This window comes from Coregonus clupeaformis, chromosome 8, assembly GCF_020615455.1.
Source record: "Coregonus clupeaformis isolate EN_2021a chromosome 8, ASM2061545v1, whole genome shotgun sequence".
In the NCBI taxonomy this organism is placed as follows: Eukaryota; Metazoa; Chordata; class Actinopteri; order Salmoniformes; family Salmonidae; genus Coregonus; species Coregonus clupeaformis.
The window spans coordinates 54,555,280-54,618,146 of record NC_059199.1 but is presented as its reverse complement, the minus strand read 5'-3'; the positions used below and the strand labels follow the sequence as shown (position 1 = coordinate 54,618,146).

General features: G+C 43.3%; 2 protein-coding genes across 3 annotated transcripts; both read right to left on the bottom strand.

Moving 5' to 3' along the window:
• Positions 1–22,402: 22,402 nt before the first annotated feature.
• On the bottom strand, positions 22,403–40,539 carry LOC121571303 (serine protease HTRA3). 2 transcript variants are annotated; one of them, XM_041882700.2, is made up of 9 exons: positions 39,636–40,539; positions 27,352–27,451; positions 26,820–27,042; positions 25,690–25,884; positions 25,438–25,470; positions 24,997–25,111; positions 24,746–24,803; positions 24,556–24,651; positions 22,403–24,319 (listed from the first exon to the last, which is right to left on the bottom strand). In XM_041882700.2, the coding sequence occupies exons 1-9, from the start codon at positions 40,054–40,056 to the stop codon at positions 24,151–24,153; spliced, it is 1,410 nt and encodes a 469-aa protein (XP_041738634.1). In that variant the 5' UTR covers positions 40,057–40,539; the 3' UTR covers positions 22,403–24,150. The 2 variants fall into 2 exon arrangements, with proteins under 2 accessions (XP_041738634.1, XP_041738635.1); XM_041882701.2 differs by having other exon boundaries at positions 27,352–27,456; positions 39,636–39,720.
• Positions 40,540–42,295: 1,756 nt separating this feature from the next.
• Positions 42,296–62,095, bottom strand: LOC121572456 (SH3 domain and tetratricopeptide repeat-containing protein 1-like). Its single transcript, XM_045222280.1, has 18 exons — positions 61,971–62,095; positions 56,420–56,525; positions 55,956–56,099; positions 54,441–54,639; positions 53,634–53,710; positions 53,155–53,353; positions 52,502–52,632; positions 52,336–52,377; positions 50,783–52,162; positions 50,417–50,525; positions 50,251–50,311; positions 49,870–50,062; positions 45,535–45,715; positions 45,268–45,418; positions 45,051–45,173; positions 44,758–44,908; positions 43,662–43,858; positions 42,296–43,266 (listed from the first exon to the last, which is right to left on the bottom strand). The coding sequence occupies exons 1-18, from the start codon at positions 62,091–62,093 to the stop codon at positions 42,988–42,990; spliced, it is 3,846 nt and encodes a 1,281-aa protein (XP_045078215.1). The 5' UTR covers positions 62,094–62,095; the 3' UTR covers positions 42,296–42,987.
• Positions 62,096–62,867: the final 772 nt, after the last annotated feature.

Below are 62,867 nucleotides of genomic sequence, written 5' to 3'. Positions count from 1 at the left end.
TTGCATCAATATATCCACATAACTTTCCTTCCTCATGATGCCATCTATTTTGTGAAGTGCACCAGTCCCTCCTGCTGCAAAGCACCCCCACAGCATGATGCTGCCACCCCCGTGCTTCACGGTTGGGAGGGTGTTCTTCAGCTTGCAAGAAACCCCCTTTTTCCTCCAAACATAATGATGGTCATTATGGCCAAACAGTTCTATTTTTGTTTTATCAGACCAGTAGACATTTCTCCAAAAAGTACGATATTTGTCCCCATGTGCAGTTGCAAATCGTATTGCAAATGTAGTCTGGCTTTTTTATGGCGGTTTTGGAGCAGTGGCTTCTTCCTTGCTGAGCGGCCTTTCAGGTTATGTTGATATAGGACTCGTTTTACTGTGGATATAGATACTTTTGCACCTGTTTCCTCCAGCATCTTCACAAGGTTCTTTGCTGTTGTTCTGGGATTGATTTGCACTTTTCACACTAAAGTACGTTCATCTCTAGGAGACAGAACGCATCTCCTTCCTGAGCGGTATGACGGCTGCGTGGTCCCATGGTGTTTATACTTGCGTACTATTGTTTGTACAGATGAACGTGGTACCTTCAGGCGTTTGGAAATTGCTCCCAAGGATGAACCAGACTTGTGGAGGTCTACAATTTCTTTTCTGAGGTTTTGACTGATTTCTTTTCATTTTCCCATGATGTCAAGCAAAGAGGCACTGAGTTTGAAGGTAGGCCTTGAAATACATCCACAGGTACACCTCCAATTGACTCAAATGATGTCAATTAGCCTATCAGAAGCTTCTAAAGCCATGACATCATTTTCTGGAATTTTCCAAGCTGTCTAAAGGCACAGTCAACTTAGTGTATGTAAACTTCTGACCCACTGGAATTGTGATACAGTGAATTATAAGTGAAATAATCTGTCTGTAAACAATTGTTGGAAAAATTACTTGTGTCATGCACAAAGTAGATGTCCTAACCGACTTGCCAAAACTATAGTTTGTTAACAAGAACTTTGTGGAGTGGTTGAAAAACAAGTTTTAATGACTCCAACCTAAGTGTATGTAAACTTCCGACTTCAACTGTAGGTTTGCTGTTAGAACTAGTAAAGGCCGCTTTACCGCTCTTGGGTATTCTTAAGAAGGGAGGGACCGGTCTAGGTTCATCCATCTATGGGTCTGAACAAAGTTTGAAAATCCCAAAGATCCATTCTTATCAACACACCATCTGAGCTAAAAATGTCCTGATATTGTTTTTTTATGCGCTCTAGTCATAAATAGTTATGGGGCACACAGAATTCAAAATGTAGCTATGTCCTCTTAAGAAGGGTGACCGATGTTTAGTTCATCCATCTATGGGTCTGAACAAAGTTTGAAAACCTCAAAGATTGCTCCAGTTTTGTGTTATTAGTGTAGTGGTGAGTTTGCCTGGCAACACATGCACGCAACACACGCACGCGTACACACGCACGCACGTCGTCTGGAAAGGAAATGTTAATTATTCCACACTATAACCCTTGTCCTCCTACCTCTGGCCCTTCAAATTAAACTTACATAACGATGTGAAGGACCTATTTTGTGTCAGTGTGTTGTAACATTCACTTAATCTCGGAAATAATTGCTCCTAAATGTTTGTGTTACTGTTTCTCTGTGCATTTCAAACTTTCAAATCAGATAAGGGTGTTTAACCTCTACGGGACGATTGAGCTAACGTGCGCTAATGTGATTAGCTTGACTGTTGTAAGTAACAGCAAACTTTCCAGGACATAGACATGTCTAAAATGGGCAGAAAGCTTAAATTCTTGTTAATCGAACTGCACTGTCCAATTTACAGTAGCTATTACAGTGAAAAAATACCATGCTAGGAGAGTGCACAACAACAAAAAACTTATCACGGCAACTGGTTTGATACATTCACCTCTGAAGGTAAATAATTCAGTAATCTTGCTCTGATTTGTCATCCTAAGGGTTCCAGAGATAAAATGTAGCAGAGTGTTGTTTGATAAAATCAATTTCTATATTCAAATGTAGGAACTGGGTTCTACAGTTTAAACCCCCTGTCTCTGGCTCCACACCCACCCCGCCCAGCCAGCTAGATGTGTGAAAGTTAGTGTATAAGCTAATGATCCATCATGTATGACATTCCTGGGAGTGTGTAAACTTACATTTTGTATTACAATATCATTTTTGTATGTTCTCTATAGTTATGTACTTGAAAATGTATAAATTGATCAATTCAGCACATTTGGGCAGACTTGATACAAAATAGTCCAGTATTGCAGTGCTTCACTGGATCAATCTGAAACGTTGCACACATACTGCTGTCATCTAGTGGCCAAAATCTAAAATCCGCCTTAACTGCAATATTATATTGTGGCCTTTCTCTTGCATTTCAAAGATGATGGAACACAAACATAAATAGAAAACGCATGTTTTTTTGTTTGTATTATCTTTTACCAGATCTAATGTGTTATATTCTCCTACATTAATTTCAAATTTCCACAAACTTCAAAGTGTTTCCTTTCAAATGGTATCAAGAATATGCATGTCCTTGCTTCAGGTCCTGAGCTACAGGCAGTTAGATTTGGGTATGTCATTTTAGGTGAAAAATGAAAAAAAGGGTCCGATCCTTAAGAGGTTAAGAAAGTAAAAGTGTGTTTAGGAGATTTCCATGTAAGGTATGTAAATAACACCAGAGTGCCATTGAGAAAATGGTTAGTCAGTCTAAACCAGGGGTCTCCAACCTTTTCTAGCATGAGAGCTACTTTTAAAAAATTTAACATGTCGCGAGCTACTCATTTTTCAAATAGGCACATTTTTCTCTTCTCTTCTCCACCTACAACTCTTCCTCTGGTCCTTAGTGTACACAAGAAAGTAGTGCACTATGTTTTATGTTAATATACCTGGTAAAACAATGGTTAATAAACAACTCTAAGGGGGCCCTATAATATCAGTGCATCTAGCGAGTGAGGAATGTGCCATCTAATGTGCCAATCTAGCGGTGGTTCTGTAGGCCTACTGCTGCTGCTCATTTCATGGCAAAGTTTGCAAATAACAAATAACAGATACAAATGATATACTTCCTCATGATATACTTCTGCCAGGTAAGCCTACTTTGCAGTTAACATTTAATTGAGAAGGTTTTGGGGAAAGTATTTCCGTCATCCCACAAGACGGTTATCACATCAACTGGCTGGCTGCACACAGAGTGAGAGAAACGCACGCACCACACAGACAGACGGGCAATATTACTGGAAATTAATTGGCAGATATTGTGTTAGGTGTGGCTTTTTAAGCCAATAGTGGCTAACCAGAGGTGGGATAATGTCAATGTTGCGTTGATTAGATAGTAGCAGGGAGCTTGCGGTGTCTGATACTTGTGAGATTTGTTAATGACAGTTTGCGGTGGAACACTTGACAATTGCATGTACTTTCAGAATTGTTTGGCGAGCTACACATAGGTGACCTGCGAGCTACTGGTAGCTGGCGATCAACCTGTTGGAGACTCCTCGTCTAAACACTTGACTTTAACCTTATTCCTTACACAATAGCTAAATGCTAATACAAACATTCTCTGTGAGAAAATTCAGTGAGATTTGTCCCAAATCTGTGAAAGGATTAGATCCTTGTTTTAATGTCAGTGGCCTGGTGGTTAGAGTGTCTGCCCTGAGATTGGAGGGATGGGAGTTCGATCCCCAGCACGAGTCATACCAAAGACTGTTAAAATGGGACCAAATGCATCTGCTTGGCACTCAGCATTAAGGAGATGTGGGGTAAGGCCCTGCGATAGACTAGCGTCCTGTCCAGGGGGTTTACTTGTACATCAAGCTGCCTCAAGCTAAAGAAACAGGAGATAGGCTCCTGTTCCTATGAGCCATTCCGGCTCAAGGCAACTTACTTACTTAGGGTGCGTTTGTAAATTGCCTCCAGTGTGTCAGAGTGCCCGTTTGTAAATTCAGAGCGTTGTCAGATTGTCCGTTCGTAAATTCAGAGCGTTTCAGTCTCTGAGCATTCAGAGCACACACAGGATGCTCTGGCCGAGGAATATGATTGATCTGAGCGTTCTGACCTCACAACAGCAGTCAAGCACCCAAGCTAACTGGCTAAAGTTGGTTAGCTTGCTAGCTACTTCCAGATACAAATGAGAGACCACCTCACTCGCCGCAGCAGAGCTGGTTAGGCTGTTTTCATGTTATCTAGAGTGTTGGTGACTGTAACTGTGCTGCTGGCAACAATTAAGTTCTGTTTTTTTGCCGACATTTACTGACACCGTCATATTCAGCGGGTGTTGCGCGTTCTATACTGAACAAAAATGTAAACGCAACATGCAATAATTTCAATGATTTTACTGAGTTACAGTTCATATATATAAGGAAATCAGTCAATTGAAATGAATTCATTAGGCCCTAATCTATGGATTTCATTAGGCCCACCCACTGGGGAGCCAGGCCCAGCCAATCAGAATTTGTTTTTCCCCATAAAAGGGCTTTATTACAGACAGAAATACTCCTCAGTTTCATCAGCTGTCCGAGTGGCTGGTCTCAGACGATCCCACAGGTGAAGAAGCCAGAAGTGGAGGTCCTGGGCTGGCGTGGTTACACGCGGTTGTGAGGCGGGTTGGACGTACTGCCAAATTCTCTAAAACGACATTGGAGGCGGCTTATGGTAGCGAAATGAACATTCCATTTTCTGGTAACTGCTCTGGTGGACATTCCTGCAAAACTTGAGACATCTGTGGCATTGTTTTGTGTGACAAAACTGCACCTGTGTAATGATCATGCTGTTTAATCAGCTTCTTGATCAGGGGGATGGAATATCTTGGCAATGGAGAAATGCTCACTAACAGGGATGTAAACAAATTGTGCACAAAATTTGAGAGAAATAAGCTATTTGTGCGTATAGAAAATTTCGGGGATGTTTTATTTCAGCTCATGAAACATGTTCAGTATTAATTCATCAGTTATTCTGCGCTCTGGCACACTCAGACGAGAGTGCTCTGAAATCGGAGTAGATAGCCAGAGTGAATTTACAAATGCACCCAATGTTAGCGAGCAGCTTGTTCATGTCGAAAGTAACCACAAAATTTCAACATCATGAATTGCACGTAGACTTACAGTACCAGTCAAAAGTTTGGACACACCTACTCATTCAAGGGTTTTTCTTTATTTTAACTATTTTCTACATTGTAGAATAATAGTGAAGAAATCAAAACTATGAAATAACACATATGGAATTGTGTAGTAACCAAAAAAGTGTTAAACAAATCAAAATATATTTTATATTTGAGATTCTTCAAATAGCCACCCATTGCCTTGATGACAGCTTTGCACACTCTTGGCATTCTCTCAACCAGCTTCATGAGGTAGTCACCTGGAATGCATTTCAATTAACAGGTGTGCCTTGTTAAAAGTTAATTTGTGGACTTTCTTTCCTTCTTAATGCGTTTGAGCCAATCAGTTGTGTTGTGACAAGGTAGGGGTGGTATACAGAAGATAGCCCTATTTGGTAAAAGACCAAGTCCATATTATGGCAAGAACAGCTCAAAAAAGCAAAGAGAAACGACAGTCCATCATTACTTTAAGACATGAAAGTCAGTCAATACGGAAAAATTCAAGAACTTTGAAAGTTTCTTCAAGTGCAGTTGCAAAAACCATCGAGCGCTATGATGAAACTGGCTCTCATGAGGACCGCCACAGGAAAGGAAGACCCAGAGTTACCTCTGCTGCAGAGGATAAGTTCATTAGAGTTAACTGCACCTCAGCCCAAATAAATGCATGAGTCCAAATTTGAGATCTTTGTTTCCAACCGCCGTGACTTTGTGAGACACAGAGTAGGTGAACGGATGATATCCGCATTTGTGCTTCCCACCATGAAACATGGAGGAGGAGGTGTGATGGTATGGGGGTGCTTTGCTGGTGATACTGTCAGTGATTTATTTAGAATTCAAGGCACACTTAACCAGCATGGCTACCACAGCATTCTGCAGCGATACGCCATCCCATCTGGTTTGCGCTTAGTGGGACTATCATTTGTTTTTCAACAGGACAATGACCCAAAACACACCTTCAGGCTGTGTAAGGGCTATTTGAGTGATGGAGTGCTGCATCAGATGAACTGTCCTCCACAATCACCCGACCTCAACCCAATTGAGATGGTTTGGGATGAGTTGGACCGCAGAGTGAAGGAAAAGCAGCCAACAAGTGCTCAGCATATGTGGAAACTCCTTCAAGACTGTTGGAAAAGCATTCCTCATGAAGCTGGTTGAGAGAATGCCAAGAGTGTGCAAATCTGTCATCAAGGCAAAGGGTGGCTATTTGAAGAATCTCAAATCTCAAATATATTTTGATTTGATTAACACTTTTTTGGTTACTACATGATTCCATATGTGTTATTTCATAGTTTTGATGTCTTCACTATTATTCTACAATGTAGAAAATAGTAAAAACAAAGAAAAACCTTTGAATGAGTAGGTGTGTCCAAACTTTTGACTGGTACTGTATGTAATTCATTTCTTGGAGACCAACTGAACCGCTTCTGACCTATAAACAACAACTGGTGAATCCAAGATGGATGACTTGTTGAAATTCATTATTTCCTGTCTTAGGATGGACAGGACCAATGAATTAGAAGCTCAGTGTTTACACTTGTCTTCCTTGTAGATGACCATTGGCACCTAAATACACTACATAACCAAAAGTATAGTATGTGCTCGTCGAGCATTTCATTCCAAAATCATGGGCATTGATATGGAGTTGGTCCCCCTGTTGCTATAACAACCTCCACTCTTCTGGGAATGCTTTCCACTAGATGTTGGAACACTGCTGCGGGGACTTGCTTCCAATCTGCCACTAGAGCATGAGTGAGGTCGGGCACTGATGTTGGGCGATTAGGCCTGGCTCGCAGTCGGCGTTCCAATTCATCCCAAAGGTGTTTGATGGGGTTGAGGTCAGGGCTCTGTTCAGGCCGGTCAAGTACTTCCACACCAATCTCGACAAACCATTTCTGTATGGACCTCGCTTTGTGCACTGGGGCATTGTCATGCTGAAACAGGAAAGGGTGTTCCCCAAAATGTTGCCACAAAGTTGGAAGCACAGAATCATCTAGAATGTTATTGTATGCTGTAGCGTTAAGATTTCCCTTCACTGGAACTAAGAGGCCTAGCCCGAACCATGAAAAACAGTCCCAGACCATTATTCCTCCTCCACCAAACTTTACAGTTGGCACTATGCATTGGGGCAGGTAGCGTTCTCCTGGCATCCGCCAAATCCAGATGAGTCCGTCGGACTGCCAGATGGTTGATTCATCACTCCAGAGAACACATTTCCACTGCTCCAGAGTCCGATGGCGGCAAGCTTTACACCACTCCAGCCGACGCTTGGCATTGCGCATGGTGATCTTAGGCTTGTGTGCGGCTGCTTGGCCATGGAAACCCATTTCATGAAGCTCCCGACGAACAGTTATTGTACTGACGTTGCTTCCAGAGGCAGTTTGGAACTCGGTAGTGAGTGTTGCAACCTAGGACAGATGATATTTACTCGTTACGCACTTCAGCACTCGGCGGACCCATTCGCGGCTGAGCCGTTGTTGCTCCTAGATGTTTCCACTTCACAATAACAGCACTTACAGTTGACCGGGACAGGTCTAGCAGGACAGAAATTTGAAAAACTGGCTTGTTGGAAAGGTGGCATCCTTTGACGGTTTCACGTTGAAAGTCACTGAGCTCTTCAGTAAGGCCATTCTACTGTCAATGTTTGTCTATGGAGATTGCATGGCTGTGTGCTCGATTTGATACACCTGTCAGCAACGGGTGTGGCTGAAATAGCCGAATCCACTAAGGTGTCCACACTAAGGTGTCCACATACTTTTGTATATATAGTGTATGTGTGTTTGGATGGGTTCTTGTTGCAACAATTCTCCAGGCTTGACCACTGCATTAGATCTTCAGCGATACATGTGGTTGGGTTGTTTAGGACAGCCATGTTTTCTCTCCTGTCTCCCACCTTTTTTTCTATGTCTGTACATTCACTCATTCTTTCCTTCCCTCTCCTTGTCCCTCCCTCCCTCCTTTAAATGTCTGTCTGTTCTGCCTTCACTCATTCTTTTTCTCTCCTTTCTTCTTTCTCTTTTCCTCCCTCATTTTCTATATCTGTACCATCTCTCTTTCTCTCCTACCCTCTCTTTCCCTTTCCTTCAATGTCTGCTCTTCCATCACTCCATATTTCTCTCCTTCCCTCTCTCTGTCTCACCCTTTCTCTAGGTTCACTGACTGCGCCTCTATGCGTTACATTCCAGACATTCATTCTAGAACCCCAGGAGATTCTAGGAGGCCAAATTCTAGCTGTTTGTTTTCAGGAAGGACAAGTTCATTCCAATTCATTAAGAACAGAAGACTATAACTCAATCCAAACTGCCAGGTCATAAAAAGTCCCGCTGTCTGTTACTGTATTGTCAGCAATATTTAAAGCTTCAACTCAACTTAGAGCGTACTGAGCATACATCAGACTAGATATGAATGTCTTCTTTTATAGCTGACATTATGGTCTGTTTCACAGGGTTTAAAGCTCATAGCTGTGAAAGACAAAGACTAATTGCAGTCAGAATAAAGGGATGTCCTGAGCAGAGGTGAATTTTGAGGTAGAGGTATATATTGGTGTGAGACTGCACCAGTGGTTTGGGTTTGGGACACTCCTTTAAAACACGTGGTCTGAAACATAGATGGAATGGAGGCACCAGCTGTGTCTAGAAAGAGAGAGAGAATGAAAAAGAGGAAGGATATAATAACCTCTTCAGTTGAGGTTACTCAATTCATTGGATCCACACAAAACTGTCGACCTACTTCGGAGAACTAGACATTACACATAATAGCCATTATTTCTGATGCATGTCCTACTGATCCATATGTGTATGCCATAAGGGATCTTACATTACTTGATGATACATCCGCTTGCGTTACATTACTTAGAGCATCTTGCATCTTGCATTGCCAAAATCCATAATCTCAAATTCACTCTAAAGGGAAAGGCTGGATTGAGGCTACTTGGTCTACATTTAGACAGGCAGCCCAATTCTGATCTTTTTTTCACTAATTAGTATTTTGACCAATCAGATCTGAAAAAGATCTGATGTGAAAAGATCTAATGTGATTGGTCAAAAGACCAATTAGTGGAAAAAATGATTGTGCTGCCTGTCTAAACGCACCCATAGAACTAAAGAAAGTCTTAAAAATGAATTTGGGAATACATTTTATGGTCACCTCTGTCTGTGTGTATACTACTCATATTGACTACGGAGCTGTATTGGCATGCAAACAGAAAAGGCTTGACTCCTTCCCCATTCGCTTTAATCTAGCTAGAATACAACCACACATACACAACCATCTACCACCCTCAGAAGATCTCCTATCATCTTCTGGCCTTGTGGTCACATACTTCCACGTTTGACGCATTCAAAATAACTGGGAACTCTGAAATTTCAGACTTCCGACTTCAGTGCATTCATGACAACTGGGAACACGGGGAAAAAACAGCTCTGACTGGGATTTGTTTTCTCTGAATTCCAAGTCGGAAACTCTGATTTGACCTACTTTTTCCCCCAATATCCCAGTTGTCTTGAAAGCACCAAGAATTGAACCTCTTCCTGCATCACAGAAGTTCTACTTCCTCTCATTCCACCCACAATTTCCTGTTCCTGTTTAACTATCTTGGATCAATTAACTGCCAATGTCTGTTTGTCTTGACTTGAAATAAAGACACGTCTGTTGCACATATTCATCACATATGCAGGAGAAGTGAGAGTTTGTTATTGGTTAGTTTCACCGCTTGCATGTTGGTTTCTCAACTCTGTTGCATTTTCATTTCCTAAGGTAGATGTTGACATGACTTCTAGATCTATTTTCTCTTTAACCACACGTGCAAAACACTCACACTTTCATAGGTCAGTTTAAGGAGAAATCTAAACATTAGTCAATCTGTATCTCCTTTAGCTCTAGATCCATGTCATTCTATGAGAGGCAGAATCTATCAACAATCATTTTTAAGTGACACCAGCGAGTTAAGCCTGTATACACTATAGTGAAAGCACTTCACCGTTTATAGAGCTGACAGAGATGAGACACACACACACACACACACACACACACACACACACACACACACACACACACACACACACACACACACACACACACACACACACACACACACACACACACACACACACACACACTTAGGGTTACAAGAGAGCCAAGACCAATTGCACAGGAGATGCAAGACTTATTTTGTGGGAAGGAGCTTTGGCCTCAACTCTCCTCTCCCAAATACATTCTCTATGATCCCCTTTGGATATTTTCCACTGACTTGACTGACTTTTCCACCCCATATTAGCTAGCTTGCATTTTTACATATAATCTAAATTAAGTTTTCTGCCAATTTTCCTTCTGAGTCATAAAATATTTAGAATGCAGAGGATTATCATTCATTGGGCAGATTGTGAAATGAGAAGTGAAGTGATACATTTATTAGATATATCTGTGGTTTGGTGAGCCAAAGTCAACAGTATGGTTGTTATCTGATTATATAATGTTTCTGTCATAGTATTTCAACATCATGGAGATTCTCATAATGGGGAAAAACAGAGCTTTATAAGCTGTGAACCAGATTAGGTTCAAGTTGTAGTTTATGTATATTGTATCTAAGTTCATAGATACAGTATATATCATCATTCATGCTGTAAAGTTATAACACCATCATCCTTATCTTGGCATTGCCCTTAAGTTATACTAAGTTCAAGTTCATTAAAGGTACTTCCATGCAAGACTCAAACCTACAATGTCGATGTTGTAAAAACCATGATCCAACAATCTGAAAACTAGTTTTCGTTCGACACAGTCTGGGAATCAAATATCTGGGGTTTAGGAATGCTTCTGTAATACTTTATTATATATCCATGACAGGGCGATACACTAAATCACATGGCTCCAACGGCCATGCTGGATTCATCAGTTAACCACACAGACTGGGGTTTGAGGTTGGGGCTGGGAAACTGGAGTCCGGCGGCCTCGCTCTGTGCCAAGACCTACAGGAACTGGGCTGAAAGGCTAGTATTACCATGGCCTGTATGGGTAATTCTACAGAAGTGGTGTACACTACCAGTCAAAAGTTTGGACACACCTACAGTGGGGAAAAAAAGTATTTAGTCAGCCACCAATTGTGCAAGTTCTCCCACTTAAAAAGATGAGAGAGGCCTGTAATTTTTATCATAGGTACACGTCAACTATGACAGCAAAATGAGGGAAGAAAATCACATTGTAGGATTTTTTATGAATTTATTTGCAAATTATGGTGGAAAATAAGTATTTGGTCAATAACAAAAGTTTCTCAATACTTTGTTATATACCCTTTGTTGGCAATGACACAGGTCAAACGTTTTCTGTAAGTCTTCACAATGTTTTCACACACTGTTGCTGGTATTTTGGCCCATTCCTCCATGCAGATCTCCTCTAGAGCAGTGATGTTTTGGGGCTGTCGCTGGGCAACACGGACTTTCAACTCCCTCCAAAGATTTTCTATGGGGTTGAGATCTGGAGACTGACTAGGCCACTCCAGGACCTTGAAATGCTTCTTACGAAGCCACTCCTTCGTTGCCCGGGCGGTGTGTTTGGGATCATTGTCATGCTGAAAGACCCAGCCACGTTTCATCTTCAATGCCCTTGCTGATGGAAGGAGGTTTTCACTCAAAATCTCACAATACATGGCCCCATTCATTATTTCCTTTACTGTCACGGTTTACTAAGCCAGAACCCAGAAGCAGACCAGGACAAGGTAAGTTGAAACGAAGGTGAGTGTTTATTACAAATTCAAGAGTGATGCTGAATAATCCAGGGAACAGAGCGGGCGGCGTTGATTAGTTGTTGGGGGTGCAGTGGTTGATCCAATCATGGCTCGGCAGCCGCCGACCACCAGGCAGAGGTTGGATGAAGGTTCCGGGAGAATGATGTTTATGGCTAACGATCCGGCAGGGAATGGATGTTAGGCCAGAGCCTAAGAAGGGTGATGATCAGGACCAGGTGTGCAGATTGCTGATGGGATGCAGGTGCGGAAATCAAGAGAGCTCCCGCCTAGCAACGTTGCCCGGCAACCAGGCAGGGAGCGTTCCAGAACCCTCGGGAAACTGGAGATCACGAGCAGAAAAACTAGTACACAGACCGGACCCGACTCAGACTGCCGGGATCGTTACAGTACCCCCCTCCGACGAACGCCACCGGGCGGACTCCCCGGAGCGCCAGGATGGAGGCGGTAGAAGTCACGAATGAGGTCAGCATCTAGGATCTGTCGCCGCGGAATCCAACTCCTCTCTTCAGGACCATACCCCTCCCAGTCCACGAGATACTGGAAACCCCGGCCCCGCCGTCTGGAATCCATGATGCGTCGCACCGTGTAGGCAGGACCACCTCCGATCATCCGAGGAGGAGGAGGAGGAGGCGGAGGAGGCAACAGAGGACTGAGGAAAACAGGCTTGAGGCAGGAGACATGAAAGGTGGGATGGACTCTGAGCGTCCTCGGGAGTTTGAGTCGAACTGCCACCGGATTGATCACCTTCTCCACCACAAACGGACCAATGAACTTCGGTAACAACTTCCTAGACTCAGTCCGTAAAGGAAGATCCCGTGTGGCCAACCAGACCCTATCTCCGATGGTATAGGTGGGAGCGGGGATCCGGCGACGATTCGCCTGGAGCTGATACCGGTCCGAAACTCTAAGGAGTGCCTTTCTGGCCCGATGCCAGGTCCGGTGGCAACGACGAATATGGGCCTGAACAGAAGGCACTGAGAGCTCCTTCTCCTGAGAAGGGAACAAGGGAGGTTGGTAGCCATACAGGCACTGGAAGGGAGACATCCCAGTGGCAGATGTAGGGAGAGTATTGTGGGCATACTCAACCCAAGGCAACTGAGAGACCCAGGAGGTGGGGTTGGAAGAGGCCAGGCAGCGTAGCGTGGATTCCATCTTCTGGTTGGCTCTCTCCGCCTGACCATTAGATTGGGGGTGAAAACCAGATGTGAGACTGACTGTAGCTCCAATGGCCAAACAGAAGGACTTCCAGACAGCAGAGGTAAACTGAGGGCCACGGTCGGAAACGATATCACTGGGCAAACCGTGGACCCTGAAAACCTCCCTAACCAGGATCTCGGACGTCTCCGAGGCAGAGGGAAGCTTGGCAATTGGCACAAAGTGGGCGAACTTGCTGAATCTGTCCACGATAGTCAGAACGACCGTGTTCCCCTCAGAAGCGGGCAACCCAGTGACAAAGTCCAGGGCCAGATGCGACCATGGTCGCCGGGGAATAGGAAGGGGGTGAAGTAGTCCAGAGCTGGGCCGATTGGTACTCTTATTCTGCGCACACACTGGACAGGCAGCAACATAACCCCGAGTATCCTCGGCCATGGCAGGCCACCAAAAACGTCTGCGAAGAAACGCCATCGTCCGAGCCACGCCAGGGTGACAAGCCATCTTGCTGGCGTGGGACCATTTGAGGACCGCAGGACGAACCGACTCAGGCACAAACAACCGACCGGGTGGACCGTTACCGGGACCGGGCTGCGTCCGAAGGGCCGCCATCACCTCCTCCTCAATCTTCCACCTAACAGCTCCCACGACGCAGTTCCGGGGGAGAATTGTCTCGGTCTTGGACCCACTCTTCTCCGTCTTGGAGAACATCCGAGACAAGGCGTCCGCCTTGCCGTTCTTAGATCCAGGTCGGAACGTCAGGGAAAAATTGAATCGTCCGAAAAACAACGACCACCTGGCCTGACGGGGAGTTGAGACGTCTAGCCGATTGCACGTAAGCAAGATTCTTGTGGTCAGTCCAGACAATAAACGGTTGCTCCGCCCCCTCCAACCAGTGGCGCCACTCCTCCAAGGCAAGTTTCACCGCGAGAAGCTCCCGGTTACCCACATCGTAATTCCTCTCCGCAGGCGAAAGGCGACGAGAGTAGTAGGCGCAGGGATGGAGTTTACTGTCCGTGGAGCATCGCTGCGACAGGATGGCGCCAACTCCCACATCAGACGCGTCCACTTCAACGACGAACTGACGGGCCGTGTCCGGTTGAGAGAGAATCGGTGCGTTGGTGAATCGCCTCTTCAAATCCAGAAACGCTCGATCCGCCTCCGGATTCCACTTGAAGCTCCTGATACTGGAAGTCAAGGCAGTTAACGGAGCGGCCACACGGCTGTAATCCCGGATGAATCTGCGGTAGAAATTCGCAAACCCCAAAAATCTCTGGAGCTGCAATCTCGTACCGGGCTGGGCCCATTCCAGAACCGCTCTAACCTTCTCCTGGTCCATCCTAATCTCTCCCCTGGAGATGATGTACCCGAAAAGGATGTCGTGTGGGCGTGAAACTCGCACTTCTCGGCCTTCACGAACAGGCGATTCTCCAACAATCGCTGCAGAACCTGCCGGACATGCTGGACGTGGTCGGAAGGTTCCTTCGAGAAGATCAGAATGTCATCCAGGTAAACAAACACAAAGAGACCGATCATATCTCTCAGGACGTCGTTCACCATACTCTGGAATACCGCTGGAGCATTGGTCAGTCCAAACGGCATCACCTGATACTCGAAGTGACCCATCGGTGTATTGAAACCCGTCAACCACTCGTCTCCCTCTCTGATCCGGACCATGTGATACGCATTGCGTAGGTCTAGCTTGGTGAACACCGTAGCACCCTGTAAGGAGTCGAAGGCAGAACTCATCAAGGGCAGGGGATACTTGTTCTTGACCGTGATGTCATTCAACCCCCGATAATCAATACACGGTCGAAGAGAGCCATCCTTCTTACCCACAAAGAAGAATCCTGCCCCCAGGGGGTGATGACGAGGGACGAACGAGACCAGCAGCTAGGGACTCCTTGATGTAGGTCTCCAAAGCCTCACGTTCAGGGCGGGAGATACTGTATAACCTTCCCTTGGGGTAGACAGCTCCAGGGAACAGGTTGATGGCACAATCATATGGTCGGTGGGGAGGGAGTGACAGAGCCTTCTGCTTACTGAACACTTCCCCCAAATCGTGATATGTCTCGGGAACCAGGGACAAATCTGGGGGTTTAGCCTCAATCACCTGACTGGGAACCGAATGGGGACAGGCAGTCTTGAGACAGTTAGCATGACAATCAAGGCTCCAACTCGTTACCTTGCCCGTCACCCAATCGAACGTGGGATTGTGTTCCTTCAGCCAGGGGTATCCAAGGACCAGAGGAACATGGGAAGACGGCAGAATGAAGAATGAAATCATCTCCGAATGATTCCCCGACAACAGCATCTTAACCGGTTCAGTCCTCATCGTGATACGTGCCAGACTACTGCCGTTCAGAGTGGTCGCTTCAATGGCTTCCGGCAATTGCTCCTTGGAAAGCCCCAGCTGTTCCACCAACTCGGCATCAAGAAAGCTTCCATCGGCACCTGAATCGATAAAAGCGTTAATCGCTAAGCTCTGATTCCTGTTCACAAGGGTAGCCGGGAAACGGGGTCTGACAGAGGTATTGAGAGGTCGAAACTGGCTCGCTAAAAGTCCTCCCAACTTTAGCGAGCCGCGCAGTTTGACGACCGCCGGGAACAGGTGGCGAGGTAATGTCCCGAACCACCACAGTAGAGGCAGCAGTTAGTCCTACGTCTGAGTTGGCGTTCCTCCTTGGTTAACCCGTGCCGCCCTACTTGCATTGGTTCAGAATCGGGAGACAGGACCTCTCCACTACTCCTGTGTGGTGGACGATGATCGACGTATTCTGGTCCAATCCCCGACCCGACTGGAACCTGAGAAGCTGATCGATTGGACGGACCCCATTGCTTCTCCCTCCTTCGCTCTCGGACTCGATTATCCACCCGAATAGACAAGGCTACCAAGCTGTCCAGGTCACTAGGCTCCGGATAGGAGATCAACTCATCCTTGAGCTGCTCCGACAGACCCTGGTAAAGGGCCGCTTGCAGAGACTCCTCATTCCACCCACTCTCCACAGCCAACGTCTTGAACTCGATCACGAAGTCGGCCACGCTGCGAGTTCCTTGGTGAAGCGAAAACAGGCGCCTAGCTGCGTCCCTCCCTCGGACGGAATGGTCGAAGAGCTTCCTCATCTCGGCCGTGAACCCCTGGTATGAAGCCATGCAGGGGTCTTGTCGTTCCCAAACGGCTGAAGCCCACTCCAGCGCTCGACCACGCAGCAACTCAATCACAAAGGCTATCCTAGCCTTGTCTGTGGCATAAGAGTAGGGCTGTAGATCGAACACTAACCCACACTGCATAAGGAAAGAACGGCATCTTCCCAGCTCCCCCTCATATTTATCCGGCGTCGGAACCTTGGGCTCACGGAAGGACACAGCTCCAGACGCGGCAGGCGAGATGGGTGAAACCGGTAGTGGATCCTCCACCGGAAACTTGCGCTGGTTCTGGACCTCCGTCAGACCGGTAGAAAGGTTCCGAACTGCCAACGCGATCTCCCTGTAGCTCCGTGCTATGATGGCCCAACATCTTCTCCTGATGGGTAATGGCATGGCGAACAGAGTCCAGGTCCGCTGGGTTCATTACTGGCCGGATCGTTCTGTCACGGTTTACTAAGCCAGAACCCAGAAGCAGACCAGGACAAGGTAAGTTGAAACGAAGGTGAGTGTTTATTACAAATTCAAGAGTGATGCTGAATAATCCAGGGAACAGAGCGGGCGGCGTTGATTAGTTGTTGGGGGTGCAGTGGTTGATCCAATCATGGCTCGGCAGCCGCCGACCACCAGGCAGAGGTTGGATGAAGGTTCCGGGAGAATGATGTTTATGGCTAACGATCCGGCAGGGAATGGATGTTAGGCCAGAGCCTAAGAAGGGTGATGATCAGGACCAGGTGTGCAGATTGCTGATGGGATGCAGGTGCGGAAATCAAGAGAGCTCCCGCCTAGCAACGTTGCCCGGCAACCAGGCAGGGAGCGTTCCAGAACCCTCGGGAAACTGGAGATCACGAGCAGAAAAACTAGTACACAGACCGGACCCGACTCAGACTGCCGGGATCGTTACATTTACACGGATCAGTCGTCCTGGTCCCTTTGCAGAAAAACAGCCCCAAAGCATGATGTTTCCACCCCCATGCTTCACAGTAGGTATGGTGTTCTTTGGATGCAACTCAGCATTCTTTGTCCTCCAAACACGACGAGTTGAGTTTTTACCAAAAAGTTCTATTTTGGTTTCATCTGACCATATGACATTCTCCCAATCCTCTTCTGGATCATCCAAATGCACTCTAGCAAACTTGAGACGGGCCTGGACATGTACTGGCTTAAGCAGGGGGACACGTCTGGCACTGCAGGATTTGAGTCCCTGGCGGCGTAGTGTGTTACTGATGGTAGGCTTTGTTACTTTGGTCCCAGCTCTCTGCAGGTCATTCACTAGGTCCCCCCCGTGTGGTTCTGGGATTTTTGCTCACCGTTCTTGTGATCATTTTGACCCCACAGGGTGAGATCTTGCGTGGAGCCCCAGATCGAGGGAGATTATCAGTGGTCTTGTCTTCCATTTCCTAATAATTGCTCCCACAGTTGATTTCTTCAAACCAAGCTGCTTACCTATTGCAGATTCAGTCTTCCCAGCCTGGTGCAGGTCTACAATTTTGTTTCTGGTGTCCTTTGACAGCTCTTTGGTCTTGGCCATAGTGGAGTTTGGAGTGTGACTGTTTGAGGTTGTGGACAGGTGTCTTTTATACTGATAACAAGTTCAAACAGGTGCCATTGATACAGGTAACGAGTGGAGGACAGAGGAGCCTCTTAAAGAAGAAGTTACAGGTCTGTGAGAGCCAGAAATCTTGCTTGTTTGTAGGTGACCAAATACTTATTTTCCACCATAATTTGCAAATAAATTCATTAAAAATCCTACAATGTGATTTTCTGGATTTTTTTTCTCAATTTGTCTGTCATAGTTGACGTGTACCTATGATGAAAATTACAGGCCTCTCTCATTTTTTTAAGTGGGAGAACTTGCACAATTGGTGGCTGACTAAATACTTTTTTTCCCCACTGTACTTATTCAAGGGTTTTTCTTTATTTTCACAATTTTTTTACATTGTAGAATAATAGTGAAGACGTCAAAATTATGAAATAACACATATGGAATCATGTAGTAACCAAAAAGTGTTAAACAAATCAAAATATATTTTATATTTGAGATTCTTCAAAGTAGCCACCCTTTGCCTTGATGACAGCTTTGCACACTCTTGGCATTCTCTCAACCAGCTTCATGAGGTAGTCACCTGTAATGCATTTCAATTAACAGGTGTGCCTTCTTATAAGTTAATTTGTGGAATTTCTTTCCTTCTTAATGTGTTTGAGCCAATCAGTTGTGTTGTGACAAGGTAGGGGTGTATACAGAAGATAGCCCTATTTGGTAAAAGACCAAGTCCATATTATGGCAAGAACAGCTCAAATAAGCAAAGATAAATGATAGTCCATCATTACTTTAAGACATGAAGGTCAGTCAATCCGGAAGATTTCAAGAACTTTGAAAGTTTCTTCAAGTGCAGTCGCAAAAACCATTGAGCACTATGATGAAACTGGCTCTCATGAGGACCGCCACAGGAAAGGAAGACCCAGAGTTACCTCTGCTGCAGAGGATAAGTTCATTAGAGTTACCAACCTCAGAAATTGCAGCCCAAATAAATGCTTCACAGAGTTCAAGTCACAGACACATCTCAACATCAAGTTTTCAGAGGGGACTGTGTGAATCAGGCTTTCATGGTCGAATTGCTGCAAAGAAATCACTACTAAAGGACACCAAAAAAAAGAAGAGACCAGCTTCGGCCAAGAAACACGAGCAATGGACGTTAGACCAGTGGAAATTTGTCCTTTGGTCTGGAGTCCAAATTGGAAATGTTTGGTTCCAACCGCCGTGTCTTTGTGAGACACGGTGTGGGTGAACGGATGATCTCTGCATGTGTAGTTCCCACCGTAAAGCATGGAGGAGGAGGTGTGATGGTGTGGGGGTGCTTTGCTGTTGACACTGCCTGTGATTTATTTAGAATTCAAGGCACACTTAACCAGCATGGCTACCACAGCATTCTGCAGCGATACGCCATCCCATCTGGTTTGGGCTTAGTGGGACTATCATTTGTTTTTCAACAGGAGAGTAATGGAGTGCTGCATCAGATGACCTGGCCTCCAAAATCCCCCGACCTCAACCCAATTGAGATGGTTTGGGATGAGTCGGACGGCAGAGTGAAGGAAAAGCAGCCAACAAGTGCTCAGCATATTTGGGAACTCCTTTTAGACTGTTGGAAAAACACTCCAAGTGAAGCTGGTTGAGAGAATGCCAAGAGTGTGCAAAGCTGTCATCAAGGCAAAGGGCGGCTATTTGTTTTTTGGTTACTACATGATTCCAAATGTATTATTTCATAGTTTTGATGTCTTCACAATTATTCTACAATGTAGAAAATAGTAAAAAATAAAGAAAAACCCTTAAATGAGTAGGTGTGTCCAAACTTTTGACTGATACTGTAAATTGGGGGTAAAAAAAAGAAGCTTATTTGTATCCTATTTTTCCCAAACTTTCTGGTAGACAACTTTCAGGTAGACATATATACTACTCACACACTTTGTTTGTATTGCATATTTGAAATATTTACCAGAATCATTTTGATTAACCTTCTATTACAGATTAATTTTAACATTTGTATTTGCATACCAAATTAACAAAATAGCAAAATCATGATTTTTAACCTGATTTTCAAAACCTTTACAGTGAATTTAGAGAAATATAATTTATATTGTTCTCTGTAAAATGTTCAATGTTGGTTGTATGAATCTGATTGATTGAATTACTTATGCATTTAATTAATCATGTTGTTAGATGTTTAGATTATAATTTGACCTATCTTTATTTAGGCAAAATAGGATGTAAATGGAGGACTCATCATGGATATAACCTGTTTTAGCATGGACATTGCCATTGAGGTCTTCCACCACTTAAAAGTAGTCAACTGGGTGGGGATTCCTATAGGTTGAGAGTGATCAGCCAATGATCAGAGAGCATTGTCTTCTTCAAATTTGGTTGTCTATGGCTTGTAAACGAAAGAATAAGGTAATATCCAGGAGGCAAGACCACGATTTATACCAGGACATTGGTCCCAAGATCCAGACCCAGTGAGTTGAGACCATGACATGTTAAAGACCAGATGTATGTGGTCCTGAGTGGTCTCAAGACCAAGACCACTAGATTAAGAGTCCATGGGCCCTTTCTTCAAATGCAAGAAACTCAAGTAGAGTAAACCTGAGTACAGTACAGTACAGTAGAGCACAGTACAGTACCATGCCGTACAGTATAGCACATTATAGATGTCTACGTTTTGGCTAAATAGATGTTTGGGCTCTTGGATGGTTGGAGCCCCTCTGGTGGCTATGTATCTCACTTAATACTCTACACTTTTTCCTGAAGTGTGCACTTGGCCCACATGGTGGTCCTCTGTAGCTCAGTTAGTAGAGCATGGATTGTGCAACTTTAAAATGGAGATAGCCTCAATGGTGCTGCCCGTGCTGTCACAGACGCCATAATGGCACAGATACAAAGATGAGACCTCTATACATCTCTATGGTGTTAATTGTTTCTGTTGTGACCATTTCGGTTTGTACAATTTTGACTTATTTTGGATCTCCATAGCTAACATATCACTTTCTATTTTTCATTTGGACAGATTTACATCCCAGCAAAACATATATTTTAGTCCCAAAACCATACTTTACATATTTCTTGATATATTAGATGTTAGTAGTGATACTTCTTAAAAATATATGAAGATTTATTGACTTACGCCCAAATTTTCTCCAAAATGTTTGCAGACAGACTACTCACCATGTTGCCATGCTGGAGAGGGGTGCAATCCCATCACCTGGTGATATTTGTAGGGTTGTAGTTTAAGGCACATTCATTCTACAGTCCATACGTAAAAATGTATGCGCACATGACTGTAAGTCACTTTGGATAAAAGCATCTGCTAAATGGCATATTATTTTAAAGTGTGTGTTTCGGTAGTACATTTTAGTCAGAGTGACATCAAAAGTTGGGACAGCATTTTTAAGAGAAAGATATTTAAAAATAAACAAAACTACTTATTAGATCAGTATCTTTCATGTAATAATAGAACGACTAAAGATGTTCTAGTGAAATAATAGTGTTAAAAAATGACAAAAATCATTAATTGCTTTATTTTCAAACATGACAGCCACCTCTCAATAGTAATAGGTGTATAAACAATGATTTGTACTATAATAATTTAACAATATGTTTGTTATTACCTTGGATGGAATTAGAACATATCATGATGTAAATAAATGTCTTAAGATTGGAGATATAACTGTTTTTTAAAATTGTTTTTTTGGGGTGGGACTGTAATTTGCACCACTTCTGTAGAATCACCCATATCTCATGTCGTTGTCTTAACCACCAACAAATCTCCTGTATGTCTGAGTAAATCTTCCAATGTACTTACTCCGCAAAACCGAAATGTGCATGTTCATAAGGCTGAAACGTTAGTGTTGCAGATAGAAATGTAATTTATAGAGCAGACATGATAGATTATGGTCCATGACAAAGAATATTATCTGTTCATCATGATGTATTTCTATCTGGACTTTCTTCAATGTTTCAACCTCTGGAATAAGGACCTGTATTGAGAAAGCGTCTCAGAGTTGGAGTGCTGATCTAGGATCAGTTTAGCATTTTACGTCATAATAAATTTGATTATTTGGACAGGAGTGACCTGATCCTAGATCAGCTATTATACTCTGAGATGCTTGATACATATGGCCCCTGGTTTCTCTTTGTTTGAGCGACTCAAACTAAAGCAGGATGGAGAATAGATTGAGTTTCTTTTTAATACCTTTTACCTAGAAATCGTTTCTGGAATCACAAAGCTTAAAACCAAACGTGTTACTTGGCTGTAAGGTTCCTTCCTCCTTCCAAGAAGTTCCAAGTTCTAAGTTCCAAGTGGTGATTGGTTACTCATTGGGTTAAGAGTGAAGTTGAGGGGCAACACCCTATTGTGATGATGATAATATTCATAAAGGGTTTCAACAGGGTTGTGTTTGAGCAAGATGGATAAACCATGACCTAAGTCGTATAGTCAATATTGATGGGTGAAAACTCAACCCAGACGAAAATCATTTTATTGTTTTGTGAGATCAAAGAGAGATTTCACACTGAAAATACTTATTAGTCGAGGCACACCCAATAAGGTTGTTATGCTTCATAAACAATGGATCTGCAGTTACATGTATAGCCCTATTCACCAGTTACAGGGCGAGAACATGCTCAACTCAACCTCTTAGGTAAATATATCAAAGGGCCCTTGGAGCCAACAATCCATCACATCAGAAATGGGGAAAAAGGAGCCAGCACGAGCACCCACTTAGATATAAGTTGAAATTAAAGCTTTGTTTGAATTTTCTTTCAGTCATAACAACATGTCAAGTTTTTATACAGAGCTAACTTAGCAGTAGCTGCATTAAGGATATTAGCCAACAATGCACAGACAACCAAGTATACCATGACAGTAAATTGTGTATGAAACTCTCCCAGTTTCCTTTAGGACATCCTCCTAGGATATTAGACATAAATGTATGACCTGTGACAAGACAAGTAAAACTGTATGACTATTCTTAGGACCTTAACATACATACATCTTCACTTTACGCCATGTCTGATTGTGCTGGTGGAGGGTGGAAAAGTATGCCCCCTTCAGTGCGTGTGTGTATGTGTAGCAGCCACAATACCCTGATTGTACTTAAACACGGCTAAGCTCGTTACAGCCTGCAGCAATAAACATTCCTAACTTCCTCGTCAGCCATGTCCAAGTACAGCAAAACGTTGTCAAGGGAGTCACACAGACACACACGCATGTACCGGCACACATCTCACTGGGTCAATGCAAGAACGTCCTATACAGCAATGTATTTTATTTTATACACATTTTATCACTCCCATTGATATAGCCTGTTGGTAAGGAATCCAGATATGTAAACATTCAATCTGTTCTTAAGTCATAATGATTAAGATATAAGTAACTGACTGTAAAGTGAGTTTATTTATTCATACTATAAGCACAAGTCAGTATTGTAAACTGTTTATAAACTGCTTATAACACCTTTACAAACCCTTTATAAACCCTTAGGGACATTAATGTAAAGTGTTACCAACAGGTCAGTTATAGTAGAAGACATCAAGAATCCAGTAACAGTGAGATTCAATCAGACATTTGCTCACATTTTACCAGTTGAATAAAAATGTGGTCTTTCTTTCAACTTATAACTGAACATGTCTGACCAAATGTGGTCTTACTTTCAACTTATAACTGACCAAAAAACAACATTCACAGTTGGTTATGGAATGTTTTCAAACTGAAAGCATTGGACACATAGCTACTCGCATGTACAGAAATAACTTCTATTCAACAGATAAAAGGCTATAAAAGCAGTGTAACAATGGACAAATCTTTGAATGAACTATATGCTAAACTTGTCTTACCAATGACCACTTGCATTGGGAGTAAGTGAGTCTCAAAAAACAGCTAGCATGCTTTGACAAAGACAGTTAGATGATACAAAACACAAATACAACAACAATGAAAATCAAGTGTTTCATTTCGCTGGGCGTTCCAACATTCAGTCCTAAATGTATCCAGACTCCAGAGAGTTTTCTGGCTGGATTTCCCAAGCAAGGGTCAGTCAGTCTCTATTGTTTCCCGATCAAAGTTCCAACAAACAAACACAGTTTTCTGTTTCTTGACTTGTTTGTTGATCGTTCTCCCTTTGGCTCTGAGTAGTTAAAAGTCACCCTTTAGGCACTGATCTAGGATCAGTTTTACCCTCCCAAAACAAACACAAATTGACCCTAGATCAGTGACTATAGGGGCAACTTTATCAGTGTATAGGGCTCTCAACCAGAGTTTTTTGTTTTATTTTGTTTGGTCATTATACTTTTTCAGTCTCCCGGGTTCCACACCACGGTTGCTGTGGTTACTGCATGATGACGTCGTCTGGCTCGATGTTGAACAGCTGGGAGCCTGTTCATGAGTGACGTTGTAACGTTTACAGAATGTTCTGATAGAAATGTATCGTGAATACAGTACTCCTGGTCATTGTCATCATGGTTACTGGGTTACTGCATAATGACATCAGGCTGGATGTTGAAGAGCAGGTCGTCATTACCCCTCCTGACCTCCAGCAGCAGGGCTGTCTCCTCTGTGAGCGCCCCCTGTAGGTCAGCTGTGGTCAGCAGAGGACGACCGTTCAGCTTCACGATGATGTCACCGTCTCTGATACCACCTCTATGTGGAGAAAGGAGGATGAGGGGAAAAACATATTATTTTGAGATGGGAAAGGCTATAGTGCAAAGAGAGACACTGGGGTAAACATATAACAAGCATGAAAGGGAGTGATAAAGAAAACCAAGAGATGTAATGAAATAGTCTACGCTAAATTTCCATACAAACTCATCTTGACCCTTCTCAGGGAAACTATGCTATTTGCACAGTGTATGGTAGTTTTGACAGAGGCCACCTACTTCTGTGCAGGAGAATGAGGCACCACTTCATGGACGTAGATCCCACTAGTGACATCAGGGAAGTCTGGGTTCTGCTGCTTCAGCTCCTCAACCAGCCTACACAAGATGAGTTAGAAATGTCTGTTTTAGTTTAACACAGTATTATTGGTAACTGTAATATTGCACAGTGTCATGCTTGTATAAGACTTACGCTGGGGTGATGGTGAGCATCCTTATTCCAATGAACCGTTTCTTCAATGATCTCACTTCTTTAAAATAAAAAACAATAATTTGCCTTTAATATACATAACAATACATAATTTGCCTTTGTTGAATTATAATGTGATCATACTAGTAGCTAATAGCTGTCTGTCTATCTCAGACATAGCTACCTTTGCTCTGCTTGTCCATTTATTAGTTGAGGAAGAGTTTTATCCTATCATAGAGGAGGGGCGGGCCTACCTTTGCTCTGCTTGTCCATTGATTCCTTGAGGAAGCGTGTGATCCTATCAGAAGGGATGGCGAAGGAGATCCCAGCAGCCACTTTCAGAGTGTTGATGCCAATCACCTCCCCGTCCTGGTGGCAGTCAGACAAACAACTTAACAGAGTGTTATGTATAGGAACTGGATCACTACTGATACCGATCACCTCCCCGTCCTGATGGCAGACAATACAGGTTGACAGGTTATTAGGGGTTTAGAACAGGGCTGGCTCCATTGAATTAAATAGAACACTAGAATGGACATTGACATCCTGGTAACGTGACCAAAAAGATGGCCATCTTGGTCAGGGATACTTTCATACTTGTGTATTCAAAAGCTCTATGGCTGTCTCACAACTGCTTCTACTCAATATTATCACAGTGAAGATTGGGAAAAAGTGGGGGCTGACATAACACTTACCAAGTTAACAAGAGGTCCGCCTGAATTTCCATACTGAGAAAATATCAAAACAATGAATCAATCAATTATTCAGTCAATCAATGAGATGTGTATGTATTTGTCTGTGTATTTGATCTCCATGATCATAAATGTCCTCTTCTAAAATGTAAAAACAGACAGCTAGACAGCCTTATGAGTTGGTTATAAGTGGAGTCTGCTATAATTGCCCTTTAAATAAAGTTAAGCTAAATTGTATTGAATTGATTGTCTCACGTTGATGATGGCGTCCGTCTGTATATAGTCCATGTCAGAGTCTCTGATGCCCAGCTCCTTCCCGTCTCTCTGTGCAGTGCTCACGATCCCTGTGGTAACCGTGTTCTGGAGCGCGAAGGGGCTGCCAATGGCAACCACAAACTCACCAGGTCTAAGGTCAGCCGAGTGGCCTAGCAACAGCACCGGGAGCTTTTTCTGAGAGGGAGGAAGGGGATAGAGAGAGAGAGAGGGGAGAGGGAGAGAGGGAGGGGGAGATGGAGAGTGGGGGGAGAGCAAGCGAAAGAGAGGGTGAGAGGGGTGGAGATGGAAAGGGAAAGGCGGAAGGGAGGATAGAGGGCCGGAGAGAAGAGTTACATTTCCTGATTTGGCCTCGTTTTTCATCTTGGCCATTAAGAAATACAGCGGCCATGACTGAAGCCAAACGAGATTTGTCTGGGGGGGTTTCATTTGGGTGTCTTTGTGTGTGTGCTCGCGCGTGGCAAGCGTTTGTACATTCAGTACACAGTTACAGTCCCTCACCCTTCCAGATAACTTGTGTCTTGAAGTCGCCTAGGCTAGCTAACTTCTTTCGCCAATTAGTTTCAGCTGGCTGGTGTGCAACCTTGGCAAAGTTGGTTTGACATTGGATAGAGAGCCTATCTCTGGGGCTAGTTAGGGACTGTCAATAAATTACACAACGTAATTGGGACAATATTTTCATGTTGCACATCTTTCAGTTGTCTCATTAAATGCTTTCAATATTTGTATATTAATTATCCTATTTAAACTTTGTAGTACATTTTGACACTAGAATAAATGTTTCTGACTCATATCGATGTGATTAATCCTATCACAAACAGGATATGACATTAGTCATAACTATTTGTGCCCTCAGACATTCATGACATCCATCAAATAGCTATTCAACTCACTAACGTCCAGGAATTCCCCCAGCTTTTTTATTTTCTTTGATGTTTCTTTGTTCCTATTCCCCTTGTTTTTAACAGTAAGGCCTTCTTATTGTGGAATACAATACAGCTATTATGTGAACCAGAACATAGTATTCATATTGGATTTGGAATTTCAGTGTATTTCCTGAATTGACTGGAATTTAAATGGAATTGACCCAAATCCTAATCCACTCCTCTCACCAGTGGGTTGACTTTGATGGTGGCGATGTCGGACTTCTTGTCGATGTCCTTGATGGTTGCTTCGTAGATATCACCATTGTGCATCTGGACCTTGAGCTGCTGACGCCCCGATACAGGCGTGGTGCTGGAGACTACATGGGCGTTGGTCACTATCAAACCTGTGTCTGACATCACAAAGCCCGACCCGCTGGACAGAGGGACGTTCCGGCCGAACAGAGGGTGCCTGGGGGTCAAGAGGTCAATATAGAGGTCAAAAGAGGTCAAGATAGAAAGTCTATCATTTCTAGCTCTAACAACAAGACGAGAGTTTGCTTTGATGTGTTTTGTGTTTATTGAGAGATGACATAAGATCTACACTGTTGTGAAGTTACTACCAGTAAGTTATACGTGATAAATGTGATTATTTTGGTTCAACCACCATGAGCTTTTTCTTCAACAAGTGAATGGGTATTACACATACTTTACAGACACAACACACACTGTAGTACGACATAAATATGTGTCTGAGTCTGCCTACACAAACACACTGTACCTGAGGAAGAGTTCGATGTGGACCACAGCCGGAGCAATCTTCTCAACCACGTCAGCTATGAAGTTAAACTTGTACCTGGGACTGGTGGGGTGTGAAGTACCTATACTAGCAGGAAGAATTACTCATGTTAATAATATAACACAGCCACTCCTCTACACCATCACCACTCTAACAATAGTACTATAGCTTCTTAACATGTTACCTGCAACCTTATGTGCAGAAAAAAATATATTGGAAACACTTTACTTAACCATCCACATATAATTATGTATAACTTGTTATAAGCATTTATGAGCCTTTATAATGTTGTATAACACTTTTATTAAATGCACTGCTTAAAAGTGGTAACAAAGTAACTGGGGCCAGGAGTGTTTTCAGGTTTGATCAAGTGGTCAGGAAAAACTTGACTTTAAAAATAGCCACAAGAACAGCAACAACAACAACAACATCAACTGAGTGCAGGTTGTTCTTAGGTGAACTTCCTTTGCAATACCCTGCAATACTTTTTTCTATACTCCACCCCTTCCTACATGAAACCTCAGTCATTTGGTCTAAAAACAGCTGGGTAGTTTCGCCGGGCTGCGCTCCTTCAGGGCCATGAAAGAGCCTTAGTGGCGTGTGCGTGAGTGTATGTGTGTGTGGTGTGGCGTGCTGCAGTAAACTGATGTTAATTACGGTCAGTTATTTCCAGCACATGGCGGTCTGCTCCGCCGGCTGGCGTTCGTTCTCCTCAGCTGACCGTGGTTTCCTATGACCAGACTGCCTTGGCTATGTGTGTGTGTGTGTGTGTGTATGTGCATGCATGTATGCGTGAGTATGTGTGTGTGATCGCCTTTGCTCGTATAAACAATCAGTTTACACAGCTGATTTTAGAGTGCAAACAACACACCCTGTCCTGGAACTAGCCAGCAGTGTACTAGAGACCTAAATATGAAAAGCATGATGTCCATTATGTTACTCCTATGTATCTCATGCAGTGTTAGCAGGGCCAGGAGTTTTTCCTGCACAGATGACCTGTTCAGGAAAAACTTTCTATAGCTAGGGTCCATAGTTTTACTTAATCAGGTCACATGGTCAGGGAAGACCTCCTGGCTCTACATGTTAGACTCTACATGGCTCTACATCTGTCTCTACATTTTAGAACTACAGTGGCTTGCGAAAGTATTCCCCCCCCTTGGCATTTTTCCTATGCTTGGCACATCTAGTCACTGGGATTTTTGCCCATTCTTCAAGGCAAAACTGCTCCAGCTCCTTCAAGTTGGATGGGTTCTGCTGGGATGGTATCTCGGGGTGATGAGAGGTGTTGGGTTTGCGCCAGACATAGCGTTTTCCTTGATGGCCAAAAAGCTCAATTTTAGTCTCATCTGACCAGAGTACCTTCTTCCATATGTTTGGGTAGTCTCCCACATGCCTTTTGGCGAACACCAAACGTGTTTGCTTAAGAAATGGCTTTTTTCTGGCCACTCTTTTGTAAAGCCCAGCTCTGTGGAGTGTACGGCTTAAAGTGGTCCTATGGACAGATACTCCAATCTCCGCTGTGGAGCTTTGCAGCTCCTTCAGGGTTATCTTTGGTCTCTTTGTTGCCTCTATGATTAATGCCCTCCTTGCCTGGTCTGTGAGTTTTGGTGGGCGGTCCTCTCTTGGCAGGTTTGTTGTGGTGCCATATTCTTTCCCTTTTTTAATAATGGATTTAATGGTGCTCAAAGGGATGTTCAAAGATTCGGATATTTTTTTATAACCCAACCCTGATCTGTGCTTCTCCACAACTTTGTCCCAGACCTGTTTGGAGAGCTCTTTGGTCTTCATGGTGCCGCTTGCTTGGTGGTGCCCCTTGCTTAGTAGTGTTGAAGACTCTGGGGCCTTTCAGAACAGGTGTATATATACTGAGATCATGTGACAGATCATGTGACACTTAGATTGCACACAGGTGGACTTTATTTAACTAATTATGTGACTTCTGAAGGTAATTGGTTGCACCAGATCTTATTTAGGGGCTCCATAGCAAAAGGGGTGAATACATACAGTTGAAGTCGGACGTTTACATACACCTTAGCCAAATACATTTAAACTCAGTTTTTCACAATTCCTGACATTTAATCCTAGTAAAAATTCCCTGTCTTAGGCCAGTTAGGATCACCACTTTATTTTAAGAATGTGAAATGTCAGAATAATAGTAGAGAGAATGATTTATTTCAGCTTTTATTTCATTCATCACATTCCTAGTGGGTCAGAAGTTTACATACACTCAATTAGTATTTGGTAGCATTGCCTTTAAATTGTTTAACTTGGGTCAAACATTTCGGGTAGCCTTCCACAAGCTTCCCACAATAAGTTGGGTGAATTTTGGCCCATTCCTCCTGACAGAGCTGGTGTAACTGAGTCAGGTTTGTAGGCCTCCTTGCGCGCACACGCTTTTTCAGTTCTGCCCACACATTTTCTATATGATTGAGGTCAGGGCTTTGTGATGGCCACTCCAATACCTTGACTTTGTTGTCCTTAAGCCATTTTGCAACAACTTTGGAAGTATGTTTGGGGTCATTGTCCATTTGGAAGACCCATTTGCGACCAAGCTTTAACATCCTGACTGATGTCTTGAGATTTTGCTTCATTATATCCACATAATTTTCCTTCCTCATGATGCCATCTATTTTGTGAAGTGCACCAGTCCCTCCTGCAGCACAGCACCCCCACAGCATGATACTGCCACCCCCGTGCTTCACGGTTGGGATGGTGTTCTTCGGCTTGCAAGGTACCCCCTTTTTCCTTCAAACATAACGATGGTCATTATGGCCAAACAGTTCTATTTTTGTTTCATCAGACCAGAGGACATTTCTCCAAAAAATACGATCTTTGTCCCCATGTGCAGTTGCAAACCGTAGTCTGGCTTTTTTATGGGGGTTTTGGAGCAGTGGCTTCTTCCTTGCTGAGCGGCCTTTCAGGTTATGTTGATATAGGACTCGTTTTACTGTGGATATAGATACTTTTGTACCTGTTTCCTTCAGCATCATCACAAGGTCCTTTGCTGTTGTTAGGGGATTGATTGGCTGTGTGGTCCCATGGTGTTTATACTTGGGTACTATTGTTTGTACAGATGAATGTGGTACCTTCAGGCGTTTGGAAATTGCTCCCAAGGATGAACCAGACTTGTGGAGGTCTACAATGCTTTTTCTGAGGTCTTGGCTGATTTATTTTGATTTTCCCATGATGTCAAGCAAAGAGGCACTGAATTTGAAGGTAGGCCTTGAAATACATCCACAGGTAAACCTCCAATTGACTCAAATGATGTCAATTAGCCTATCAGAAACTTCTAAAGCCATGACATCATTTTCTGGAATTTTCCAAGCTGTTTAAAGGCAGAGTCAACTTAATGTATGTAATCTTCTGACCCACTGGAATTGTGATACAGTGAATTATAAGTGAAATAATATGTCTGTAAATAATTGTTGTAAAAATTACTTGTGTCATGTACAAAGTAAATGTCCTAACCGACTTGCCAAAACTATAGTTTGTTAACAAGAAATTTGTGGAGTGGTTGAAAAACAAGTTTTAATGACTCCAACCTAAGTGTATGTAAACTTCCGACTTCAACTGTATGCACGCACCACTTTTCCATTATTTATTTTTTAGAATTTTTTGAAACAAGTTATTTTTTTCATTTCACTTGACCAATTTGGACTATTTTGTGTATGTCCATTACATGGAATCCAAATAAAAATCCATTTAAATTACAGGTTGTAATGCAACAAAATAGGGAAAACAAGGCAAGGCACTGTATTCCCAACACATCCTATCCATTTGCTAATCAAATATTTGGCTATGGTCATCCTCCTAACCAATCGGAAATTGTTGGCTATGGGAGTCTAGAATTAAACATGCAAGCAAAGGGGAATCTCAGAAGAGCATATTTCAGCACTAGGCTACAAAATGGCCCTCTTCGGTTGGCTAACCAAGCATTAGAAAACCAAACCAGTGGATGGCACAATCTTGGCAGTAACCATGGAAAAACCCTACTCAGCCATTATTCTAGCCTGCTCCCAGATTTGTTTGTGCTGTCTTGCCAACAATAACCATATGAGTTGGCAAAACAGTACAAACAAATCTGGGACTGCAGCTACTATTATCCTGAGTGGTGGCCAATAAGCTTTGAGATAACTCTGGAAAATGTGGCTTTGGATCGAAGAACAGATACTAAACATGTGCTTAGCCTGAAGGCCAGCCCATCCTAATGATAATGGCAGGATCATTTTAGGTTTAGTCTAAAGTGGTAGTTGGCCTATCTGACATAACTCAAGGATGACTTGTGTGCAAATACACATGTTGTAAGTTGAATGGATTCATATGATGATATAGTATTAGACTGATTGATAAGCTGTAGAGAGTTACATCCTCTACCCCCAAGTCACAAGACTCCTGAACAGCTAATCAAATGGCTACAAATGGTTTATTATCTATGCATGGTCACTTTACCTCTACCTACATTACCTCAATTACCTCGACTAACCTGTGCCCCCGCACATTGACTCCGTACAAGTACCCCCTGTATATAGCCTCGTTACTGTTATTCTATTGTTGCTCTTATTATTTTTTTTTTATTTGTTTTTTTTTTTCAGATTATTTAGAAAATACTTTCCTTGCAAAAGTATTCATCCCCCTTGCCGTTTTCCCTATTTTGTTGCATTACAACCTGTAATTTAAATGGATTTTTATTTGGATTTCAAGTAATGGACATTCACAAAATAGTCCAAATTGGTGAAGTGGACTGAAAAAAATTACTTGTTAAAAAAAAATCTTTTAAAAAAATAACGGAAAAGTGGTGCGTGCATATGTATTCACCCCCTTTGCTATGAAGCCCCTAAATAAGATCTGGTGCAACCAATTACCTTCAGAAGTCACATAATTAGTTAAATAAAGTCCACCTGTGTGCAATCTAAGTGTCACATAATCTGTCACATGATCTCAGTATATATACACCGGTTCTGAAAGGCCCCAGAGTCTGCAACACTACTAAGCAAGGGGAACCACCAAGAAAGCGGCACCATGAAGACCAAAGAGCTCTCCAAACATGTCAGGAACAAAGTTGTGGAGAAGTACAGATCAGGGTTGGGTTATAAAAAAAATATCTGAAACTTTGAACATCCCACGGAGCACCATTAAATCCATTATTAAAAAATTTAAAGAATATGGCACCACAACAAACCTGCCAAGAGAGGGCCACCCACCAAAACTCACGGACCAGGCAAGGAGGGCATTAATCAGAGAGGCAACAAGGAGACCAAAGATAACCCTGAAGGAGCTGCAAAGCTCCACAGCGGAGATTGGAGTATCTGTCCATAAGACCACTTTAAGCCGTACACTCCACAGAGCTGGGCTTTACGGAAGAGTGGCCAGAAAAAAGCCATTGCTTAAATAAAAAAATAAGCAAACACGTTTGGTGTTCGCCAAAAGGCATGTGGGAGACTCCCCAAACATATGGAAGAAGGTACTCTGTTCAGATTAGACAAAAATTGAGCTTTTTGGCCATCAAGAAAAACGCTATGTCTGGCACAAACCCAACACCTCTCATCACCCCGAGAACACCATCCCAGTGAAGCATATTGGTGGCAGCATCATGCTGTGGGGATGCTTTTCATCGGCAGGGACTGGGAAACTGGTCAGAATTGAAGTTATGATGGATGGCGCTAAATACAGGGAAATTCTTGAGGGAAACCAGTTTCAGTTTTCCAGAGATTTGAGTCTGGGACGGAGTTTCACCTTCCAGCAAGACAATGACCCTAAGCATACTGCTAAAGCAACACTTGAGTGGTTTAAGGGGAAACATTTAAATGTATTGGAATGGCCTAGTCAAAGCCCAGACCTCAATCCAATTGAGAATATGTGGTATGATGGTATGACTTAAAGATTGCTGTACTCCAGCGGAACCCATCCAACTTGAAGGAGCTGGAGCAGTTTTGCCTTGAAGAATGGGCAAAAATCCCAGTGGCTAGATGTGCCAAGCTTATAGAGACATACCCCAAGAGACTTGCAGCTGTAATTGCTGCAAAAGGTGGCTCTACAAAGTATTGACTTTTGGGGGGTGAATAGTTATGCACACTCAAGTTTTCTGTTTTTTTGTCTTATTTCTTGTTTGTTTCACAATAAAACATATTTTGCATCTTCAAAGTGGTAGGCATGTTGTGTAAATCAAATGATACAAACCCCCCCAAAATCCATTTTAATTCCAGATTGTAAGGCAACAAAATAGGAAAAATGCGAAGGGGGGTGAATACTTCTGCAAGCCACTGTATTTTTCTTTAAACTGTATTGTTGGTTAAGGGATTGTAAGTAAGCATTTCACTGTAAGGTCTACACCTGTTGTATTCGGCGCATGTGACAAATACAATTTGATTTGATTTGAATGAATAAGTAAGAGTGAGTAATTCTGATCTTTTGCCCAATTATTATGGTTGATCAAAAGATAAATTAGTGGAAAAAGATCAGAATTGGCCTGCCTGTGTAAACACAGCCATATAGACTGAGAAGCACTCCACACTGCCCTTTCCCACCTGGACAAAAGGAACACCTATGTGAGAAGGCTGTTCATTGACCACAGCTCAGCGTTCAACACCATAGTGCCCACAAAGCTCATCACTAAGCTAAGGACCCTGGGACTAAACACCTCGCTCTGCAACTGGATCCTGGACTTCCTGACAGGCCGCCCCCAGGTGGTAAGGGTAGGCAACAACACATCTGCCACGCTGATCCTCAACAGTGGGGCCCCTCAGGGGTGCGTGCTTAGTCCCCTCCTGTACTCCCTGTTCACCCACGACTGCGTGGCCAAGCACGACTCCAACATCATCATTAAGTTTGCTGACGACACAACAGTGGTAGCCTGATCACAGACAACGATGAGACAGCCTATAGGGAGGAGGTCAGAGACCTGGCAGTGTGGTGCCAGGACAACAACCTCTCCCTCAATGTGAGCAAGACAAAGGAGCTGATCGCGGACTACAGGAAAAGGAGGGCCAAACAGGCCCCCATTAACATCGACGGGGCTGTAGTGGAGTGGGTCGAGAGTTTCAAGTTCTTTGGTGTCCACATCACCAATTAACTATCATGGTCCAAACACACCAAGACAGTCGTGAAGAGGGCACAACAACACCTTTTCCCCCTCAGGAGACTGAAAAGATTTGGCATGGGTCCCCAGATCCTCAAAAAGTTATACAGCTGCACCATCGAGAGTATCCTGACCGGTTGCATCACCGTTTGGTACAGCAACTGCTCGGCATCCGACCGTAAGGCGCTGCAGAGGGTAGTGCGTATGGCCAAGTACATCACTGGGGTCAAGCTTCCTGCCATCCAGGACCTATAAACTAGGCGGTGTCAGAGGAAGGCCCCAGAAATTGTCAAAGACTCCAGTCACCCAAGTCATAGACTGTTCTTTTTGCTACCACACGGCAAGAGTACCGGAGCGCCAAGTCTAGGTCCAAAAGGCTCCTTAACAGCTTCTACCCACAAGCCATAAGACTGCTGAACAATTAAATGGCCACCCGGACTATTTACATTGAACCACCCACCCCCCCCATTTGTTTTTACACTGCTGCTGCTCGCTGTTTATTATCTATGCATAGTCACTTTACCCCTACCTACATGTACAAATTACCTCGACTAACCTGTACCGTCGCACATTGACGCAGTACCGGTACCCCCTGTATATAGCCTCGTTATTGTTATTTTATTGTGTTTTATTTTTTACTTTAGTTTATTTAGTAAACATTTTCTTAACTCTATTTCTTGAACTGCATTGTTGGTTAAGGGCATGTAAGTAAGCATTTCACGGTAAGGTCTACACCTGTTGTATTTGGCGCATGTGACAAATACAATTTGATTTGATTTTTATTGAAGTGAGAGGTAAGTGAGATCTGAGAAGTAAAAACAAAATGTAAAACGGTACTCCTCTCCTAGTATTACTTCTAGATAGCCCTACTCCTACTCCTAACTCAACAATACCACACTTTAATACAGCAATGGCAATGATAAGTTTAGTTAAAGGAAACTTGAGTAATTGGTCAATTATTGGAGAAATTAAGATACAATGCCACCAATCACAATCTTTCTGTGTGAGGTCTCTATTTATAGAATCTATATGGTGGTACATTCTTTATACAGAAAACGTTCTGAATGGAAACCAAGGCAACTGCCACCTTTGGGCAGGAAATGCCTATAACCTCCTGAGACCCAGCAATTCACAATTTGCAAATGTTATGATAAGTGTGTCTAATTGTGTAATTATCATTTTTGTGAGTTTGATATTCAAATTGTTTCTATAGGTAAATATCTCAGGAATAGTTTGGTGTGGTTACAGATCAGTCCCAGCTAGCACATAACGTTTTGAGAACTATATGTTTCTTAGAGCTTGGTGAGAGCGTGGTTGTCCTATCGTTGTATTGCATTCAACCTTCCCACAACGTTCTGGGAATAGTGCAGGATAGTCTCTTGGCTTTGGAACATTCTCAGCACATTTAAGGAACTTTACAAAATAACGTTATTTTCTTAATATTTTATTACTTTAACAGAACGTTTCATAAAAGTTCAAAAATTGTTACGTTAAACTGAAGTTTTGGTAATGTTCTAGGAATGTTCTCCAACTCCTTTGACATTGGGAATGTTCTCAAATAGTTCATAGAACATTAAGAAACAACGTTCTTCTGTGGGAATTTCAATACTTCATGGTTCTATTGAAAGTAACATTCTCAAATTGTTCAGAGAACTATTGAAACAATGTCTTTCTGTGGGAATTTCAATGCGTTAACATAACGTTTCATACAGGTTTCCTCATGGTTCTATTTAAAGTCATGTTCACAAATAGTTCAGAGAATGTTAAGAAACAACATTCTTCTGTGGGGATTTCAGTACTTCAGCATAACGTTTCCTACAGGTTTCCTCATCGTTCTATTTAAAGTAATGTTCTCAGAACATTTAGAGAACATTAAGAAACAACGTTCTTCTGTGGGAAATCAGTACTTCAGCATAACGTTTTCTGCAGGTTTCCTCAATGTTATATTTAAAGTCATGTTCTCAGAACATTAAGAAAACTTTCCATAAAACCCACAAGAAAACATTAGTAACGTTCTAAGAATGTTATTTAAAAACATATACATTCCGTTCTCAGCGTCAACAAAATTCTCTCTATCCTCTATCTTGTTAAGTGTGTTCAGGTGTGTTGGCCGCACCCACTAAGTGGCCACACCTGATCTTAACGAGTGCTTGTTTCCTTTGAAATGGAGCCTGTTTGAAAATACTAAAATGAACAGCTTTGTATACAGTGCCTTCGGAAAGTATTCAGACCCCTTGACTTTTTCCACATTTTGTTACATTACAGCATTAATCTAAAATGGATTAACTAAATACAAATCCTCAGCAATCTACACACAATACCCCATAATGACAAAGCGAAAACAGGTTTTTAGAAATATTTGCTAATTTATTTTATTTTGTTAAACAGAAATACCTTATTTACATAAGTATTCAGACCCTTTGCTATGAGACTCGAAATTGAGCTCAGGTGCATCCTGTTTCCATTGATCATCCTTGAGATGATTTTACAACTTGATTGGAGTCCACCTGTGATAACTTCAGTTGATTGGACATGATTTGGAAAGTGCATGTCAGAGCAAAAACCAAGCCATTAGGTCGAAGGAATTGTCCGTAGAGCTTCGAGACAGGATTGTGTCGAGGCACAGATCTGGGGAAGGGTACCAAAACATTTCTGCAGCATTGAAGGTCCCCAAGAACACAGTGGCCTCCATCATTCTTAAATGGAAGAAGTTTGGAACCACCAAGACTCTTCCTAGAGCTGGCCGCCCGGCCAAACTGAGCAATCGGGGGAGAAGGGCCTTGGTCAGGGAGGTGACCAAGAACCTGATGGTCACTCTGACCGAGCTCTAGAGTTCCGCTGTTGAGATGGTAGAACCCAGAAGGACAACCATCTCTGCAGCACTCCACCAATCAGGCCTTTACGGTAGAGTGGCCAGACGGAAGCCACTCCTCAGTAAAAGGCACATGACAGCCCGCTTGGAGTTTGCCAAAAGGCACCTAAAGACTCTCAGACCATGAGAAACAAGATTCTCTGGTCTGATGAAACCAAGATTGAACTCTTTGGCCTGAATGCCAAGCGTCACGTCTGGAGGAAACCTGGCACCATCTCTACGGTGAAGCACGGTGGTGGCAGCATCATGCTGTGGGGATGTTTTTCAGCAACAGGGACTGGGAGACTAGTCAGGATTGAGGAAAAGATTAATGGAGCAAAGTACAGGGAGATCCATGATGAAAACCTGCTCCAGAGCGCTCAGGACCTCAGACTGGGGCAAAGGTTCACCTTCCAACAGAACAACTATCCTAAGCACACAGCCAAGACAACGCAGGAGTGGCTTTGGGACAAGTCTCTGAATGTCCTTGAGTGGCCCAGCCAGAGCCCGGACTTGAACCCGATCGAACATCTCTGGAGAGACCTGAAAATAGCTGTGCAGCAACGCTCCCCATCCAACCTGACAGAATTTGAGAGGATCTGCAAAGAAGAATGGGAGAAACTCCCCAAAAACAGGTGTGCCAAGCTTGTAGCGTCATCACCAAGAAGACTCGAGGCTGTAATCGCTGCCAAAGGTATTGAGTAAAGGGTCTGAATACTTATGTAAATGTCATTTTTCAGTTGTTGTTTTTTATCAATTAGCAAAATATTCTAAAAACCTGTTTTTGCTTTGTCATTATGGGGTATTGTGTGTAGATTGATGAGGTAAAAAAACAATTTAATCAATTTTAGAATAAGGCTGTAACCTAGCAAAATAAGGAAAAAGTTAAGGTGTCTGAATACTTTCCAAAGGCACTGTAAGTAAAAAAAAAATATGGAATGCTAGCTCCATCCTGGTGGCGCAGTGGACTAATTCCATGGATAGAGAACAGAAGATAATAGTGTTCGAATCTCACTGATGCTGTGCCACAATAAAAAAGAAATGTGTTTGCATGATTAATGCCTAAGGAAATGAATTTCCATGTGTCCTATCTGTGCTTGGAGTTCAGAACAGTTAACCTAAGCTAGCAGTCTTATTAAACGTCTTATTTTAACATTCAGTGTAAGTTTTAAGGAAGTTATTCAAAAACCTCCAAATAACCTTTACATTTCGTTCAAAACATTCACAACATTTTGAGAATGTTCTCAGAACGTTATTTAATTACCTTCAAATAATCTATAATTTTCGTTCTCAGAACGTTAATAAAAACTTTCAGGGAACCATAGTAAAACGTTCTCAGAACATCCCTGCAACCTAAAAATTAACATTCCTAGAACAAGATACATTTTCACTTCCGTTCTCAGAACATTTTAAAAACTTTCAAATTTACCAGTCAAGAAACATATGGCTTCGTTCCCAGAACCAATGGGAAAACCAAAAACGTACATTGCCACCACTTCTAAGGAACCAAATGTGCTAGCTATAATTTTTTCACATTAAATAAGAGCTAAATAAGAGCTTGTAATAAATGTCCTCTGTAGTGGACATCAGGATGTGCTAACTAGGTCACCCCAAACACTTTTTTTTTGCTGGGTATCAGGAGGATAAATGGACACAGGAAATGCAAAAAAAAACTAGACAGGAAAACAAACATTACATTCTGACAAGTGAACTCAGTCATTCAGTGGCTGGTCATTAGTTTTAACATGTGAGACTATAGGGAGTCTGGCTGAGAATAAGATGGTGATGGGTTATTTCCTATGCACAGATCTAGGATCAGCTTTCACTCCCCCAATCTAAAACTAAACGATTTGGAGGAGAAACACAAAACTGGCCTCAGGTCAGTGTCTAGGGGCAAAGTTTTTCCTATTCCAATGGGAACCATAATGGGCTTGTAGGGGTTAACTTTAATGACCTAGACAGTCTACTGGCTTCCCCTTCTGACAAAGGAGGGGTTTAAGGGTTGTTCATTATATTCCGCTAGCCTACACTATGTATATGTCTCAAATGGCACCCTATTCCCTATATAGTGCACTACTTTATACCAGAGCCCATGGGCCGTAGCCAAAAATTCAGCATTGAGTCCAGAAAAAAGTAGTGCACTCTAGGCAAGAGTGCACTATATGTAAACATAATTTCTTACCAATTCTCCATCCATGTCTATTGCATGAAGTGCTACTGTGTATGCAGCCTATACATTTCTGCTATTACTGATGTTGAACTACAGTATACCTATATGTTGCAACTGTTTTGTTGCTGTTATTGTTGTTGTTGTTTTCTTTTTAGACACAAATGACTTACCTTTGTTATGGTTGATTTCGCATGGTCCCTTCTTGACAGAGTTGATGGTGGGCAGGCCCTGCTGCAGAGCCTTCCTACTCTGCACCTTCAGCTGACATACGTTCCCATAGGTATTACCATCACTGCCGCAGACTTTGTGACCCAATTTGCACTGACAAAACCCCTTGGCTAGCCGCTTTCCGGCCGGGTGCTTGCATTCGAGTCCATCACCGCAGGGTAGGTCATCTTTGCGCCCGCATGGGTCGCTTTCTCCCTGGGCGCAAACCAGGCAGCAGTTGCATCGGTCTGGAACGTACCCCATCGCGCAGCTAGGGCTGGGGCAAGTGCTCACCTCGCACCGCTCTGGGCATTTTGGTTTGGGCTCAGCTCCGACGAAGTTCACGATATAGTAAAGAACGGTAGCAAACAGTAGGATCTGCATCGTTTGCGATCAAGTGCAGTGGAGATATGAGAAAATAAAAACAAAAAAAGAATTACAAATAATGTTATGCTAAGTATTTACACGGTCATGTTCGTCGTAAAACGGTCGCCGGTAATTTGGGATTGAACGACGCGCAACGCTCCACACTTTTACGCATCACTTTCACGGGACTGTTGAGACAAAGTTAGGCGTGCAGGGCAGACATTCGGGGTTTTCTTACCACTGAAAAGTTCTCAACTCATATGCAGTCCTTTCTTGATCCAGATTAAATGGGAAACGTTATCCTAAAGGAGTGGAAACTCATCCCAAATATGCCGTAATTGTGCGTCTAATCGATGCACTGGCTGGCGCTATTAGTTATATTTGCAATGACCACCAATGAGTCTCAGTACAGCAGTGCGGTGCCTTTTCTTTTTTCAGGTTTTTGAAGATCCCATATCATTCGCTTGCGTCTGGTCTGGCTCTGCCCCTCCAAAGCTCATGTGATCTTGCCTAGACATCTTGTCACAAGAGGACCACAATGGAAATAAATCCCAGACTTTATTGTGTGTTATCTTCGATGATTTTATTCGTTTTTTTATTATGTGTGCTTGTTTTTAAAGTAGCTTTAAAAACTTAGCTCCGCAAAGGAGGAGGTCTTTGACAATAATAACGCGACCCCAGGAAGCAGAGAGTTGGACCCCCTTGACCCCGCATAACTGTTCAGTGTACTCTTTATCATATCTAGCATGAAGGTTGTCATCAAACCTTGAGATGCATGACTTGGAAACTTACTTTGTTGTCAGTAGCAACACTGCCTGGACAATATTATACTGGGAGCCGAAAAGGTGTCGAAATGTTGATGTAAATAATTGGGTTGCTGTTAAACAACATAAGCATCAATGCAGCTAGTGACTGATCTGACACATTTCTAGTTTTGTCCATTTCAAAACATTAAGTAATCCATTCTTCAGGCTGGATGTGAATGAGTGCATGGTTCCGTCCCACATGGCACCCTATTCCCTATATAGCAGACTACTTTTAGCAGACTATGGGCCCTATGTGCCATTTGAGAAACATGTAGTACCATCTTTTTATAAGCACCCCTTTTAAGGACAATTTAAGGTGACCAGCCAGTACCGACATAATGGCAGATGTGGTTCTGTTTTTAGCACATACTTTTTTCTCTCTCTCTCTCTCTCTCTCTCTCTCTCTCTCTCTCTCTCTCTCTCTCTCTCTCTCTCTCTCTCTCTCTCTCTCTCTCTCTCTCTCTCTCTCTCTCTCTCTCTCTCTCTCTCTCTCTCTCTCTCTCTCTCTCTCTCTCTCTCTCTCTCTCTCTCTCTCTCTCTCTCTCTCTCACTCTCTCTCACTCTCTCTCTCCTGCTTTCTTTCTTTCTCTCTCTCTACTTGCCAAGGGGAATGGGCATAACATGTTTAGAGCTAATACATGTTTGTTATGGTAGAGAAGTGAGTGTGTTCACCAAGTCATATGGGATGCATCCCAAATGGCACCCTATCCCCTATCCCCTATGGGCCCTGGTCAAAAGTAGTGCACTATATAGGGAATAGGGTGCCATTTGGGACGCATACATATTTCACCAACAGTGGGTATGTTTATTTGAAAACTCAATGTCAATCTCTCCTGGCACTTCTCGGAAACACTGGACCCCTTGTTCCAGTCACATGTATCCACTGTGCTGGCTGTTAATGGTGGAAGCAGTACTTGGTGATATTTTTACGATTCCTAAGCATACTTTAGATGTGTTATTCTTAGGATTAAAATATGGAATTGTTGCTGAAATTGTGATATTGCTGTACTGAAAATGCCACTCATTACAGAAAAGTAAGACTCAGCATTACTTTCTCTCTTTGTCTGTAACCACATTTTCAATAGTCATGCTTTCGAGACATATTTTGTTTACATAATTCCAATGCAGCATGTTGTTAATTTGGAAAGTCTTTGAAGTGTGATGCATTTGTGAGTCCACTGACAGATTTATCTATCTCTCCCTCCCTCTCTCTTTCTCTCTCCCTCTCCATCTCTTTCTCTCTCTCTTTCCTACACCATCTGGAGAAGGGAGACAAGCATTCCATCTGGCATGATTTTACCCAAGCACCCTCAACACTGCTCAAAGATTTAGGACTATTATAAGTTAGGCCCCAGAGTTTTTCCTTGCCAAGTGGTCAAAGGTCAGGAAAAACTCCTGGCCCCAGTTATGACAGACATTTTGAAGATGTTTGCAGAATTTATTTTAGCATGTAGATTTTTATAAAGACTGCATCATAGTGATTGTTTATTGCAAGAAACAGAGAACAATACAAAAAAGGCATTGGTGGCTCATCAGTTATGATTATAGGGGCTGGAGTTTTACTGACTAGAGAGCTGACCAGGATAAACTCAAGGCGCTTGTCATGGCTCTACGCTTCCCTTTAATGACATGGATATGATGAGAGGTCAGGGCAGGTATCCACAAAGTGTCTGATCTAGGATCAGTTTAGTCTTTTAGATAATAATGAATAAGATTATATGGACAGATCCTAGATTAGGACTCATTTGTGGAAAGCAGTTCACTCCACTATAAACTGCATCAACTGAACCTTAACACTCCCATTATCTTCTCTTGATTCTCATATTAATTTTATTAGCGATATGTCTTTCATGATTCATTCCTTTAACCAACACGACTTTAACTAATTTCAGGTCTTCAACTGAAGACAATTGTAGATATTCGGTCATTGCTGTATGATTATATAAGTGAAATTGTTCAGTACGGCACAGAACCCGAATTGGCAAAATCATATCAACACATCTCAACGGTTTAAAAATCTCAAAATTACATATGTACACTTCTTCAAACCAAACATATGACATCCACTTGGCACAATTTCCTCTGATACCCTTAACCTCTCCCTTCTTCTCCCTAGCTTCAAACCAAGATGGCGGTTTGGTGGTTACTTTGTTGTTGTTTCCTGAATGCTAACCCTATTCGACTTGTACTGTGACATACTACTGAAGTTCTGGTCGGGCGAGAGGTTGATGCGGCGTACGTTGAGGTCTGAGGCGAACGCTCGCGCTTTCTGGTAGAAGAAGAGCGAGAGCTCCCGGTCGACCAGAAAGTTGTGGTAGATCGAAGCCAATCGCGTGCAGAGCTGGAGCTGGGACTTCTTGTTGCCGAGATCCATGGCTGCTGCCAGCGCCAGGTGGTAGTACCCCGCGGCGTCGTAGGGGTCCTAAAGGTCAAAGGTGAAAGGTGAAAGGTTAGGGGTCAGGGTTTAGAGGTAAGATTGGATGGGGTCAGCGGAGGAATCGTTAAAGCTGTTTTGGTCCATGTGAGTCAAGCAGTTTTATGAGTGGGAGAATATGAACACAATGAAATGAAAAACTCATGCGTCTTCTTGGATCCTCTATGTTTTCCATGGTTGGGGTCAACTCCATCATGACATGGAATTCAAATCCTGTATTGACTGGAACTTAAGAAGGAATTGACTTCAACTACTCTCATGTACTCTTGTCAACCATCAGTTTAAAAATCAAAACCATTTGTATTTCTTTTAATTGTGTATTGAAAACCTAAAATGCAAAAAACAGTCTATGTATAACTGCCATTGTTTTCAGATTATTTTACCTTCAGGTCGTAGAAGATGATGTCCCCTAGCGTCTGATAGACTCTGACGTAGTACAGGGTTTCCTCATCAAACTCCAGGGGCGTGGGGCAGAGGGAGAGGGTCTTCAGGTAGTAGTGTTCAGCCAGTTCAAACTGACCCAGACAGTGGTACAGGGTAGCCAGACGGTGGAAGGCCACACGCTCGTTTAGACTATTTCCTATTTCAAAATATACAACCACAATTTCATTAGTTAGTATTTCTTCACAAAATGAGCTATAAACAGGCTGTGGACATTGCACTTGTTTTTTCTTCCCTGGCACTGATTCTGCTGATGACGGCTATTTTTCCGTTTTATTCTACCAAACTTAATTGAATGCATTATTGTAGGTTGCTGTGGATAAGAGGATCTGCTAATTGTAAATGCAAATTTCTCTAGGGAAATACAAGTAAGGACTAGCGGTGAATCCCAAACCACTCCCTCGACCCTACCAACTCGCTCAGAGGGCTGTCCATTGTCACGTGTTGCTGACGAAACTGAGGGTGACATCCAGAGAGTGGCGAGGGGAACAATAAACCCATCAACTTTGGGACACTCCTGACTTGAATGATGCAATTCACGTTCCACTAAAACGAGCATGAAATTCAAATGAACAATTCTTCTCTGCCGTTTTACAAGATATAAACCTCAGTAACAGTTAAACATTTCATTTGGGAGGTATTTAATATTTTGTGTCAAGTCTCGAAATCAGACATGAAAAAATTAATGTGGCAAATATTTATACACGCCTCTCCATTGTGTGAAATTGTGATAAACTCAAAAACAGCGAAGTGGAATCCCATAAGGCACGGCGCTATTTCTGAAGCCGGCAACGTTGCTGGCTCGGTCAAAGTGGCTATCGGAGGGTCTAATTAGGCCCTACACCCTCCATAAATGTCACTCCCTCAACTTTGGGACACTTGTGCATATGGCGGAGGCGCACGTCAACTCGCAAATGGAGGGCAGAGGGGCTAGGGGAAGGGGAAGGGGGTGATTTGGGATTCAGCCTAGGTCTGGGCTAAGTTAAGTCTGACATCTGGTGGCCATAGCTAGAATACACAGGCTCTGTTGTGTCTTACCCAGTGTAACACTGATGTCCAGGGCAGCCTGGGCGTACTCCACAGCCTCTCCATACAGCTTCAGTTGCAGTAGCAGCTCCACCAGCTTGTTAGACAGCCTCAGTCTGGCCTCTGCACTGCTGGTCCTCACAGCGATGGGCAGGGCACGGTCCTAGAGACACACACAGGGGAGATCACATACATGTACACACACAAAGACATTAGGTCACACACACATGTAAACATACACATGCATGCACACACACACACCCTCTGTCCTACCCAATAGAAGCAGTGTGTGTATGTGTGTGTACCCTATAGAAGCAGACAGCCTTCTCTCTCTCCTGGTTGCTATTGAAGAAGACATCCCCTGCTGCCTCCAGCAGCTGTAGGATAAAGTGTGTGTCTCCTGTACTCAGGCCCACATCTTGGGCCACCTGGGAGGAATACAATAAGTCAATGTAACTCTGAGTCAATGCTGTGTGCTCTGTATAATAGAATATAATAAAATACAGTAGAATAGGTTCTGACCTGTACATAGAGGTCCACCAGTTCGGTTTGGCCCAGCATGTGGTATATCTTCCCAGCCTGCAACCAGGCATATGCCTCCTTCTCCTTCCGGCCAAGGTCTATGAAGATACCCAGGCTACGTTTGGTGTAGTCCAGAGCAGACCGCCTAGCCCTGGACACAGAGATAGAAAGGAAGGGACAGAAATGTTATCATTTGCTGCCAACTAGAGACAGACAGACAGACACATCTCACACACACACACACACCCCTGCCCTTTCCACACACACCTCTCTGTCCCCAGACTGAGGTATAGCTGGCTGATGGTCTCCAGCACCTCCCCCTCCTGTCCCCTGTCTCCCCGGGTCGCCAGTAGGGTCAGCTGATGTTCGTTGTAGATGATGCACTGAGCTGCGTCAGAACATACAGCTCCGTACAGGTGGCACAGACGCTGTGTCGCACTTAACTGGCCTGGGACACACATAACATGGATGGATAGAGTCATGTCAACATAGCAACAGCATATACACTGAGAGTACAAAACATTAGGAACATTGATTTGCACGCCCCCCCATCCCCCACAGGGATGCTGGCCCATGTTAACTCCAATGCTTCCCACAGTTGTCAAGTTGGCTGGATGTCCTTTGGGTGGTGGACCATTCTTGATACACATGGGAAACTGTTGAGTGTGAAAAATCCAGCAGCGTTGAAGTTCTTGACACAAACCGGTGCGCCTGGCACCTACTACCATATCCCGTTCAAAGGCACTTAAATCTTTTGTGTTTCCCATTCACCCTCTGAATGGCAGACATACAGTGGGGAAAAAAAGTATTTAGTCATCCACCAATTGTGCATGTTATCCCACTTAAAAAGATGAGAGAGGCCTGTAATTTTCATCATAGGTACACGTCAACTATGACAGACAAAATGAGATTTTTTTTTCCAGAAAATCACATTGTAGGATTTTTAATGAATTTATTTGCAAATTATGGTGGAAAATAAGTATTTGGTCAATAACAAAAGTTTCTCAATACTTTGTTATATACCCTTTGTTGGCAATGACACAGGTCAAACGTTTTCTGTAAGTCTTCACAAGGTTTTCACACACTGTTGCTGGTATTTTGGCCCATTCCTCCATGCAGATCTCCTCTAGAGCAGTGATGTTTTGGGGCTGTCGCTGGGCAACACGGACTTTCAACTCCCTCCAAAGATTTTCTATGGGGTTGAGATCTGGAGACTGGCTAGGCCACTCCAGGACCTTGAAATGCTTCTTACGAAGCCACTCCTTCGTTGCCCGGGCGGTGTGTTTGGGATCATTGTCATGCTGAAAGACCCAGCCACGTTTCATCTTCAATGCCCTTGCTGATGGAAGGAGGTTTTCACTCAAAATCTCACGATACATGGCCCCATTCATTCTTTCCTTTACACGGATCAGTGGTCCCTTTGCAGAAAAACAGCCCCAAAGCATGATGTTTCCACCCCCATGCTTCACAGTAGGTATGGTGTTCTTTGGATGCAACTCAGCATTCTTTGTCCTCCAAACACGACGAGTTGGGTTTTTACCAAAAAGTTCTATTTTGGTTTCATCTGACCATATGACATTCTCCCAATCCTCTTCTGGATCATCCAAATGCACTCTAGCAAACTTCAGACAGGCCTGGACATGTACTGGCTTAAGCAGGGGGACACGTCTGGCACTGCAGGATTTGAGTCGTAGTGTGTTACTGATGGTAGGCTTTGTTACTTTGGTCCCAGCTCTCTACAGGTCATTCACTAGGTCCCCCCGTGTGGTTCTGGGATTTTTGCTCACCGTTCTTGTGATCATTTTGACCCCACGGGGTGAGATCTTGCGTGGAGCCCCAGATCGAGGGAGATTATCAGTGGTCTTGTTTGTCTTCCATTTCCTAATAATTGCTCCCACAGTTGATTTCTTCAAACCAAGCTGCTTACCTATTGCAGATTCAGTCTTCCCAGCCTGGTGCAGGTCTACAATTTTGTTTCTGGTGTCCTTTGACAGCTCTTTGGTCTTGGCCATAGTGGAGTTTGGAGTGTGACTGTTTGAGGTTGTGGACAGGTGTCTTTTATACTGATAACAAGTTCAAACAGGTGCCATTAATACAGGTAACGAGTGGAGGACAGAGGAGCCTCTTAAAGAAGAAGTTACAGGTCTGTGAGAGACAGAAATCTTGCTTGTTTGTAGGTGACCAAATACTTATTTTCCACCATAATTTGCAAATAAATTCATTAAAAATCCTACAATGTGATTTTCTGGATTTTTTTTTCTCAATTTGTCTGTCATAGTTGACGTGTACCTATGATGAAAATTACAGGCCTCTCTCATCTTTTTAAGTGGGAGAACTTGCACAATTGGTGGCTGACTAAATACTTTTTTCCCCCACTGTACACAATTCATGTCTCAATTGTCACAAGGCTTAAAAATCTTTCTTCAACCTGACTCCTCCCCTTCATCTACACTGATTGAAATGGATTTAACAAGTGACATCAATAAGGGATCATAGCTTTCACCTGGTCAGTCTATGTCAAGGAAAGAGCTGGTGTTCATAATGTTTTGTACACTCAGTGTATATGTGACCAAAGGTGATTCAAACCTCAAAACATATTTGGGGATAAATCAGGAATCCTGCATGTCGAATTAATTTCACATGTACGTACAGTGCATTCGGAAAGTATTCAGACCCCTTGACATTTTCCACATTTTGTTACGTTACAGCCTTATTGTAAAATTTATTCAATCGTTTTTTCCCCTCATAATGACGACGCAAAAACTGTTTACTGTATATTATATTTACATAAGTATACAGACCCTTTCCTCAGTACTTTGTTGAAGCACCTTTGGCAGCGATTACAGCCTCGAGTCTTCTTGGGTATGACGCTACAAGCTTGGCACACCAGTATTTGGAGAGTTTCTCCCATTGTTCTCTGCAGATCCTCTCAAGCTCTGTCAGGTTGGATGGGGAGCGTCGCTGCACAGCTATTTTCAGGTCTCTCCAGAAATGTTAGATCGGGTTCAAGTCCGGGCTCTGGCTGGGCTACTCAAGGACATTCAGAGACTTGTCCCAAAGCCACTCCTGCGTTGTCTTGGCTGTGTGCTTAGGGTCGTTGTTCTGTTGGAAGGTGAACCTTTGCCCCAGTCTGAGGTCCTGAGCGCTCTGGAGCAGGTTTTCATCATGGATCTCTCTGTACTTTGCTCCATTCATCTTTCCCTCGATCCAGACTAGTCTCCCTGCCGCTGAAAAACATTCCCACAGCATGATGCTGCCACCACCATGCTTCACCGTAGGGATAGTATCAGGTTTCCTCCAGACGTGACGCTTGGCATTCAGGCCAAAGAGTTCAATCTTGGTTTCATCAGACCAGAGAATCTTGTTTCTCATGGTCTGAGAGTCCTTTAGGTGCCTTTTGGCAAACTCCAAGCGGGCTGTCATGTGCCTTTTACTGAGGAGTGGCTTCCATCTGGCCACTCTACCATAAAGGCATGATTGGTGGAGTGCTGCAGAGATGGTGGTCCTTCTGGAAGGTTCTCCCATCTCCACAAAGGAACTCTGGAGCTCTGTCAGAGTGACCATCAGGTTCTTGGTCATCTCCCTGACCAAGGCCCTTCTCCCGCGATTGCTCAGTTTGGCCGGGCGGCCAAGAATGATGGAGGCCACTGTGTTCTTTGGGACCGTCAATGCAGCAAAACATTTTTGGTACCCTTCCCCAGATCTCTGCCTCAACACAAACCTGTCTCGGAGCTCTACGGACAATTCCTTTGACCTCATGGCTTGGTTTTTTCTCTGAGATGCACTGTCAACCTTATATAGACAGGTGTGTGCCTTTCCAAATCATGTCCAATCAATTGAATTTACCACAGGTGGACTCCAATTAAGTTGTAGAAACATCTCATGATGAACAATGGAAACAGGATGCACCAGAGCTCAATTTCGAGTCTCATAGCAAAGGGTCTGAATACTTATGTAAGTAAGGTATTTCTGTATTTATTTTTAATAAATGTGCAAAAAAATCTAAAAACCTGTTTTCTCTTTGTCATTATGGGGCATTGTGTGTAGACTGAAGAGGAAAACTATATATTTAATCAATTTTAGAATACTCTACCCACTACTGTCAGACTGTATAATAACTCTAGCTCTTAAATGGTTTTCCCAAAAAGTATATTTTTTACAATCACATTTTAATATTTCAATTTCCATCATGAAAAATGTCCTGTAATGTTTCAAGTGTTCTGCATTCTATTTATGTCATGTATTATGTGTTATATATATCAAATGAGTGTTTTGCAATTATTAGTAATGTAAATTCTGCATTTCTTCAGTTTTATCTGTGAGCAAGAATAAACAAACTCAAACTCAATACGGCTGTAACGTAACAATATGTGGAAAAAGTGAAGGAGTCTGAATACTTTCCGTTTTCAGGATGCGCAGCCAAGGGACCCCATACCTCACACTGTTGTTTCAGCAGTGTACCATAAGTGTGTGTTTGCATGAATGTGTGTGTTCGTGTGTGTTCCTATGCGCACGTGCGTGCGTGTGGTGTGTGTAAGTTGACCCCTTCTATGCGTAACACACTCACACTGAGAAAAGGAGGTAAGCAGTAAAAACACTTACTGTCTAAATGGTTTGACTTGATGGCCATCAGCAGAGCCCACTCAAAGTAGATCTTCCCTCTTCCCAGGAGTCTCTGGTTCACACAGTGCTGTCCCAGCTCCAACAGCACTGTTATAAAGTTCACCTCATGCTCCTCTCCACCCAGCTCTGAGAACAGCGCCACGGCTTCCGTGAGGTGCCCCTCCGCCAGACCCTTGAATTGAATTACATTTTGGGTGAAATGATATATACATCTAGCAAGATGTGCATTTGATCCCAGAGGATATCACTAGAAAACATCAATTAAAACACTTATTTCCAAAGTGGTCCTTGATGGTAAAACAAACAATATATCGAATGTAAAAGACAAGAAGTTACAAAACAAAAACATGATATAAATACCTTAGCCCCAGCCTTCAGACACAGCATCCCCAGGTTAGCCTGCACGACTGCCCAGTTGGCCCTGAGAGAAGGGTTTATTTTACAATAAAATAAACATTATATAGTATCAATAGCAGAATTATTTGATACAATGTTCACATTTTAAACACACAAGAATTATCATTACCTGTCTTCGAACTCCTCACACACATTAATGGCCGCCTGGTAGCTCTCTGCCGCCCTCCGCAGGTCTCCCGTGCATCGAAGTGCCACACCCCTCATGTTGTGGACCAATCCTTAATAATTCAATTTATAAATAATAATAAATAATATAATTATCCAAAGCGACTTACAGTCATGCGTGCATAAATTTTTTTTGTGTATGGGTGGTCCCGGGGATCGAACCCACTACCTTAGCGTTACAAGCGCCGTGCTCTACCAGCTGAGCTACAGAGGACCACTTTATCAATCGATATCTGCATTAAATTGGGAAATTTGTCATACAGCCAGGGTACAAACATACAACAGATATAATCATAAGATAAATAGCAACCTTCCTGTTGGGTAGTGCAGTGTTCTGGCATGGAGGCCAGCACTGAGTCGAGGACGTCTAGAGATACCTCCGGTTGGCTGTTACAGATGTGCAGCCAGGCTAGCCACACGAGGGCGCTGTTGCGTTCAGGGCTGCTAGTGGCGCCCAATGATGATGACGGCCCGCAATGATGGTCTATGAGAGTGTGCATGGAGCATACTGCGCGTCCTAGCATCCTGTGTTTCTGAAACAGCTGGGATAGGCAAAGTGTGAGTGCCTGGCTTAGAGTGTGGTCGCCATTGCCACCGACTCCATCTAATTCCCAAGTGAAAGAGAGCGACCGGCTCAGATACGGAGCCACTTGAGCAGGAATGGCGACTTCCTGCTTCCGGATCCCATAGAGTCTGGCTGTGTTCTCCAGCACTAACCCCATTCCACTCAGACAATTGGCTAGCCTAGCGGACGGATGCATTGTGGCTCTCCTGGCTGAGCTGATACAGAGGTGGGGGAGGGAGAGCTGGCTGTACAGTCTCCCCAGGCTCAGGTAGCCGTGACTGGGCGTGACGCTCCGGACACCTGGGGGCTCCGCCGAGAGAACCAGAAGCCTCTCCAAGAACGGCACGGCGTCCGTCCCCTCGCCTCGCCTCCAGTGGAGCTTTGCTAGAAGGAAACAAGCGCGTGCTTCGGCCATCTTGTTATGAGCGAGAACCGCCTTCTTCAGGATGAACTTGAGGACTTCAGAGTCTTTCTCTACAGTAGAGACGCAGTCAGGGATACCCATGAGCAATGCAGCAATCCGCTCTGACAGAGCAAAGTACTTCTCTGTGTTTTTTTGCATGAGATAGATCACAGCTAGGTTAACGTAGATGCTAGCTAGCATTAGCATGTCCATGAATCCGTCTCGAGGGATACTGAGGGCCTCCTCGAAGTAGACGCGAGCCTGGGAGAATTTTGAGCTTCCCGAACAGAGTTTCCCCAAAAGCAAACAGAGGCGGCTCTGCGACCAATGGAGACGCTTCTTCCTGGCCATTTCCCTGGCAATGCCTAAGTATGCAACCAATTCGTCAATGTTGTCCGAGTGGCCGTTGAATGTGGCGAGGAGCAGTTCCGGGGATTGTCCGTAGAGGGTGCCAAAATCTGGCTTGTAGTCAGAGCCGTCCAGGAAGGATAGAAGAGGAAGGAGTTTCTCTTGGTTGGTGGGGGTGCCTTCCTCTACTGGGTGGATGGTGAAGTGAGACCCACTGGGTAATATAGTCTTAGAAGACTCACTGTGGTCCTCCAGAGTTCCGTTTGTAGTCACAGTCGCACAAGGCACTTTCTCCTTCACTTCTTGTAGAATCTCTTCTATCTTCCTCTTTAGTTCTGCTTGGTGGTGAGCGTCCATGTTTCCTTGGGAACCATCTGTAAGACATTAGATGAAGATGATTATTTATGATGTTGTTGACATGTGGGAGGAGCCAGAAAAAGTTAATTATTTGAATAGTTTTTTAGGTTGAGAAGGAAAACAATATAATACTCAAACCCAACTGTCCAGGCTGTGCTATTTGTACAAAGCAAACAATAAATACGCCTACTTTGAGTTAGTTCCTTTGGAGAATCCTGTTGATCAATCAGATCTGGAATAAAAGGGATAATTCATGAATCAATATCATAACTGACCGTCTTTACACAGTAAGGAGTCTTAGAGAGCTGTTCATCACCAACAAAATGAGCCTGCACATTTCTCAATTTCTGTCTCACCAAGTTTGTAGACAGATCCAACATCATTCTGGGAGATTTTCTTCAGCAAGGCAATAGTTTCTTCTTTGATCTGCTCTTCTCTCAGGTTAAAAAACAACCTTTCTTCTTTGTCTAGGAATATGTCCGCCGACCTAAAGTGGATTGATTAAGCAAAAATAGGTAGAATAATAACACTTTTTAAAAGGAACGCGAGGACCTACTATGTGGGTTTGAACATCTAATTTGTCATGGCTCTGAAAGCATTGTCCACTTACTGTAATACAGTCATAGAGATGTATAACATTTTAGTCATTTAGCAGATGCTCTTATCCAGAGCGACTTAGAGGTTAGTGAGTGCATACATTTTTTCATACTGGCCCCCCGTGGGAATCGAACCCACAACCCTGGCGTCGCAAGTGCCATGCTCTACCAATTGAGCTACAGGAGGCCACTACATACACTAGATGGCTGATATCATTGTGCTGCATAGTTGCCGGGATGCCAATGACCATTCTAGTGTTCTATTTAATTCTATGAATATTTGACTACTGTATACATGATGAAACATCATGATGCAGTTCATCAAAATATAACTCATCAGAAGGATACACTTACAATGGATATTGGCTGATTGATTGAATGATTGATTGATATAACTCAGCAGATACACTTACTCACGAAGGGTATCATCAGCTGGCTTGACCAGTGTTGTCCTCACCAGTCCCACCTCTCCTGTCCTCTCCAGCCTGCCAGTGAACCACTCGAAGCACGACACCAACAGGCCTACAATGATGATGCGATCACCCTGCTCCAGGCTCAGCTCATCTGGCCCTCCGGCGTCATACTCCACAGTGGCAACGCAGGAGCCTGTGGCTAGCATGGGGAGAGGAGGATAGGGAGAGGGAAGGATGGAATTTGAATTTTAGGGTTGGTTTAGAATTCCCCCACTAGTTGGTTTAGAATTCCCCCAATAATTATAATTCTATGGGAAAGAGACGGGACAGAGGAGACCTTAGAACTAAGATATGTCTAGGAAAGTCTAGAATTATCCTACAGATGGGAGAATGGGAACTCAATGAAGAATACTACAGAACTAGATTACATTGATTTACTGTGTAGAAATCTGTACATTGATGGAATGTGAACTACTTACCAAACTGGCAGAGGAAGTCACATGCTGGCTTGCCACTACCAACTAAGATGTTCTCCGCACAGGATTTCAAGAACCATCTTTAGGGAGTGAAATAATATGAAGTGTTTATTTCCAAAATGCGATATATCAATTTTCAAAAATGTTGGTAAATTAGCTTTTATTGTTTAAAGAACTTATGAAAGATATTGGTGTGTTTTTTCACTATTTAATCATGGCATTGGGTTGTTTAAAATCTATCACTTGATGGTTTCATTTCAGAAAACAAATAATTATATTGTTTTGCAAAATGCTACATATCCGCCTCCCTCTCAGAGAAATATGGTTTCCATGTGTTTGATGCCATTCCATTGGCTCCGTTCCAGCCATTATTATGAACCGTCCTCCCCTCAACAGGCTCCACTGAATTAACTACAGTAATATGAGATCTGTATGTAAAACATTTACATTTAACATTGTAGTCCTTTAGCAGATGCTCTTATCCAGAGTGACTTAATGTTAGTGCATTCATCTTAAGATATCTAGGTGAGCCAACCACATATCACAGTCAAATATAAAGGATACAAACATTATTTTCCAGCTAAACAATGGATATATAGTGTTTTGCAAAGAAACACATTTTAATACACATCTGAGAACAGTAATATTTTACACATACATGAAGATACCCATAAGCAATCATTGCTGATGAAAATACACAATGTGAAAAATTGGTGGATATAGCGTTTTGGATATAAACTATTCATATATATATATTTATATTGCAGAATATTAACAATGGTGAAATTATATATTTTATATTTTACTGACTGGTGGAAGGGTATGACGGGCTCCAGGGCTGGTTTGGGCTTGGTCCCCCGGGCTCCATCCCCCAGGGAGAGTACAGTCCACCCCGACCCCAAGAACGGGGGCTCGAACAGGGCTATGTCCCCCTGCTCCAGGTAGAGGTCACTACCAGAGGTGGAGCTGTCAAACATCTGGGTGGAACTGCAGCTGGCAAAGAAGGAACCTAAGAGAGGGGGAGAGATTTGGTAATCTTTTATTTTAAGAGCTTCTAGGAATGTATAACATTGTACCTAATATCGGATAACATCCTAGCTAGCAAATTCGGTTCCTGGGAAGTTGTGTGAATGTACGTTTTTGGTTTCCCATTGGTTCTGGGAACAAAGCCATACGTTTCCTGACCGGTAAAAATACACGTTTTTTTAACGTTTCGCCTGTTCTGGGAACATACATTTTTAGGTTGCAGGAAGGTTCTGAGAACATTTGACTATGGTTCCCTAAATGTTTTCCTGCGAGGTTTTATTAACGTTCTGAGAATGGAAATTATAGTTTATTTGAAAGTAATTAAATAACGTTTTGAGAACATGTTTGAATAAGAACTTTGATAAAACTGCTAGCTTAAGTTAACTCCTAGTACCGATATAAATTAATTTGCTTAGACATTAATCATGCAAACATTTCTTTTTATTTTGGCACGCCGTCAGTGAGATTCAAACCTATGATCTTCTGTTCTCTATTCATGGAATTAGTCCACTGCGGCACAAGGATGGAGCTAGCATGCTGTGTTTTTTGTTTTACTCATACAAAGCTGTTCATTTTAGTCTATTCAAACAGACCCCATTTCAAAGGAAACAAGCACATTGAGATCAGGTGTGGCCAATTAGTGGCTGCGGCCAACATACCTGAACACAATTAACAAGATGGAGGATTGAGAGAGTTTTGTTGATGCTGCGAACAAAATGTATATGTTTTTAAATAACATTATTAGAATGTTCTTTGAACGCTACTAATGTTTTCTTGTGTTTTTTTACGGAAAGTTTCCTTCATGTTCTGAGAACATTAGTTTAAATAGAACCATGAGGAAACCTGCAGAAAACGTTATGCATAAGTACTGAAATTCCCACATAAGAAACATATGGTCCTCAGAACGTTATGTGGTAGCTGGGTATCCTGCACCATTCCCAGAACATTGTGGGAAGGTTGTATGGAAAATAACCATAGGACAACCACGCTTTCAGAAACATATGGTTTTCAGAACGTTATGCGCTAGCTGGGATACCTGTAGCATCTTATAACACTATAAGCTTATTTTTATGTGTTTGATGCCATTCCGTTGGCTCCGTTCCAGCCATCTTTGGTATGATTCGACTGGGGATCGAAGTCCCAACCTTCCAATCTCAGGTTGGACACTAACCATAAGGCCACTGAGTTGGTCAACAACAATGCACATTGTAAAGATAGAAAAAAGCTGTCAAAGTCAGACATCTTCATGTTAAAACTCCCTGCAACATTTTAGGCATGAGTAGAGAGTTAGAGAGTTACCCTCTTGCATGAGGATGCCTTTGTACATGAGGTTGAGAGTCTCCTCTTGGATAGAGATCTCTATGCCCACGTCCTTCTGGTCCATAGAGCTCAACCAGAAGTCCTGGTCTAGGAGCAGGTTCTCCATGCAATGACCCAGAAAACCTGGGGAACAGAGGTCAGAGGTTAGAGGTCAATAGGTCAGAGGTCAGCCAGATGTCCTTGTCCAGCAGCAGGTTCTCCATACACTGGCATAGGAAGCCCGGACAACAGAGGTCAACAGGTCGTTAGTGAGGAAACTGTTATTTAAAGTCCTATTCGAGTTGGAATTTACGTAGTATTTGTTAAGAAATTATGTAGCTAGTACTTTCATGTTCTAAGAAAATATAACACATTTGATTTGAACATCCAAGTATCCTCTTATCCCATACAAACAGAGTTTGTTGTGCTGTAGTTTCCCTATTCTGTGTGTTTATAATACATACCCATTGTGTAATACGTGGTGAACTTCCATATCTCTTCGAATGTTTTGAATGCGACTAATATGACGTTTTCTTCACTGTTGATGGAGACCAGCCTGGCAGAGAGTTCCTTAAGAACAGGAGAGGAGAACAGAGGAGAGGTTGTACATGAGATGTTGATTCATTTAAACCTGTTTGGTCAGTATTAAGCAATGTAATCTGTGATTAAGATACTTACTGGTATTCAATATGAACAATCACAAACTGATAACAAAACCATTTAAAGGGATACTTCGGGATCTACTTCCCCAGAATCAGATGAACTTGTGGATACCATTTTTATGTCTCTGTGTCCAGTATGAAGGAAGTTAGAGGTAGTTTTGCAAGCCAATGCTATCTAGTGTTAGCACAATGTCTGGAAGTCTATGTAGCGGTAAAGCAGGTGATAACAAATCTGCAGATATGCCACGACCATACATAATGCATTCCTTCTATTCACTATAACTTTACACACTTGCGATAATTCCACAAAAGCTGTGAGAATGCATGTTGACAAAGTGGGGTGTGACTGTGCAATGCTGAGAACAGTATCATAGCGAATGCTGTTTAGTAGAACATATAGATTACTGCTGTACATATAGATTACTCTTGAAAATACATCTTACCTCAACAAGACTAACCTAAATGTTCAGAAAGATCCAAGATGGCATAGCAGTGCAGTCGTGTCCTATGTGTGTGTCCGTGTAAATAGCCTGTTTTTTGTATTGTTTTTGTACATATTTCCCTAGCACACTTTTCATCCTTCTACTAAATATGCTTTCCTGCAACCCACCTCACTCAATGTGGAACGGATTCTATGATTGACTTACCTTTTATCTTGAATCTCCAGTTGAAACTAGCTAGCCAGCTAACTAGCTACTTGCTATTAGCCACCGTTAGCGGTTTTCACCCAGAACATCGGATTTTCTGCCGGAATAACTGAATCAATGGACATTAACACCGGATCGCAACTAGCTAGCCGCAACCGAATGGATGTTGCTGTTTGCTAATCACCACTGCCCCCGAAGCAAGCACCAGTTAGCCTTGAGCTAGCCTCGAGCCAGGCCCATATCCCGGCTATCTACCTCTCTGTCTACCGGACGGGAGTAGCCAGCTAACTAGCTACTTGCTATTGGCCACCGTTAGCGGTCTTTCACCATTGTCTGTGGCCTGCACTACCTACCAGCCAGCTCTAGCCTGGACTATTATCGGCCAGTCTGCACTGTCTGCACAGCGCGTTATCGACCGAGAACATATCGTTTTTTCTGCCGGAATCACTAAATCACTGGACCTTTAACTCCGGATCATCGCAACTAGCTAGCTGCAACCAAATGGATGTTGTTGTTGGCTAATCAGCCTTGAGCTAGCCTTGAGTCAGGCCCATCTCCCGGCTATCTACCTCTCTGTCAACCGGACGGGACCTCCTAGAGTCGACATGGAGCCCCGCCGATCCATCACGACTGGTCTGCCGACGTAATCGTCTGTGGTTTCAACAGGCTTCCTGTTGCGACGACCACGAAGATCCATCTGCTAGCCCCGGCCCGCTAGCACACGCAAACAACAGCCGTGCTTCCTGCTAGCCTGTGCTGTAGCACCAATTCGAACTGCTCTCGGACTCACATATTGCTGTTCACTGGACCTTATGATCACTCAGCTGCACAACTGATGCCTGCTGGACTGTTCCTTTACACGGTACCCTGTCCTGTTTATCTGTTTAGCCTCAGCCCAAACTTTTATCGCCATTACCAGTTGTTGTCTTAGCTCTCTCGAATAACACCTGTGATTGCTTTATGCCTCTCTCCCATGTCAATATGCCTTGCCTATTGCTGTTCCAGTTAGTTCTTATTATACAATTTCACTGTAAAGCCCCAAGTCCCTCTCAAACTGCCTCAAATAGCTCCTTTGTTCCACCCCCCATACACGTGGAGACCGGCTCAATCGGTGCCTCCAGTGATGCTATCGCTTTCATTGTTACCCAACGCTTAGGTTTACCTCCACTGTCGTCATATCCTTCCATATCCTTGTCTGTACATAATGCCCTGAATCTATTCCACAACGCCCGGAAATCTGCCCCCTTTACTCTCTTCTCTGTACCCAACACACTAGAAGACCAGTTCTTAAAGCCTTTAGCCGTATCCTTATTCTAGTCCTCCTCTGTTCCTCTGGTGATGTAGAGGTTAACCCAGGCCCTGCAGCCCCCAGTATCACTCCTACTCCCCAGGAGCTATCATTAATTGACTTCTGTAACCGTAAAAGCATTGTTTTTTTGCATATTAACATCAGAAGCCTCCTCCCTAAGTTTGAGTTATTCACTGTGTTAGCACACTCCGCCAACCCTGATGTTCTAGCAGTGTCTGAATCCTGGCTTAGGAAGGCCACCAAAAAGGCCCCAACTACAACATTTTCCGTCTAGATAGAACTGCCAAAGGGGGTGGAGTTGCAATCTACTGTAGAGATAGCCTGCAGAGCTCTATCATACTATCCAGGTCTGTGCCCAAACAGTTTGAGCTCCTACTTCTAAAAATCCACCTTTCCAGAAATACATCTCTCACTGTTGTCGCTTGCTACAGACCCCCCTTAGCCCCCAGCTGTGCCCTGGACACCATATGTGAATTGATTGCCCCCCATCTATCCTCAGAGTTCGTACTGCTTGGTGACCTAAACTGGGATATGCTTAACACCCCGGCCATCCTACAATCCAAACTAGATGCCCTCAATCTCACACAAATTATCAAGGAACCTAGCAGGTATAACCCTAAATCCGTAAACATGGCCACCCTTATAGATATCCTCCTGACTAACTTACCCTCTAAATACACCTCCTCTGTCTTCAACCAGGATCTCAGCGATCACTGCCTTATTGCCTGTGTCTGTAATGGGTCCGCGGTCAAACGACCACCCCTCATCACTGTCAAACGCTCCCTAAAACACTTTAGCGAGCAGGCCTTCCTAATTGACCTGGCCCAGGTATCCTGGATGGATATCGATCTCATTCCGTCAGTAGAGGATGCCTGGTTGTTCTTTAAAAGTGCTTTCCTCTCTATCTTAAATAAGCATGCCCCATTCAAAAATTCTGATCTAAGAACAGATATAGCCCCTGGTTCTCCTCAGACTTGACTGCCCTTGACCAGCACAAAAACATCCTGTGGCGTACTGCATTAGCATCGAATAGCCCCCGCGATATGCAACTTTTCAGGGAAGTTAGGAACCAATATACACAAGCAGTTAGGAAAGCAAAGGCTAGCTTTCAAACATAAATTTGCATCCTGTAGCACTAACTCAAAAAAAGTTTTGGGACACTGTAAAGTCCATGGAGAATAAGAGCACCTCCTCCCAGCTGCCCACTGCACTGAGGCTAGGAAACACTATCACCACCGATAAATCTACAATAATCGAGAATTTCAACAAGCATTTTGCTACGGCTGGCCATGCTTTCCACCTGGCTACCACTACCCCGGTCACCAGCTCTGCACCCTCCGCTGCAACTTGCCCATGCCCCCTCCCCCGCTTCTCCGTCACACAAATTCAGACAGCTGATGTTCTGAAAGAGCTGCAAAATCTGGACCCCTACAAATCATCTGGGCTAGACAATCTGGACCCTTTCTTTCTAAAATTAGCCGCCGAAATTGTCGCAACCCCTATTACTAGCCTGTTCAACCTCTCTTTCGTAACGTCTGAGACCCCAAAGATTGGAAAGCTCCGCGGTCATCACCATTTTCAAAGGGGGTGACACTCTAGATCCAAACTGTTACAGACCTATATCCATCCTGCCCTGCCTTTCGAAAGTTTTTGAAAGCCAAGTTAACAAACAGATCACCGACCATTTTGAATCACACCGTACCTTCTCCGCTATGCAATCCGGTTTCCGAGCTGGTCATGGGTGCACCTCAGCCACGCTCAAGGTCCTAAACGATATTATAACCGCGATCGATAAAAGACAGTACTGTGCAGCCGTCTTCATCGACCTGGCCAAGGCTTTCGACTCTGTCAACCACTGCATTCTTATTGGCAGACTAAATAGCCTTGGTTTCTCAAATGACTGCCTCGCCTGGTTCACCAACTACTTCTCAGATAGGGTTCAATGTGTCAAATCGGAGGGCCTGTTGTCTGGACCTATGGCAGTCTCTATGGGGGTGCCACAGGGTTCAATTCTTGGGCCGACTCTTTTCTCTGTGTATATCAATGATGTCGCTCTTGCTGCCGGTGATTCTCAGATCCACCTCTACGCAGACGACACCATTTTGTATACATCTGGCCCTTCATTGGACACTGTGTTAACAAACCTCCAAACAAGCTTCAATGCCATACAACACTCCTTCCGTAGCCTCCAACTGCTCTTAAACACAAGTAAAACTAAATGCATGCTCTTCAATCGAACGCTGCTGGCACCCACCCGACTAGAATCACTACTCTCGACGGGTCTGACCTAGAGTATGTGGACAACTACAAATACTTAGGTGTCTGACTAGACTGTAAACTCTCCTTCCAGACTCACATTAAGCATCTCCAATCCAAAGTTAAATCTAGAATCGGCTTCCTATTTCGCAACAAAGCCTCCTTCACTCATGCTGCCAAACATGCCCTTGTAAAACTGACTATCCTACCGATCCTTGACTTCGGCGATGTCATTTACAAAATAGCCTCCAACACTCTACTCAGCAAATTGGATGTAGTCTATCACAGTGCCATCCGTTTTTCACCAAAGCCCCATATACTACCCACCATTGTGACCTGTACGCTCTTGTTGGCTGGTCCTCACTACATATTCGTCGCCAAACCCACTGGCTCCAGGCCATCTATAAATCACTGCTAGGCAAATCCCCGCCTTATCTTAGCTCATTGTTCACCATAGCAACACCCACCCGTAGTATGCGCTCCAGCAGGTATATCTCACTGGTCATCCCCAAAGCCAACACCTCCTTTGGCCGCCATTCCTTCCAGTTCTCTGCTGCCAATGACTGGAACGAACTGCAAAAATCTCTGAAGCTGGAGACTCTTATCTCCCTCACTAACTTTAAGCATCAGTTGTCAGAGCACATTACCGATCACTGCACCTGTACACAGCCCATCTGAAATTAGCCCACCCAACTACCTCATCCCCATATTGTTATTTATTTTGCTCATTTGCACCCCAGTATCTCTATTTGCACATCATCTCTTGCACATCTATCATTCCAGTGTTAATACTAATTGTAATTATTTTGCACTATAGCCTATTTATTGCCTTACCTCCATAACTTGTTACATTTGCACACACTGTATATATATATTTTCTGTTGTATTTTTGACTTTATGTTTTGTTTTGTAAGTCGCTCTGGATAAGAGCGTCTGCTAAATGATGTAAATGTAAATGTAAATGTTTTACCCCATATGTAACATATGTTGTTGTTTTTATCGCACTGCTTTGCTTTATCTTGGCCAGGTCGCAGTTGTAAATGAAAACTTGTTCTCAACTGGCTTACCTGGTTAGATAAAGGTGAAATAAAATACATTTAAAAAACCTGGACACATAAAGGTTGAATAAAGAGGGTCATACTGTGAAGAGAGCGTTGACCTCCGCGCTGTCGGCCTCCAGGAGGCGGAGTTTCCCCCGCAGCACTTCCTGAGATCCCTCGTCTGCAGGGTGCCTGTCGGGCCCCTCCACGAAGGCCAGCAACATGGGTAGAGCTGGAACACAACGTGAAAGGAACACAATATGATACAACACTATATCTATAAAAATTATAAGGACCCAATACGACACAACACCATGTAGGCAGGAAGCCTGTCCAGCAGCATGGGCAACGCTACAACAATCTGATACATCTGAAATGGCCCCCTATTCTTTATACAGTATAGTGCACTACTGTTGACCAAGACCCATAGTGTGTGTGTCTGTGTGTGTGTTTGTGTGTCAGTCTGCTCCTTTGCGATGGGCTTTGAGTACTTTTAAAATACAATTTGTTATAATGTACTCCAGTCAATATCGGACTCTAACCCCAATCTAAGGACACATTACATCTCCATTATAGTCTATGACAAGCTGAGTATGAGCAATTCTTCTCTAGTTAATGTTTTGTAGGAAAGAAGTGGTGACAGAGATACTCAGGTGACTCAATAATAAAACAATAACATTGTGTTTTAAAACACCATGCTGAGGTAACTAACATCCACATTCCACAATTATAGCCTAGTCTAGTCTATAACATCCAAAGGTAGGTCAAAAGATTAGGTTAAGATTTGCCATAGTTAGAGACTCAAAACTCTAATAAATAATGTCAATATGCTGACCGGTATAGTACTAATACTTTATCCTCAATTTTGCTTTACTTCCTATTTCTTTATTAATTGAGGGCTATTTTGGAGCCTACCATATCACTGGTCTGGTGACATTGTGACTGACTGACAGTGTGACTGACCTACAGAGATTAATCAATGACTTCGAAGAGGCTTT

What these genes read in the sequence shown, in the direction of transcription:
- LOC121572456 (XM_045222280.1), bottom strand. Translation starts at nt 62,093, where the DNA reads ATGTTGCTGGCCTTCGTGGAGGGGCCCGACAGGCACCCTGCAGACGAG. An exon ending in CCCGTCATACCCTTCCACCA is followed by an intron (nt 53,711 to 54,440) that starts GTCAGTAAAATA and finishes CACTCCCTAAAG; the next exon opens with ATGGTTCTTGAAATCCTGTG. An exon ending in GCTGATGATACCCTTCGTGA is followed by an intron (nt 52,633 to 53,154) that starts GTAAGTGTATCT and finishes AATCCACTTTAG; the next exon opens with GTCGGCGGACATATTCCTAG.
- LOC121571303 (XM_041882700.2), bottom strand. Translation starts at nt 40,056, where the DNA reads ATGCAGATCCTACTGTTTGCTACCGTTCTTTACTATATCGTGAACTTC. An exon ending in CCATCAAAGTCAACCCACTG is followed by an intron (nt 25,885 to 26,819) that starts GTGAGAGGAGTG and finishes CCTCCCTCTCAG; the next exon opens with AAAAAGCTCCCGGTGCTGTT. An exon ending in GCGGACCTCTTGTTAACTTG is followed by an intron (nt 25,112 to 25,437) that starts GTAAGTGTTATG and finishes GACTGCCACCAG; the next exon opens with GACGGGGAGGTGATTGGCAT.